The following is a 72,089-nucleotide window of genomic DNA, read 5'->3' on the forward strand; positions in this document are numbered from 1 at the left end:
ACTCTTCTGTTTTCACTCTCCTGTCTTCCTGTGGCTTACATAAGCATTGTTAATAATTCCATTTTGAAACACCTATACTTTTGAATAGGGTTTTAAGAAGCTGTAAAACCAATACAATATTGTGAAGTTAAAAAATTAAAATATATCTACCTAAAGAATCTAAAGACCTATATATAGAAAACTATAAAACACTGGTGAAAGAAATCAAACAGGACACTAACAGATGGAGAAATATACCATGTTCATGGATTGGAAGAATCAATGTAGTGAAAATGAGTATACTACCCAAAGCAATCTATAGATTCAATGCAATCCCTATCAAGCTACCAACAGCATTCTTCACAGAGCTAGAACAAATAATTTTACAATTTGTATGGAAAAACAAAAAACCTCGAATAGCCAAAGCGATCTTGAGAAAGAAGAATGGAACTGGAGGAATCAACCTACCTGACTTCAGGCTCTACTACAAAGCCACAGTTATCAAGACAGTATGGTACTGGCACAAAGACAGAAATATAGATCAATGGAACAAAATAGAAAGCCCAGAGATAAATCCATGCACATATGGACACCTTATCTTCGACAAAGGAGGCAAGAATATACAATGGATTAAAGACAATCTCTTTAACAAGTGGTGCTGGGAACTCTGGTCAACCACTTGTAAAAGAATGAAACTAGAACACTTTCTAACACCATACACAAAAATAAACTCAAAATGGATTAAAGATCTAAACATAAGACCAGAAACTATAAAACTCCTAGAGGAGAACATAGGCAAAACACTCTCTGACATACATCACAGCAGGATCCTCTATGACCCACCTTCCAGAATATTGGAAATAAAAGCAAAAATAAACAAATGGGACCTGATTACCCTTAAAAGCTTCTGCACATCAAAGGAAACTATTAGCAAGGTGAAAAGACAGCCTTCAGAATGGGAGAAGATAATAGCAAATGAAGCAACTGACAAACAACTAATCTTGAGAATATGCAAGCAACTCCTACAGCTCAACTCCAGAAAAATAAATGACCCAATCAAAAAATGGGCCAAAGAACTAAATAGACATTTCTCCAAAGAAGACATACAGATGGCTAACAAACACATGAAAAGATGCTCAACATCACTCATTATCAGAGAAATGCAAATCAAAACCACTATGAGGTACCATTTCACGCCAGTCAGAATGGCTGCGATCCAAAAGTCTACAAGTAATAAATGCTGGAGAGGGTGTGGAGAAAAGGGAACCCTCTTACACTGTTGGTGGGAATGCAAACTAGTACAGCCACTATGGAGAACAGTGTGGAGATTCCTTAAAAAACTGGAAATAGACATGCCTTATGATCCAGCAATCCCACTGCTGGGCATACACACTGAGAAAACCAGAAGGGAAAGAGACACGAGTACCCCAATGTTCATCGCAGCACTGTTTATAATAGCCAGGACATGGAAGCAACCTAGATGTCCATCAGCAGATGAATGGATAAGAAAGCAGTGGTACATATACACAATGGAGTATTATTCAGCCATTAAAAAGAATACATTTGAATCAGTTCTAATGAGGTGGATGAAACTGGAGCCTATTATACAGAGTGAAGTAAGCCAGAAAGAAAAACACCAATACAGTATACTAATGCATATATATGGAATTTAGAAAGATGGTAACAATAACCCTGTGTACGAGACAGCAAAAGAGACACTGATGTATAGAACAGTCTTATGGACTCTGTGGGAGAGGGAGAGGGTGGGAAGATTTGGGAGAATGGCATTGAAACATGTGTAATATCATGTATGAAATGAGTTGCCAGTCCAGGTTCGATGCACGATACTGGATGCTTGGGGCTGGTGCACTGGGACGACCCAGAGGGATGGAATGGGGAGGGAGGAGGGAGGAGGGTTCAGGATGGGGAACACATGTAAACCTGTGGCGGATTCATTTTGATATTTGGCAAATCTAATACAGTTATGTAAAGTTTAAAAATAAAATAAAATTTAAAAAAAAAATTAAAAAAAGGAAAAAGGAGAAAATATCATCTAATATTCTAAAAAAAAAAAGAAGCTGCTCTAAGTATTGCACTGTTTATGAATAATTTATCATATTATACTGGTAACAGATTTTACTAATTTAAATAAAATATAAGAATTTACCTCAATTGAAGTCCCTTCACCTGTTCTCACTTATGGTAAACTTGTCTCAAATATTTTCTATATAAACATAGAGAATTACTTTAGACATTGTTATAATTTTTACTCTGATCATCAAACATAATTTAGAAGACTCAAAAATAAACATTTTTTTACAAATTTTACTCATTTTACTATATTTTTCTAATATTCTAATAAGACTTATTTTCTTTTAAAACTAGTGACAACTTTTCTTTGTTTCCTTCATCTGAGAACGTCTCCATTTTCCCTTTTATTGCTAAAGATATTTTACTAGCTATAGAATTATGGGGTAGAAGTTCTTCATTTTCAGCATTTGAAAAATGTTTGCCACTTCCTTCTGGTCTGAATTTTCTAATGATAGATGCATTGTTATTTGAGTTATTTTTCTCTACACATAAAAGGCTATTTCTCTCTCAAGGTTTTTAAGTTTTTTTTTTTTGTCTTGTATATCCAACTTGGGCTCTGATGTTTCTTCTTATGATTTTCTTTGGATTTATCCTGTTTGGATTTTCTCAGCTTCTTGAATTTTGCCAAATTCGTTTGTCACTTGCCAAATGTGGAAACATTTCAGTCATTATTTCTTCAAGTTCGATTTTAGCTTTGCTCTCCTATCCTTCAAAGAACTCTAGGTCACCTAAGTAGCCCTTTTAATTTTAACTAAAGCCTAAAATTTTAATATAAGCTAGAGTTTTTTATTTGTTTGCATTTTTAACGATTTTGGTGCAATGATGAATTTTTTAAGTTCTACATTTTTTCTTATGTTTATTATATCCACATATATGTAGGCTCTAAGGAATATTATAGGACTTTTTTAAAATAATCCACTCAATAACACAACTGAGGAAAATTAAATTCTTAGAAGTTAACTACTTAGAACAAGGTAACACAGCTATTAATGACACATTTGTACTGTAATAAAAATATCAACAGAGAAATATAATTTCCTTTGCAGTGATTTTGTTGACAGAAACCCATACCTGTAGATAAAACATAAATCTAGTCTTCTCTGTATTATGTTTGTTGTAATCACATTATAAGTGCTTCCTTTTCTTTGGTTATTTATTGCATCACTTGTGCATATGTATAACAGTGAAATTTATAAACTTTTCATCTTAACCTGTTCGTAACAAAACAGTTCCAAAAATGATTTTTTTCTCATGTTTTTCAAATTATGTAAAATAAAAGTGTAAAATGTAGCTTTGTTTCATTAGTAAGAAAGCCAGGGGCATTTTCCAGGATAGTGAGTATAAAACTCTGGATGACTAGTATGGTGGTGATGGTGGTTTATTCGCTAAGTCATGTCTGACTCTTGTGACCCCGTGGACTGTATGTAGCCCACCAGGCTCCTCTGTCCATGGGATTTTCCAGGAGCGGATTGCCATTTCCTTCTCCATGACTAGTATCATACATGTAAAAAAGCATCCCAGTTGTTTCATGAAACTCCATAAAACTGGAGACAATACCCATTCAAATGATCTGTGTAATGTAGCTTAACACTGTCCAGACACCTTTCTTTTTAATTTCAAGGGATTCTTAAAAGGTAATTAAATACAATTTTAAATGTTACATAAAATACTTATCATTTTGTTATTTTATATTGCAAAACTCTAGGTATACTACTTTAATGCATTTTATCCTACCTTTTAAAAATGTTAACTGAATTATTTGGTATATTTTCTCTATGTCACAGTCAACACTAACTTGCTGAAAAAGATTATCTCTAAATTTATAATTTTCTTTAACTTATCTTTTTCAGGAAAAGAAAATCACTGAAGTTTATTTCTATAAGGCTTATCTTATATTGCTTTTATTAATGTCAAATAATAAACAAATTTATTTACAGATGTTATGGGATAAAATATACTTCAGAATTTACCTTTTCTCAGAATCATACCCTCATTTTTAAAGAAAAGAAAAAAAAAAATCCCATTCTTTGAGTTACCATCCCTAAATAATGAGTGTTTATGAAGCAAGATAAACATGTGAAAAGGGACACGCTGAATACTTTGCAAAGGTTACGTTCCTAACAGTAATAATTTCATGAATTCTAGTTTTATATATGTTCAATGTAGTTAAGTATCAATTAGAAGCTGTAAGAAAAATGGAGATTTGGGGGACTGAGTCTCTGAGAATCAAAAAAAGTATGTCTTATCTTGATTCAAGCAATCTGCTCCTCAGCATAACTGGAAATACTGACAAAAATGCTCCACAAATCACACTGTGGGAATTAGGGAAGAGGTACAGACAGGATTTTCCATTTTTTAAGATCTTAGGAAAATCAGAGACAAATTAACTGACTTTCGAATCTAAGAAAATTTTTAGTAGTATATCAGGTATTATGTCTTATGTTTTTATATATTTAAAACAAAATTTTTTGAATATTTACAATGTATTTTATTTATTTATTTTTATTTTATTTTTTAACTTTACAATATTGTATTGGTTTTGCCGTATATCAACATGAATCCGCCACAGGCATACACGTGTTCCGCATCCTGAAACCTCTTCCCTCCTCCCTCCCTGTACCATCCCTCTGGGTCGTCCCAGTGCACCAGCCCCAAGCATCCAGTATTGTGCATCGAACCTGGACTGGCAACTCATTTCATATATGATATTATACATGTTTCAATGCTAATTTATCTATTTTACAAGAACGTCCTTGATTTATATAGATACGGTGTTGTCGTTGCGTTGTTGTTCAGTCACTAAGTTGAGTCTGACTCTTTGCAATCCCATGGACTGTAGCAGGCCAGGCACCTTGGTCCTCCACTCTCTCTGGGGAGTTTGCTCAAATTCATGTCCTTTGAGTTGGTGATGCTATCTATATTATATAAATGCAACCATAAATAATAAACATATAAATCATAAATGGGTGCCCAACATTTTAAGTCAGTTTTTTTCAGATTAAAGTAGGGTCCAGGTGCTGAAATTCAGACACTAGCTTCTTTCATGTCTTGTGTGAACACCAAACGGATTCCGTTAGACATAGTTTTTAAGAACATGTTTCTACCTTATAATCTTCTAATGAGACTACAAAGAAATTTAACTTAGCCTTCAAAACAATGTATATGTAATTAAGATAAAAAAGTTACCAACCCCAAAGCTAATTACTTAGCAATGCACCATTATTATAATAAAAAACGTCACTGGATTTTCCTTCTCTTCTGAAGGAAAATGCAATTATCACAGGCCTAAAATTATTTTTCAAGTTTTCACATGCAAATCAAGGGTATAGAAAACATACACAGACACAGGTTTTGAAAATATTTCATGATTGAGAGTTTTCTCTTAATATGGAAAATTTTGTTGATATAATTTCTCATAATTGGCTCTTTTATGTTATTGGAAAATATTTATGTGAAGATGATTTAATAATGATTGATGAATTAATTTTCATATTAAAAGTACTCTCCATTATGTTTTTCTTTTTTTGCAAATATATTTGTAAGCAGGATCTTACACTTCCTCTTAGAGATCCTAAGACTCTCTTTTTATACATTTATAACTTTATAATAATGAGAGCATAAGGTATGGATCTTTAAAGAAACTTCTGTGACCAAGGTGATTTGTGTGTGTGTGAATTTCTGTATAAAAATTTGAATAATTTTCATCAGTTCAGTTTTTTTTGTCACTCAGCCATATCTGATTATTTGGGACCAAAGGACTGCAGCACATCAGGCCTTCTTGTCCATCACCTTGGACTCCGGAGTTTGTTTAAACTCATGTCCATCGAATCAGTGATGCCATCCAACCATCTCATCCTCTGTCGTTCCCTTCTCCTCCTGCCTTCAATCTTTCCCAGCATCAGGGTCTTTTCTAATGAGTCAGTTTTTCACATCAGGTGGCCAAAGTATTGGAGCTTCAGTTTCAGCATTAGTCCTTCCAATGAATATTCAGGACTGATTTTCTTTAGGACTGACTGATTTGATCTCTGTGTAGTCCAAAGGACTCTCAAGAGTCTTCTCCAACACCACAGTTCAAAAGCATCAATTCTTTGGTGCTCAGCTTTTTTTATGGTCCAATTCTCACATCCATACATGACCACTGGAAAAAACCACACTTTTGACTATATGGACCTTTGTCGGCAAAGCAATGTCTCTGCTTTTCAATATGCTGTCTAGTTTTATTATAATTTTTCTTCGAAGGAGAAAGTGTCTTTTAATTTCATGGGTGCAGTCACCATCTGCAGTGAATATGGAACCCTAGAAATTCTGTCATTCTTTCCATTGTTTCACCATCTTTTGCCATGAAGTGATGGCAAATAGATCATGGATGCCATGATCTTTGGTTTTTTTTGAATGTTGAGCTTTAAGCCAGCTTTTTCACTTTCCTCTTTTACTTTCATCAAGAAGCCCTTTAGTTCCTCATGACTTTATGCCATAAGGGTGGTGTCATCTGCATATCTGATGTTATTAATATTTGTCCCAGCAATCTTGTTTCCAGTTTCTGCTTCATCCAGCCTAGCACTTTGCATGATGTACTCTGCATATAAGTTAAATAAGCAGGGTGACAGTCTTAAATATACAGTCTTGTCATACACCTTTCCCAGGTTGGAACCAATACTTTTGATACATATCTTAAATTCTGCCTTCTAATTTTCCAAGAATTAATATAAATATTTGATATTACTTCTGTAGTAATTTACCTTTCATTTATAGACTTCGATATATTAGGTTCTCTATTGTTATTTTTAAAAAATATTCTGTGAAGAATTCAATAGTGTCAATTATTATTTTTGTTCTTAGATGGCATCACCAACTCAATGGACATGAGTCTGAGCACACTCTGGTATATGAAGGATGGACCATAAAGTGAGAGTGGGACCATAAAGAAGGCTGAGTGCCAAAGAATTGATGATTTTGAATCGTGGTGTTGGAGAAGACTCTTGAGAGTCCCTTGGACAGCAAGGAGATTCAACCGGTCTATCCAAAAGGAAATCAGTCCTGAATATTCATTGGAAGGACTGATGCTGAAACTGAAGTGCCAATACTTTGTCCACCTGATGCAAAGAACTGACTCATTGGAAAAGATCCTTATGCTGGGAAAGATTGAAGGCAGGAGAAGAAGGGAACGACAGAGGATGAGATGGTTGGATGGCATCACCCACTCAGTGGACATGAGTTTGAGCAAGCTTTGGCAATTGGTTATGGACAAGGAAGCCAGGTGTGCTGCAGTCCATCGGGTCAGAAAGAGTCAGACGTGACTCAGCAACTGAAGTGAACTGAACTTTAAATTTTATGCATTACATAATACACAGAACAACATCGGGAATATTTTTAAATATCTCAATACAAATTCCAATAATGATGTGTTTCTGACATTAATATAGCTTTTGCTTCTTTTTCCTTAACTTTTTTTTTTTAACATAAATAAGTAACTTAAATCCTTACACGCACGCTTAGTTTTTCAGTCGTTTAGGACTCTTTGTGACCCTATGGACACTTTGTGATTGTCCTATCCATGGAATTTTCCTGTAAAGTATACTATAGTAGGTTGCTATGTTCTCCTCCAGAGGATCTTCCTGACCCATGGGTTAAACCCATATTTTCTGCATTGCAGGCAGATTCTTTACCCACTGAACCACCTGGCAAGACCTAAGTCCTTACAGATAACTTCAAATTTTGAAGGTCACTGTGAAAGAAACCATGAAACGTTATTTTATATAATTTACCATAAATAAATACTACAGAGCTCTGTCATTCTATAGATACAATGGTCATAATCTACATAAGCCTACTGAATTTTAATTTACTTAAAATTAAATAAAATTAAAAATTCACTTCCAGTCAGACTAGGAACATTCCAAATGCCCACAGCCACATGTGGCCATCAACTATAGTATGCTGCTAAGTCGCTTCAGTCGTGTCCGACTCTGTGCGACCCCATAGATGGCAGCCCACCAGGCTGCCCCGTCCCTGGGATTCTCCAGGCAAGAACACTGGAGTGGGTTGCCATTTCCTTCTCCAATGCATGAAAGTGAAAAGGGAAAGTGAAGTCGCTCAGTCGTGTCCGACTCTTAGCGACCCCATGGACTGCAGGCTACCAGGCTCCTTCATCCATGGGATTTTCCAGGCAAGAGTACTGGAGTGGGGTGCCATCGCCTTTTCCACAACTATAGTATAGGACAGTGCAAACAATAGAACATTTTTCTTATGGCTTTACTTTTAACTGGCATAGAGAATTAACAGAATTGCAAGTCATTTTTTTTTTATATTGAGTTCATTATCCTAAAGTTTCTGAAATATAAAATTTTGTATTCTGAATTAAAATGAGCTGAATTAGAAAGGACAAAGATTCAGTGATAAGGTGTTGATTTACAAAATTATCTGCACAATACATACAAATTAGTCAATGTTCTCTTTCCATGTGGAGCTTTACTGATTAAAATTGCACCAGCATTTTTTATGTGAAAGTTTTATTTAGAAGATCATTCAGTTAGACTTCTCTCACTCTAACCAAACTTTAAGTTAGTTGGCTCTTGCCCAGTAGATGGCAGGTCTCGCTTGCCAGAGGGTAAAAGAAAGCCCATCTTAGTGTTAGAAGTTATTCTTGAAAACTGATTGGCAAATACAGCTCTAGGTTAGTAACATTAAGTGCACTTCTAATTAGTCATGATAATCAGGAACCAACTTAGAGTGTCTTTGTTCTGTGAAATTTTAGGACTGTTTCAGACTATGAAGCAATAAAGGATATTAAATATGAGTTTAAATTCTTCAATTGAGTATCTTCTCAGTGTAACAAGTATTACTTGAGAGCCCTTGCAATTAGAATTCAGAGGCTTTTATTATATACAAAATTAATACCATTTTATTTTGCAACTTTTGTCAACTCATTAATTTGATAACATAAAGATACCCCAAACTTCAGAAGTTACACTATTAAACAGAAGTTAAACATAGTGCAATGCATGTTTATTGGTTAGTTTAAATATCTTGGGAAAAAAAAAAAACTGTGAAAACAAGTTTGGGTTTAGAGGATTATAAAGAGGAACTTTATGATACAGATTTAATCACTCATAATGTATCTCAATGGCACCCCACTCCAGTACTCCTGCCTGGAAAATCCCATGGACGGAGGAGCCTGGTAGGCTGCAGTCCATGGGGTCGCTGAGGGTCAGACACAACTAAGCGACTTCACTTTCCCTTTTCACTTTCATGCATTGGAGAAGGAAATGGCAACCCACTCCAGTGTTCTTGCCTGGAGAATCCCAGCGACCGCGGAGCCTGGTGGGCTGACGTCTATGGGGTCACACAGAGTTGGACATGACTTAAGTGACTTAGCAGTAGCAGCAATGTATCTCAGGTAAGAGAGTATAGTCTTGGAAATGCTGAATTGGGGTGGCCTAGAGACTTTCAGTCATTAACTCCTTGGAATAAAACTGCAAAACTACTGATAAAATTCTGTAAGATTAACAAATTCACTATTAGCCTCCAATCAGGTAAAAGGATAGAGGATTTCAGGAATCCCTGCTTTTTTACTTATTAGCATCGTGTTCTCTTTATGTCAAGATTTTCATTTTTGTGTAAATCATGCTGAAAATCTCACTCTTTCACCAGGAGAGCAAAGTAAATTGCTACAGAATTCAATTTGGGAGTCTGTGAAGCAATTAAACACTAAAACAGACAAGTGGTAAGGGACCTCTTCAGCTCTGGAGAATAAATTAGGAGTGATGTTAACACAGTTAAAGAGAAATTTTAATGCTAGACTCAGACGGAGTTTGTGGAGCCCAACAAAGACCTCAGAAAGAGTGTGTTCTAGAAATGTAATTAGATCTTAAAAAGTATATTGTGAACATATGTGCCCTATTTAAGTGCAATCTTGGTAATTTTTGATTATCTCTCTTGTAGCATAACACAATACAGATTAGATGCATAATAAAGCTTGTATGTGTTTCAAATATAGTTTAAAATAATCACATTATAAATATGAGGCAATGCCAAATATTGTGTGTGTGAGAGTTAGGGGACATATGTTCCCTAATTCTTTTTTAAAATTTATTTATTTTCTAATTGAAGGATAATTAGCTCAGTATTTTTAATTCAACAAATATGTACTGATAGTTTTCTTCACAGTCCTAGCTAATCTCTAAAAACAAAAAAGGCAGCCCCTGATGCCTGCATTTTTGAACACACAGTTCCTTTGGGGAGATGGTCACTTATGTACAAAAACTGTGGAGCAAATACTACAAAATATATGCATAAATGTAGTTTTCCTAAAACTTTAATAAAACTACTAAAAATTTGTTCTTAACCAAGTATTATCTGTACCCTTTAACTTTACATTTAAAAATGTCTCCCCCACCTGGCAAGCCCAAATTTCATGACTTAGCCTAAATGCTGCACATGAAGTCTTATAACTGAACATCAAAATACTAGTCTTGCCTCCAACTGCTATTTTAAATAGTTATAGTTTGTAAAAATATCTTTGTAAAAATGATTAACTTAAAAAATTGTAATAGCTTCCTTTTAAGGAAAGGTGCAACAAACCTGTTGTTCAGTCACTAACTCATGTCTGACTCTTTGCAACCTCATGAATTGGAGCGTGCCAGGCTTCTCTGTGAAAGTGAAAGCCACTCAATTATATCCAGACCTTTGTGACCCCATGGACTATACAGTCCCTGAAATTCTCTAAGCCAGACTACTGGAGTGGGTAGTAGATGTTCCCTTCTCCAGTGGATTTTCCCAATACAGCAATCGAAACCGGGTCTCCTGCATTGCAGCTGGATTCTTTACCATCTGAGCTACCAGGGAAGCCCTAGGCTTCTCTATCCTTCACTATAATTATTATAATTTTCAAAGGATTTTTGCATACTTTTTATATGTAATTTTCACAGTAACCTCATGCTGATTAGTTTATGTGTCAACTTGGCTAGGTTATCAGAACTTATTCTGATAACACTGAAAAGGAACCCATTCAAGAAGAAACTTAAGAAGACCCATATTTATAGATCTTCAGAAATCTTGTTAATTTCTAAAGTGAAACAACAGCTCATCAGGAACTGCTAAATGTTCTTAAATCATTTTCTGAGTTTGTTATTCTCATCAAGATGGGGAAACAATGGAAACTATTTTCTTGGATTCCAAAATCACTGCAGACAGTGACTGTAGCCATGAAATTAAAAGATGCTTGCTCCTTGAAAAAAAAGTTATGACCAACATAGATAGCACATTAAAAAAGCAGAGACATTGCTTTACCAACAAAGGTCTGTCTAGTCAAAGCTACAGCTTTTCCAGTAGTCATGTAAGGATGTGAGAGTGGGACCATAAAGAAAGTTGAGCACCAAAGAATCAATGCTTTTGAAGTGTGGTGTTGGAGAAGATTCTTGAGAGTTCCATGGACTGCAAGGAGATAAAACCAGCCTATCCTAAAGGAAATCAGTCCTAAATATTCATTGGAATGACGGATGCTGAAACTCCAATAATTTGGCCACCTGATGCAAAGAACTGACTCACTGGAAAAGACCCTGATGCTGGGAAAGATGAGGGCAGGAGGAGGAGGGGATGCCAGAGAATGAGATGGTTGGATGGCATCAACAACTCTATGGACATGAGTTTGAGCAAGTTCCAGGAGTTGGTGATGGACAGGGTAGCCTGGTGTGCTGCATTCCATGGGGACATATTTTTAAATATATACTTAAATTTCTTTTTCCCAATATTATGCAAGGAAGAAAGTCTAAATTATACCTGGGTATGTCTGTAAAGTACCATTTGCTTATTCATTTATTCACTCAGTCTAAATATTTAAACCATACAACAGTTCCCCTTGACAGAGGGTGAAAAGTGCAACAGAATAATTCTATGGTGCTCTGAATGAAATTTTAGAGTTTTATGATACAGCACTTAGAAATTAGTGATGCACCAGTTTCTAACCTGAGATTTTAAAACTGAGTAGGAATTAGGCAGGCACTAATATTTACTAAGATATATACTGTTTATAAAGACCCAGAGAAAAAGAAAGAGCATGGAACACTTACAGAAATGGAAATCTCCTATAGTTTGAGGAATGTTTCTATAAAGAAGAAGGGGTAAGAAGTGAGGATTGTTGCTACTCAGGAGCCAAGTGGAGTATGGTATCCGTGTCCCTTGAAAAAGAGTTTCCATTTTATTATAAGTAAATTTGAGAGATATGGAAAACTCTAAAGAGTGTGTGTGTGGGGGGGGCGGGGATCAAATCATTTTTAAAAGCATCTTTGAAATACACTGGTAACATATTTGAAAATATAAAAAAATAACATTCAGGAGAATAAATTGAGTGTGGCTTCAATACATGAGTTAGATGCTGGCATCAGATAGAGAAATGATCACCAGAATAGTGAAAATTGGGTGAATTAGAGAACTTTTATAAAGAAAATGGCATTCATCTCACACGCTAGTAAAGCAATGCTCAAAATTCTCCAAGCCAGGCTTCACCAATATGTGAACCGTGAACTTCCAGATGTTCAAGCTGGTTTTAGAAAAGGCAGAGGAACCAGAGATCAAATTGCCAACATCTGCTGGATCATGGAAAAAGCAAGAGAGTTCCAGAAAAACATATATTTCTGCTTTATTGACTATGCCTAAGCTTTTGACTGTGTGGATCACAATAAACTGTGGAAAATTCTGAAAGAGATGGAAATACCAGACCACCTGACCTGCCTCTTGAGAAACCTATATGCAGGTCATGAAGCAAAAGTTAGAACTGGACATGGAACAACAGACTGGTTCCAAATAGGAAAAGGAGTACATCAAGGCTGTATATTGTCACCCTGTTTATTTAACTTATATGCAGAGTACATCATGAGAAACGCTGGGATGGAAGAAGCACAAGCTGGAATCAAGATTTCCGGGAGAAACATCAATAACCTCAGATATGCAGATGACACCACCCTTATGGCAGAAAGTGAAGAAAAACTAAAGTGCCCTTTGATGAAAGTGAAAGTAGAGAGTGAAAAAGTTGGCTTAATGCTCAACATTCAGAAAACTAAGATCATGGCATCCAGTCCCATCACTTCATGGCAAATAGATGAGCAAGCAATGGAAACAGTGACAGATTTTATATTTTTGGGCTCCAAAATCACTGCAGATGGTGATTACAGCCATGAAATTAAAAGACACTTACTCCTCAGAAGGAAAGCTATGACCAACCTAGATAGCATATTAAAAAGCAGAGACATGACTTTGCAAACAAAGGTCTGTCTAGACAAGGCTAGGTTTTTTCTAGTAGTCATGTATTGATGTGAGAGTTGGACTATAAAGAAAGCTGAGAGCCAAAAAAGATGCTTTTGAACTATGTTGGAGAAGACTCTTGAGAATCCCTTTGACTGCAAGGAGATCCAACCAGTCCATCCTAAAGGAAATTTGTCCTGAATATTCATTGGAAGGACTGATGCTGAAGCTGAAACTCCAATACTTTGGCCACCTGATGTGAAGAGCTGACTCATTTGAAAGGACCCCACTGCTGGGAAAGATTGAAAGTGGGAGAAGGGGATGACAGAGAATGAGATGGTTGGATGGCATCACCGACTTAACAGACATGAGTCTGAGTAAACTCCAGGAATTGGTGATGGACTGGGAGGCCAGGAGTGCTGCAGTCCGTGGGGTCACAAAGAGCTGGACACAACTGAGCAACTGAACTGAACTCAACTGATAAAGAAAATACCAATACAATATGTTGAGTCAGTATTAAGTGTGTTGAATTAAGTTAATGCAGTAATTAAATCTGTTACAAATACACAAAGGTTATGTACATCATTAAAGATTCAAAAAAAAAAAAAAATAGAAGCAGTAAAAGTGTGTGGCACAGCTAGAGCTAGTTAGTTCCGTATATGCTGCATCTAAGTACCTGTGAGCATCCAGGTAGTCTATTGTAGGTCATTAGCACTGTAGTGCTCTAAAATTTAAAAAATAATAATAAATTTCCAGAAGAATAGATACAAATTTTGTAGAACACAGCAATGAATTGAATCACCAAAGTAAAGTGAAAGTCGCTCAGTCATATCCAACTCTTCGTGACCCATGGACTATACAGTCCATGGAATTCTCTAGGCCAGAATACTGGAGTGGATAGACTTCTCTTTTCCAGGGGATCTTCCCACCTAGGGACTGAACCCAGGTCTCCCGTATTGCAGGCAGATTCTTTACCAGTTGAACCACAAGGGAAGACCAAGAATACTGGAGTGGGTAGCCTGTCCATTCTTTGGCGGATCTTCTCGACCCTGGAATCCAACCATGGTCTCCTGCATTGCAGGCAGATTCTTTACCAACTGAGCTATCAGGGAAGCCACACTGAATCATCCAGGGGGCACATATAAAATGAAAAGACACAATGTCTAAGACAGAACCAACAAGAACAGAATGAGAATATGTTAACTATTAAAGACCTCTGACTTCAGAGGTTTAAACTATCTAACATTTATTAATCTTAATACAGAAAACTATCATAGAAATTATGAAATATATCACCAGTAGTTGATAATACACAAAATAAGGAAAATGTTATGCCAATTTATATTTCTCAGAATTAAATGTGCCATATAGATTTCATGTCAAAATTGATGTCATTCTAAGTTGTGCATGTTAAATCAATTCAGATGTGTCCAGCTCTTTTTGACTCCATGGACTACCAGGCTCTTCTGTCCATGGGATTACCCAGGCAAGAATACTCGAGGGGTTTGCCATGTTCTCCACCATGGGAATCTTCTTGACCCAGTGATTGAACGCATGTCTTTTATATCTCCTGCATTAGCAAGTGGGTTCTTTACCATAGACACCACATCGGAAGCCCATACATTGCAATTAATATTCAAATTGTGTATTCATGTTCATGATATCTACTGACTCAACATAAGTTGATGGCATTCACAGATATATTAGGATGATAATTTTTCATTTAAATATGATATGCCATAATTTATTGTGTTCTGTGTAAATACAGTGTTTTAAAATAAACTGTAAAGTTATAAATTTTACATAATTATTTACATTTTGTAACTTAAAATTATATATACAGAAAACTATGCTAAACCCACTAAAATATACTGATATGCTATAGAGCATATAGAAGTTCTACCGTAATAAACCCAAAACTCTGTATTAAAATCAAAGTGACAACACAAAATTCCTGAGGGAGAACTACCTCTTCTACCAGATCTGTGGCAAATAAAAGTAAAAAATTTATCTCAGAAAATGTGCTTATGTTCCAATATGTAGGAGTTGATGGGTAATTCTAAATTCTCTGTAATCTGATTTCATTTCTAAAATTATTTAATAGTCACAGCATTGCACATACAGAGAACATGTTATCACAAACCTTTTCTTCACAGGAATGATACTATTTTTTAAATACATTTGAGGATGTTTTACCTCCACATAAATTACTGTGGTTATCATTTATTTTATACATTCTTGGACTTTTTGTTGAAATATAAATTACATAGAGCAGAAAAAAATAATCTAAAAATATACAGTCTAATCAGTTTTCACTACCTGAGATAATTCATATTAAAAATTCACAAATCAAGAAATAGAACATCTAACCACACCAGTGAATTTCCCTCCCAAACATTATTACTCCTCTCTTGTGTTAGACTGATTTTGAACACTCTAAATTAGCTTAGCTTGTTTTTGAACTTTACACTAATGTAATACTACTGTTTTTACACACAAATGCTTGGTTTTTCCTGCAATAAATCCTTCTATATTTTTCAGTTTAGTTCTAGCTCATTTATTCTCATCCCATCACACCATGACATTGAATGTGAATATACCACATTGTATTCGTCTACTCTTTTGTTGTTAGACATTTGCCTCATTTCCATTTTGGGTCTATTATGAACAGTTAACATTATCAGCATTGTTTTACTGAAGATATGGGAGCATTTTTATTGGAGCCATCATCATGAGTTTTAAAACATCCTATAATTACAAAGAAGCTGCAGCATTTCTTATTCTCTAGAGTTGAGGGTCTGCATTATCTTCAACTGATAGATTAAGAACCTGAGAATCAAGAGTATTAATTAACTTGCAATAACTTCAGATATGCACATGACACCACCTTTATGGCAGAAAGTGAAGAGGAACTAAAAAAACCTCTTGATGAAAGTGAAAGTGGAGAGTGAAAAAGTTGGCTTAAAGCTCAACATTCAGAAAACGAAGATCATGGCATCTGGTCCCATCACTTCATGGCAAATACATGGGGAAACAGTGGAAACCACGTCAGACATTATTTTTTGGGCTCCAAAATCATTGCAGATAGTGATTGCAGTCATGAAATTAAAAGATGCTTACTCCTTGGAAGAAAAGTTATGACCAACCTAGATAGCATATTAAAAAGCAGAGACATTACTTTGCCAACAAAGGTCCGTCTAGTCAAGGCTATGGTTTTTCCAGTGGTCATGTATGGATGTGAGAGTTGACTGTGAAGAAGGCTGAGCGCTGAAGAATTGATGCTTTTGAACTGTGGTGTTGCAGAAGACTCTTGAGAGTCCCTTCGACTGCAAGGAGATCGAACCAGTCCATTCTGAAGGAGATCAGTCCTAGGATTTCTTTGGAAGGAATGATACTAAATCTGAAATTACAGTACTTTGGCCACCTCATGCAAAGTGTTGACTCATTGGAAAAGACTCTGATGCTGGGAGGGATAGGGGACAGGAGGAGAAGGGGACGACAGAGGATGAGATGGCTGGATGGTATCACTGACTCGATGGACATGAGTCTGAGTGAACTCCAGGAGTTGGTGATGGACAGGGAGGACTGGAGTGCTGCAATTCATGGGGTCGCAAAGAGTCGGACACGACTGAGTGACTGAACTGAACTGAAGGACACATGGAAAGTTATCACACAAAAAAGCAGAGTCATAATATATCCAAATAGTCCCCATGGGTCACATATGTTAAGGGTTCTGGGAACTCTGAGAGGACATAGAATGGTTTAGCTGATGTAGTGGGCAGAATTCCAAAATGGCCCCCAAGATTTTCACCCTCTGTATAATCACTTTCCCTTGAGTGTGATGAGACCTGTGATCATGGGTACTTTGAATACAATCTACAATATTCCCATGATTATGCTATCTTATGTAGCAAAGTATGAGAGACATTTTAAAGATGTTAGCAAGGTCCCTGATAACTTGATGCTGAATTCGTAAAAAGGAAGAATCTAAACAGGTCTCATCTAGCTGGCTAAGCCCTGTCAAACAGACAGAATTATTAGAAAGGCAATTTTGTCCTCAAATTTTTTTTTTTTTAACAGAAAAAGTTACCTTCTCAGAGTTAAGGGCCTCAAACACATGGCAAGAAACTAAATTTGGCCCACAATCTGATTAAACTTGAAAAAGGATCCTTAGATCCAAATGGAAATATAACCTGGTCAACTTTGATTGCTGCCCTCCTCTAAATATGCCTTGCCTCTTACACATAAAACTGTGAGATAAAAAATAGATATTTTATTAGGAAGATACCTGGTTTAATTTGTTACACAAAAATAGAAAATATCATTAATGCTAGTATAAGTAGTAGTATGGTTCTGTAACACCTTAAACGTGGGAGATGCTTTCAAACTGGGTAATGGGCTCTGACAGAACATGAGCATGCATGATGGAGAAAGCGAAAATCAGTTTGACATAGTGTTAGTAGAAACCTGCATACTGAGGGTGCTAAAGACTCAGAAGGAATCCAGGAGCATGTTATAGAGGCAGTGGAGAATGTAGGACCATTGTTATGTAGTAACAGAAAACTTAGCAAAATTCTGGCCTGTAGTTACATGGACAGAGAATGTGTAAGGCATTAACTTGGATAGACCAAAGGAGACTGCCAAGTCAAGTGGTGAAGCGGTTGCAGCTTACAGAAATATGTGAGAAAAGAGCGATAATGGAGGGAAGAACAATTAAACATAAGTAACAAGGATGGGATGATTTTGAAAAGTCTCAGCCTTTCACAAAGGCAAAAGATCTTAAAATCTGGAACTGGCTAAGGAAAGCATGGCAAAGAATAGGCTAAGTATGTGACTACACAGCCTTTTGCTAAAACTCCACAAAGACAAAGAAAAACACACACACATACACAAAACTTTACAAAGATCAAAAGGTCAGAATAAAAAGCAACCCAAGGAATCTATTGAAGGGATTAAGTGTGCCTCTCAAAACCTCTCAAATAAACCAGAAGGCCCCTAGGAAGGACACTGTCTCTCAGCCATCTCAGCAGGAGCCAAATATACAGAAAATACTATCTCAAAAATGTCTGTAGCTGTGGCCTTTGTCTAATGAATTTAATCCCCTTGAAATCCATCAAGGTTCAGACAGTTCTTGAGAAAACTGTTTCAAGAGAACTACTGTCAGCTTGGAAGGAAAAGGATACAGCAGATAACAAAATCAAGATGTCAGTCTCACAAATTTTTTTTTTTTTTTTTTTTTTTTGGCAGGAAGGAACATGAGAGAACCATTCAGCTGCAAACACATAATATTTTTCATGAAAAAGGAACAGTGACTCAGAGGACAGAACCAGGATCCCAGACATAGAGTCGAGTGTCATAGAGGGTTATTTTCAGACCTTGAAACCTAATCAAGGAAAATACACCATTTACCTTGCTGGATTTCAGGACTCTTAGGGTCCAGTGACACCTTTTCACCTTCCACTCTTTTTTGGTTTGAACCAAATATCTACAATAGCAGTTATAGCCCCACCTGACCCACTAATTATGTTGGGAGTGTTATGGGGCCTTCAGATTTATCCAAAATGGAGAAAATGTGCACCTGTCCTTAGATGACGTAGATAATGATATTTCTGCACTTTTAGATGATAATCTTTTTTTTTTTTTTGATAATCTAATTCAATGAGAGTCTTGGAAGTCTTTTATGAGAATAAAATATTCTGAAAGTGGGAGGGAATAAAACATTGAGTTGAGAAGATTGACTGTGGGAGTCAGAATGGTAAGGTGGCCCCCAAGATTAGACTCCACGCTATTGGAATGAACTCTGCAACATAAACTGAATATCTGTGTCTCCCCAAATTCTTATATGAAAATCCTACCCCTTAATGTGATGATATAAGAGGTGGTGCCTTTGGGAGATATTTAGCATTAGATGAGGTCATGAGTGTGAAGCCCTAATGAGTGGGATTTGTGCCCTCAAAAGAGTCAGAAGAGGATTTCCTTCATCTTTCTGCTCTCTGACATGTGAATATACGATAAGAAATAGGCAGTCTGTAACCCAGAATAGACTTTTCACCAGAACTGACCACACTGGTGCACTGCTATTAAACTTGCAGTCTCCAGACCTGAGAAATAAAAGTCTGTTACTTATAAGTCACTAAGATTATAGTATTTTGTCACAGCATCTGTTCTGAATAAGATATACTCCTTATATAATACATACTTTTGATTATGTACAAGGCTTGTCATGTGGAGAGGGGATTTTTTTTTAAGGTCTCTACTACTTGTATTCACTTTATCAAAAGCAAAATTACTCTAGGTTGCCTCACCTAACTAGGTAAGACCTTAAATGGTGATTTAGTAGTTAGAGAGTCTCTACTGATGAGGTCCATATAGTCAAAACTATGGTTTTGCCAGTAATTATGGACAGATGTGAAAGCTGGACAATAAAGAAGGCAGAGCGCTAAAGAATTTATGCCTTCAAACTATGGTGCTGGAGAAGACTCTTGAGAGTCCCTTGGACAGCAAGGAGATCAAACCAGTCAACCCTAAATAAAATCAACCCTGAATATTCACTGAAAAGACTGATGCTAAAGCTGAAGCTCCAATACTTTGGCCACTCCAGGAGTTGGTGATGGACAGGGAAGCCTGGTGTGCTGCAGTCCATGGGGTCACAAAGAGTCAGACATGACTGAGTGACTGAACTGAACTGAACATGCAATTCTATAAAAATGCTGTAAAGTTAATAATTCTGTAAACTCATTTCTGGTTGTACAACTGTGATCATCACATAGAACCACCTAAAGCCACCACATTAGAACATAGTCCTCTCATCATGGTCTTTGCAGTAAGGTGGAAAGATACCTCTGGAGAGCAGAGGGTAGAATAGGGGTACATGAATTCTTGGTAAGCTACTATTCTCTGCAGTCGATAGGTACATTATTTCTTCCAAAATCACTAGCAATCAAGTATAAGGTAGGATTTAAATTTGATCTAAAAATAATACCAATTGCATTAAAAGAATTACATTTGTATACGTGATCTAGAGCTTTATGGTGTTATCTCAAATCATTGATGGCTTTTACTAGTGAAATAGCATTTGATGTATGTCACATCATGTCTCTAGCTTAAATGTGTATTCAGAATCAGCTGTGCTATGCTGTGCTTAATCACTCAGTCCTGTCCAACTCTTTGCGACCCCACAGACTGTAGCCTGCCAGTCTCCTCTGTCCCTGGGGATTCTCCAGGCAAGACTACTTGAGTGGGTTGTCATGAACTCCTTCAGCTGCATTGCAGCCAGATACTTTACATCTGAGCCACCAGGGAATTCCAAGAATAGTGAAGTGGGTAGACTATCCCTTCTCCAGGGAGATCTTCCCAACCCAGGAATCGAACTGTGGTCTTTACCATTGAAGCTACCAGGGAAGCCCTCAGAATCAACTAATACAATTCAATTAAATAAAAAAAAATCTATATATCTTTACAATATTTTATAACAACCTAAAATCGTCACCAAAGTCACAATTATTATTTGGTATTTTTATATTTTGTTTTAATTTTGTGAGAAATCTAGACAACATATTAAAAAGCAGAGAAATCACTTTACTGACAAAGGTCTGTATAGCCAATGTTATGGTTTTTCTGGTAGTCATGTATGGATGTGAGTATTGGACCATAAAGAAAGCTGAGTGTCAAAGAATTGATGCTTTCAAACTGGGGTGTTGGAGAAGACTCTTGCGAGTTCCTTGGACTGCAAAGAGATCAAACCAGTCAATCTTAAAGGAAATCAACCCTGAATATTCATTGGAAGGACCGAGGCTGAGGCTGAAGACCCAATATTTGGCCACCTAACGTGAAAAGATGACTCATTAGAAAAGACCTTGATGCTGGGAAAGAGTGAAGGCAGGAGGAGAGGGGGGCTACAGAGGATGAGATGGTTAGATGGCATCATTGGCTCAATGGATATGAATTTGAACAAACTCTGGGAGATAATGATGGACAGGGAAGCCTGGTGTACTGCAGTCCATGGGGTCACAAAGAGTTGGACACGACTTAGTAACTGAAGAACAATGACAAAATTAATTAGTAATGTGAAACTGACAAGAAAGAAAATATAATTGTTTAAAATGACGTAGACTCTCAATGTGGGACTCCAGGACTTCTGTGAAGTGTAATATTATGTCTACCATTTTTTCTTCACCTAGTAATGGAATTTATAATAGTGTCTAACTCTCACACCTTCTTTTGAGTGTCAAATAAATTAACAATGTATAATTTTATGGATCAGTGCCTGACAAATGGTAGAGTCTTCTGAAGTCATAGTGTAAACTGCTTTTAGATTTGAAGGACTTATGTTTGACCCCTATCTTTTATGTTATGCTGAGGATTATCATGCCTGCAGTGTGGTTGTTTGCTGCTAACAAGATGGTCCATGAATACAAGTATCATCCAGAGGTTGTTAGAAATTCAGAACTTGAGGTATAACCCCAAACTCTTGAGTTAAATTTTAATAATCTAAAGTGATTCCCATGCACATTAAAATTTATGAATACTGATATAGATGCTTCTTTTAATTATTCTTCACACCGCTTTATCATAACACCTCTGTATAGCTAAGTCATTTCACTATTACATTATAGGAGTTAACTTTCTACATGGAGAATCTATTTTTTTTTTAATTTGGCTCAATTTAAAAATATAATTTCAAAGTAAAATCCAATTCAAAATGAAGTGGATAGCCATATGAAAACGTAAAATACAAAATATCAAAGTGAAGAAGCAGGAGGAGAAGGAGAAATAAACAAATTACATTTAAAGGCTCATCAATTCCCTGAAAATTTATCAACCGAAAAATATATTTTTCTACTGCCATTTGATTTGTATTTATAGCCGACAGTTTGATCAGATGTGAAGGGAAAAGTGCAGTGAACATGTACAATCTTTGATTGATGTTCTGTGTAACAGTTGAGTTATGGAGGTTATTGCAAAGCACTGTCCAGCACTTTGAAGCTTTAAAAAAGCAAAACAAGAAAATATGAATTATTGCAGAGTTTCCTAGAGCAAAATGCACCAGAGTACAACATAAGTAAACCGTGGTTCAATGACTTCCACTCCACAGAAGGAGGTTTAGATTGTGATGTATATGAAATAAAATGCCTTAGATATATTCACCTACAAAGACACCCATAGGCAACCATGATAGGGAGTCAAGTGGGGGATCAATGATGACAGGATATTCAGAGCCTGTTGATAGATTCTGAGAAGGGAACGGCTACCATTCCAGTATTCTTGCCTGGAGAATTTCATGGACATAGGAGCTTGGCAGACTACAGTCCATGGGTTTGCAAAGAGTTGGATACAATTGAAATACTATTAAAAAAATAGTACAGCTGTACTATAAAAACCACCTGTAGTTTTGCTGGGGCAGAATTTGAACACTGATGTCAGTGTAATCTTCCATGTGTTTATTAATAACTTTTTTAAATTTTTTTTAGGATCCTGACATTTCTCCTTCCAACATTCTTTGAGTATCTGCTGCATGGAAGGATTGATATATCACACACTGTTTGCCTTCTTATCTTTAATAATACACATATACACAAATGTGACCTCATTTTAAAGTGATAGGGGCTTCTGGTATCCGAGGTTATATTGGTATATTAGCAAGTATTTTACAATGAAACAGATCAATAAAATATGTATACAGATTTTCCATAACTTATGATAGGGTTACACTCCGATAAACCTGTTGCAAGTCAAAACTATCTTGAGTCCAAAATGTACTTAATATACCTAATCTTCTAAACATCAGGGCTTAGTATAGCCTAAACGTACTCAGAACACATTAGCCTACAATTGGGCAAAATCCTATAACACAAAGCCTATTTTATCACAGACTGTTTGACTATCTCATGTTACGTACTAAATACTGTATTAAAACTGAAAAATAGTATAGATGTATGGACTGGATGGTTGTTAAGTGTATTGGTTGTTTACCCTAGTGATCACATGGTTTAGTGGGAGCTGCGCCTTGCTGCCACAGCCCAGCATCACAACAGAGTGTCCTATGGCATATTGCTAGCTGGGGAAAGATCAAAATTCAAAATTTGAAGTAAGGTTTCTAATGAACACATATTGCTTTCACACCACCATAAAGTTGAAAAACTGCAAGTTGAACCATCATAAGTCAGGGACCATCTATACACATATACAGAAAAATATTTACTTTTATTTATTTTATTTTTTAAATTTTTAATATAAATGTATTTATTTTAATTGGCAGTTAATTACTTTACTATATTGTATTGGTTTTGCCATACATCAACATGAATCTGCCATGGGTATACACGTGTTCCCCATCCTGAAAAATAAGCTCATTTAACTGTGGAGTTTTAGTTGAGTGCAGAATATGCTGGGGGAGGCCTGCAAGCTGTAGACTCAGGAAAGAGTTGCAGTTCAAGTTCAAGGGTAATCTACTGGAGCATTCCCTCTTCTCACCAGGAATATCAGCCTTTTGTGATATTCAGGCCTTCAATTGATTGACTGAGGCCCACTCACATTATAGAAAGTAGTTTTCATTACTTAAAATTCACATATTTCAATGTATATCTCATCAAAACACTCTCACATAAATATCCAGAAAAATGTCAGACCAAATTTCTGGGTACCATGGTCCAGACATGTTGACAAATAGAATTAATTATAACAAATAATTTAAAAAACTTTAAAATATCTAACAAAAATATGAAAAGAAATAAATATAGTTCCAACTCTTCCAGGAGACATCAGATAAACATTGAAAGAGGATATCTCAGAAAAACAGATAGCTAAGAGGATACTAATTACTCCTACTATATCAATTATTATCTTATACCAAATTTATTAGCATGTCATCTCTTCATCATGCTGCATTTATAATAACTTGCTATCATCTCTATATCCATATTTAACAATGTCAGTGCATAAATGGTGTGTGTGTACATATCCCCTATTGACAACCTGAATAAGCTATATCATTCACTCATTAGTTCACTTTCAAATATTTGAAATATTCGTTCAACAAATATTTACTAAGTACTATGTTCCAAACACTGTTGAAAATGCTTGGAATGCACATAATTAACACAGTGGAAAAAATTAAGTTTCTTTATCCACCATGCCTACTTGGTAGCATCCCTCCATTGAGATGGGGTGAAATTTTCTGTTAAGTACTGTTCCTGCGGTCAACTTTGCACAATATAATTCAATGTCCACATAACAGAAAAAGTTAGTTTTAAAAATCAAATTTTAAAAATATTCATTCACATGTATACCTGTGGTGGATTCATTTTGATATTTGGCAAAACTAATACAATTATGTAAAGTTTAATAATAAAATAAAAAAAAATGTCATCATAGCACTGGAAAAAAAAATTCATTATTTGTTACCTTCAACTATAATTTAGCCACCTACATATCTCTCAGTGATTTGGCCCTTCCTACTTCTCAGCCTTACTCTCATTTCACTTGTTAACACTCTTTATTCCAGCGATATGGACATCTTCTCTCCTGACACTCTGGATCTTGAACACGCACTTTCAATGACTAGAGATATATTTTCTTTGATTGACAATTCATATACATATTTCAGATTTTTGCTTATCATCAATTTCTTAAGGATGCTTCCTTAACTCCTAAATTAATGTAGATATGATCATATGGTCCCTCAGCTACATTTAATAGCATATTGAAAAGCAGAGACATTACTTTGCCAACAAAGGTCTGTCTAGTCAAGGCTATGGTTTCTCCAGTGATGTAAGGATGTGAGAGTTGGACTGTGAAGAAAGCTGAGCACGGAAGAATTGATGATTTTGAACTGTGGTGTTGGAGATCTTGAGAGTCCCTTGGACTGCAAGGAGATCCAACCAGTCCATTCTAAAGGAGATCAGCCCTGGGTGTTCTTTGGAAGGAATGATGCTAAAGCTGAAACTCCAGTGTTTTAGCCACCTCATGCGAAGAGTTGCCTCATTGGAAAAGACTCTGATGCTGGGAGGGATTGGGGGCAGGAGGAAAAGGGGACGACAGAAGATGAGATGGCTGGCTGGTATCACCGACTCGATGGACGTGAATTTGAGTGAACTCTGGGAGTTGGTGATGGACAGAGAGGCCTGGCGTGCTGTGATTCACGGGGTCGCAAAGAGTCAGGCACGACTGAGCGACGGAACTTAACTGAACTGAACTGAACTGAGTTGCACTAGTTAGTTCATAAGCACACGTCATTATTTGTTTCTTGGCTGTATTCCCAGACAAAGAGCTTCATAAAATATGCAGTCAGGTCTGCCTTACTTATACCAACGCTTACCAGCAAAACTTAAGTAGGGTGTGTGTTTAGTTAATAATTGTTGAATTAATAAAGGAATAAAAGATTATTTAAACACAGAAACAGGTGCTTAGAGGAGAGTGGTTTTTAATGACCTACAGATTCCCATTTATTCTCTACCAGTTTCACTATAATGTGAATCTACCAGCAGTTCTTTCTCAAATAATAGCTGATTTCTTCTTTAAATGGTATGGATCAAACTTCAACTTCTCTGTTTACATTTTCTCAGCTTCTGTATATTCTTATTCAGAATCATCCTAGAGAAGATTCTTTTCTTGAAGGTGTCATAAAGCCTACTTAACTCATATTTGCAAATGATTCCATAGTTAATCATCTAGTCTTAACCATCTCATTTTCCTTTTGATTGCCTATCTCTCAAATCTTCTAATTATTTTTCACCATGATATTATGATTTTAGATGAATGCTTCACACTGTGCTGACTGCTGAAAATCTAATTCCTAAACTTCAAAAGTGTAAATGTTTTTTTTTAAAGTGTTAATTTATAAATATTTACATTTCAATAAAATCTGTCACCATTACTTCAAAAGTTTTAAAAATTTATTAAGACTGCATAATTGTAATATTATATAAATTATGGGCTAAAGCTAATTGATTCTATGTGATTACAAACAAAATGTATTCAACTTAAAAATTATTAAGCTAATAAATTGAAGCCAAATAGACACATTATATTAATTTTTTAGATGAAGTATTTTATTTGGGCTTCTGAGTGATTCAGGCTCTTAATTGCCCTTGGCCTACTTTGACTACTTCACAAATATAAAGTAAACAATGGCTATACCTTTATTTTTTTTTAATAAGTTGTCTAAATCATTCACTTGAGCTAACTAGGGTATATTAAGAGCATACAGACTTACCTCATTGACTAATAAACATGCTTTTACAACACCATAGTTACTACAATTCCATGTTGAACAAAAAAAATGAAATAAACTATAAAATATAAATTAATTAGGTTACTGAAATGGCACATTATTTATATGAAGGAGAGAGAACTGAAACAAGTAGGGAAATGGGGTTTCACGTGCTCATTTTTTTCTGTTATTTGATAATACTTGTCTTCACATATTTAGGACTTGGATATGTTTTCCTATAATTATCCTAACTAATAATTACTACAGTTTATAGCATAAGTTTAACATTGAGCATTTTCAGTGTGAAATAAATTATAACTGGCATCATATTAAGAGATTAAAAATAACATTTACAAAAACATTAACATCTGCTCCAGGAATCTTTACTTGCTGTATGATATACAATATTTACTGATATGTAATACTATACAGCTCTGAAGAGCATGTATGTGTAGAATGTAGACTATACTGTTTTGAAACTGACTTGAACTTCTTGCAACTATTTTTCTAAGTGTTTGACCTTGGACAAATTACTTTGCTTTGGGTAGCTTTGATTTCCTCCTTTTTAAGATGTAAAAATAATTATAGAATTTTATATAGCTGCTATAATGATTACATGATATTCATAATGATAATGAACACCTGATAGATGAATGACTACTTTCATTCAAATCAATAATTTAAAAATTCCTGAATCCAGTTATTAAGGTCACAAAATCTCAATTTACCTGTTTGATTGTGTATGCATCCTATTTTTTAAAATAAGAAAATTCAATTAATTATGCAGAATATCCAAACACGTTTAAATCCTGAAATTACAGTATTACTGCTAAAAATATATTTTTCTTGAGAAAGCAAAAATGTAGAGCAAGAAAAAAAATCCTAGATAATCCATAGTTTTATTTTAAAAATTCTCGAATATCTAAAAATATTATCATCTATTGATTCAACTAAAAGATACTACTAGAAATCATAATTTACAGTTTTTCTGCCCCATTTTTACACCCGGTTTGGCCTATGGTGACATTAAGGGCTCCATCAGTAGAATATTTCCCACTGTGTATCTCTATGAAATAACTGCACCACATGGCATATAAAAGCTTTATATTCAGACTGTTATTTTGGTTTCTTTAGCAACATAAATGCACCTGTTCTCAACATAATTAGGAAGGACCATATTGAAGATAATCAAAACAAATAATGAAAAATGGTGTGCTTGATTTGGAAAATAAGGCATACTGCCTTCTCAGGCATTGTGAAAGCTTTGATAGTGATGCTGTTTGGAATTAACATATTTAATGAAAATTGATTTTGTTTATGTACAGACATAATGGATAAGCCTACAAAATTTCTGGGCACTGGCTCTTAGTTATTAATTACTATTTTATAATTTACCCAAAACAATTCAAGCCAAGGTAGCATCTGTTTGGCACTGAGGTTCTACTTAGATAATTTTCCAGTTCAAGAGGAATAGTTACAGAGAGTCAAATAAACTCTTCAAGGTCACAAAAACAGTAATCTGCCTTGATTAGAGAGGTGTAGTCTACTGCAACCCAGAGAGTCAATTACAAGAGTTACCAAGAAAATTAAATTTCTGTCTACATATTATAAGGGGATAAAAGTCAGGCAGTAGATAAAGAATCAGAATGACATCTTTCTTTAATATAAATCCTCTATTCCTTTAAAATTTCTAAAATCATATTAACAATTTCTATGTTAATGCTTTCTAACAATGTAATATTCTCTCATTTTTCTCACTCTATTTAGAAAGTAAAAAAAAAATTCACAATGCCTGTGCTACCAAGTTGTAAATAATCTTTGAAATTAATATGCAAATATCTGATAACTATCCATGTGACTAAAATTGAACTTGACTTTTAAAAACTTGTTTAAAAACTGTTGGCCTATAAACTACTCTTTAGATCACTGAAAATTCAAATATCATAAACAATCACTGTGAAGAGTAAATAGTCACTGTCTTCTTACTATATAAATTACCTTATAACAATATATCCCAGAGCCTCATGCATGCATTGGTTTGAGTGCTCCCAGTTGTCAAGCTGATGTTTTGGTATATGCGTGATAAACTTTTACTACTAATTATACTTTGGTGATTTCCTGATTTTGCTTCTCTTATTTCTGAATTCTTGACAATACAAAAATTACTATAAATAACCCAAAATATTCTATTACATGTGCATAACACATGCACATATAATATATAAATACATATTTTAAGATTAATTCTGAAAATTATTAATAATTTGAGATCTATACATTAGAATTGCAGGTCTAAAATTTAGAGAACAAAAATGACTGGTTGCTTTAGACCTGACATAAAGAATTCTTAAGGAATATATTTGAGTAAAAAATAAATCAAGCTAGGAAAATATCTCTCTGCAAAAATTTAAGAAAGAAATTCCTGGGGAGGCAATACTGTCAGATGTACAGAGAATAATATTACAACACAATAGCTGGTATTATAGTATCAGTACTGGGAACAACTCTGAATATTATAGATCAGATCAGATCAGATCAGTCACTCAGTCATGTCCGACTCTTTGCAACCCCATGAACTGCAGCATGCCAGGCCTCCCTGTCCATCACCAACTCCCGGAGTTCACTGAGACTCACGTCCATCGAGTCAGCGATGCCATCCAGCCATCTCATCCTCTGTCGTCCCCTTCTCCTCCTGCCCCCAATCCCTCCCAGCACTGAATATTATAATATACATGTAAATATTCCTTGCACAGTAAATCTGATTAAAGAAAAAAAAACTATACTATAATTAGAATATTGTTACATAATGACAACTTAAATTTATGCACTCATTTAAATATGCTTTTTGTATCTAGAAATAAAGATTTAAATTCTACCTTTTTTAAAAGTATGTGTTGAATATTTGTATATGCAATTATTTGCAACATTCTCTTTTTCTTTCCATTATAGAAGTCTCTGTCAAATTAAAATATGAAATGACTTGTTTTCAAATTGCCCAGATTTCGAGAATTTATGACAGAAATATTATAAAATCATATTATGAGTTTAGGAAAATGTTCTTTCAGAACTATGGTTGAAATTTGGAATTCTTTAAAATTTAAGTGATCATTTGCAAAACTTTACTTTTTACACATTCTCATTCTTCTCAATAAATGATTCTACCACAAATATTATTTTTATAGAATTAAAAATAAAAGAAAATATTTCATATGCATCATCACATACAGACAGGAAGGGCAGGTATTATTTTCTTCAATTTTAGATCAGGCACTTGGAGGCTTAGAGAATTTGAGATTTGCTTAAAGTTACTCTGATGCACAGAGTCAAATAATAAATGGTATATTATCAATCAATAAACAGTGAACAAGCTTATTGTGTAATATCAATGGACTGTACAGATCCTGGGTCAGGAAGATCTCATGGAGGAGGTCATGGCAACCCACTCCTGTATTCTTGCCAGGAGAATCCCCATGGACAGAGGAGTCTGGTGGGCTATAGTCCATGTGGTTGCAAAGAGTCGGACATGGCTGAGTGATTAAGTACAACAGACCAGTGTACCCCATATATCATATTATAGTACAGTAGGAATTTCTATCTAGCTCATGGAAAAAGTCGGTATACTGGGTTGTACATAACTACATACATATGCATAACACACACATATATAAAATTACACATTTAATGTTATTCAGTCACTCAGTCGTGTCCAATTCTTTGCGACCCCATTATATATAAATTATGTATTATGCAATACTATTCATATTATTGGAGAAGGCAATGGCAACCCACTCCAGTACTCTTGCCTGGAAAATCCCATGGATGGAGGAGCCTGATAGGCTGCAGTCTATGGGGTCACGAAGAATCGGACATGACTGAGCGACTTCACTTTCACTTTTCACTATCATGCATTGGAGAAGGGAATGGCAACCCACTCCAGTGTTCTTGCCTGGAGAATCCCAGGGACGGGGGAGCCTGGTGGGCTGCCGTCTATGGGGTCACACAGAGTCGGACACGACGGAAGCAACTTAGCAGCAGCAGCAACAGCATTCATATTATTATGTACAATGCATATATTTGTATATTTACAATATACAACATTAGTATATCAGTGCAATTGGTACTACACCATGTAGTAGCAACAGTACCTGTAATATACATACATAAGGGATGTAATATGAAAATAGACCATGAAATCCCCCGGCTGACATCGGGGTCACAGGCCTACCTGGTCCTCGAGAACATCCCGGAAAGGAACCTGCAGCTCCTTCGATCCACCAAGGACTTCTGCCAAGCAACAAGGCCCACTTAGCATGCTGGAGAGTTACATGGCAGTTCAGACAAGGCCAGCTGTCTGCAGCTCAGTATACAAGAGTGGCTGGGACGTGCCTGCTGGGGAGAAATTCCAGAACTTCAAAGAGCTTCCAGAACTGCTGCTCTACACAGTCAACTAGCAGGAGCTGTTGTCCGTGGATTGGCACCATCACCAGGAAGAACAAGAGGAGCATTGCAAGCTGGCACCTGCAGGTGGCCTGGACTCTGGTGTGGGCCCCACCTGCCAGCAGGTGCGCTCGGTGTCGGCTCCCACCAAGTGCTGAACGTGGCCACTGCCACGTGCCAGGTGGCCAAGCCAGGAACCTCAGGCAGCTCTCACCTTCTTCAGCAGGAGCTGCCACAGTCATGAACCTCCTTTATCCCTCCTCCTCCTCCTGGCCTGCCAAGCAACCTGCTAAGGCACTGGGTAGGCCTCCAGCTCAGACGCCTCGCTGCCCACAGTGGCCCCAGCATCACTGGAAGGACCGCACCTACACTCAAGAGTCCTTCTGGTTCTCTCATCCCAGCCTGGCAGCGATGCCCCAAGCTGGATTTGTGCTCTGCTTCCTGATGGTGCCTGAGGGAGAAGATGACCAGAGTGCTGGGCTCTCTCCACGCTGTCGTGCACTCCAGTACCTGCAGCATGGTGGCCTCTGAGTTGGTGCTGTGGGTCCATGGACAGTGAGTATGTTGTCTCAGTGGCTGACTGTTTCTAGTTACATGAATATTCAGAATTAAAAGTAGACATGAAATCGTGCTACCTAAAATTAAATCTTTTTACATAGAAACTGAATCTGGAATCTGAAATTGCCTCGACCTTTTATAAGACAGTTAATCGTACTCTAAATTTATTTTGAAATAATGTAAAAAAAAATCGAAAGTATCCCCTCAATAAGTGCATCCTTGATCGCTTTAATGATCACTTTCTAACGGAGAGGAACCAGGAGCGGGCAAGTCAGACAGTGGCCCTAAGGTTCAGCTCAGCTCAGTTTAGTTCAGTCGCTCAGTCGTGTCTGACTCTGCGACCCCATGAATGGCAGCACGCCAGGCCTCGATGTCCATCACCAACTCCCAGAGTTCACCCAGACTCACTTCCATCGAGTCAGTGATGCCATCCAGCCATCTCATCCTCTGTCATCCCCTTCTCCTGCTGCCCCTATCCCTCCCAGCATCAGGGTCTTTTCCTATGAGTCAATTCTTCACATGAAGTGGCCAAAGTATTGGAGTTTCAGCTTTAGCGTCAGTCCTTCCAATGAACATGCAGGACTGATCTCCTTCAGAATGGACTGGTTGGACCTCCTTACAGTCCAAGGGACTCTCAAGAGTCTTCTCCAACACCACAGGTCAAAAGCAATTCTTCGGCACTCAGCTTTCTTCATAGTCCAACTCTCACATCCATACATGACCACTGGAAAAACCATAGCCTTGACTAGACAGACCTTTGTTGGCAAAGTAGTATCTCTGCTTTTTAATATGCTATCTAGGTTGGTCATAAGCTTTTCTTCCAAGGGGTAAGCATCTTTTAATTTCATGGCTGCAGTCACCATCTACAGTGATTTTGGAGCCCCCCCAAAATAAAGTCTGACACTGTTTCCACTTTTTCCCCATGTATTTGCCATGAAGTGATGAGACAAGATTCTATGATCTTAGTTTTCTGAGTGTTGAGCTTTAAGCCAACTTTTTCACTCTCCACTTTCACTTTCATCAAGAGGCTTTTTAGTTCCTCTTCACTTTCTGCCCTAAGGGTGGTGTCATCTGCATATCTGAGGTTATTGATATTTTTCCTGGCAATCTTGATTCCAGCTTGTGCTTCCTCCAGCCCAGCATTTCTCATGATGTATTCTGCATATAAGTTAAATAAGCAGGGTGACAATATACAGCCTTGATGTACTCCTTTTCCTATTTGGAACTAGTCTGTTGCTCCAGTTCCAGTTCTAACGGTTGCTTCCTGACCTGCATATAGGTTTCTCAAGAGGCAGGTCAGGTTGTCTGGTATTCCCATCTCTTTCAGAATCTTCCACTGTTTATTGTGATCCACACAGTCAAAGGCTTTGGTTGAGGACAGAAGTAATATATATATATATATATATATATATATATATATATATATATATATAATTTCCACTCAGACTTCATTTACAAATCAAGCCCCATGGTTTTTCAATTTATTCTGCAAAGATATTGTGTACTTACACCCTCCACCCCAGAGTGCCCTTTCCAACCACTATGGTGGTCAAACTCAGAAAATGCATAGTTTTTATATCAGGGAAAAGAATGTGTTGTGTCTTGATGTATCTCTTCTTTCTTGTGAGATTTTCATTGTTGTCCCAGTTTTATTGAGATACACAATAATTGACATACAGCACCATATAAGTTTAAGGCATACAGCATAATTACTTGACTTACATACATCATGGAATGATTACTATAATAGGTTTAGTGAACATTTATTATCTCATATACACTATTTAAAAAATAAAATAAAATTTTTCCTTTTGATGAGAAATCTTAGGATTTACTCTCAACAGCTTTCATATATAACATATATAACACATTTTATTTATCGTGTTGAACATTATCCATAGTACTTATTTATCTTATAACTGAAAGTTTGTACCATTGAACTGCCTTTATCTAATCCTCCTTGCCCCTACCCCTGCCCCTGGTAAAACAAATCTGATTTTTTCCTATGAGTTTGTTTGCTTTGTTTTTGAAATATAGTTGATCACCAGCACTGCACTAGTAACTGTTTACACAACATAGCTATTCCATATTTATGTACCTTTCTAAACAATTACAATGTCTAGTTACTGTCACTATATAACAATATTACATAATTATTGATTATATTCTCCATACTGTACATTTCACATATATGACACATTTATTTGCAACTGAAAGTTTGTACCTGCTAATCTCCCTCATCTATTTCTTTCCTCTCCCATCCCTCTCACTTTGGCAACTGCCTGTTCTCTGTATCTTAACTCTTTTTTTTTTCTAGTTTATTTGATTTGTCTTTTAGATTCTGCCTATAAGCAAAATCACACAATAGTTTTCTTTGTATGTATGATTTATTTCATTTATAGTTATACCCTCTAAGTCTTCCATGTTGTCAAAAATGGCAAGATTCCATTCTTCTTTATGGATGAGTAGTATCCGTGTGTGTGTATGTTTGTGTATGTATACCACATCTTTTCTGTCCATTTATCTATTGATCAGTGCTTAGTTTGCTTCCATACCTTGGCTATTGTAAATAACACTGCAGTGAACATAGGAGTGCAAATATCTTTTATAATTAGTGTTTTGGTTTTGTCTGGATAAATAAACAGACTTGGAATTGTTGGATTGCATAGTAGTTCTATTTTTAATTTTTTGAGGAATCTCCATTTTGTTTTCCGTAGTTGCTGCACCAATTCACATTCTCAACAACAGTGCATGAGAATTTCCTTTTCGCTACATCCTGGTCAACACCTGTTATTTGTTGTCTTTAGATAATATCCATTCTTACAGATGTAAGATGATACCTCATTGTGGTCATTGTTTGTATGTCCCTGGTGATTGATGAGAGCTTTCTAAGTGGTGCAGTGGTAAAGAATCCACCTGGTAATCATGGGAACACTGGTTCAATCCCTGGGTCAAGAAGATCCCCTGGAATAGGAAATGGCAACCCATTCCAATATTCTTGCCTGGGAAATCCCACAGAGGAGCCTGAGGCTTCAGACCATGAGGTCACAAAGAGTCAGACACGACTGAGTGACTGAGCACACATGATGATGGTGATTAATGAGACTGAGCATCTTTTCTGGGGCCTCTGTATTGTTTCTGTTGAAAAATGTTTATTCAAGTCTTCTTTCCATTTTTTAATCAAGTTTCTTGTTTGTGATGTTGAGTTGATGTTGCTCTTTTTGACTTGGATACCCATGAACAAAAAGACAAGTATCTGCAACACCTGCTTCCAAATACATTTTTTTTTAATTTAAACAAAAAAGAACAGGACTGGGACACATCACAATCATTGATTTGTAGAAACTAGAAATCTTAGTGGGGAGGTATTCAGTTCAGTTCAATTCAGTAGTTCAGTCATGGGGAGATATTATTTAGTATTAAATACCTATAACCGGTAGTTCCCCTTCAAGTTTAATTCTGTTATCTGGAAGAGGCTTTTCCCTCCATACTCTTGACACTACCCTCTGAGAAATTCTTTCTTTTCTATCCACCTTAAACTTATCTGAAATGAGCATTAGAGAATAGGAACTGCTTATTTTTGAGCAGATTTCTCAAGCCTATTTTCTGCTTCTAGGTGCTTGGTGTCCATGGATGTTTTAATAATTATACATTCACATATGATTTTCATCTGTTTGACTGCTTGGTTTTATTTATTTATTAATTGTTTGCTGTTAATATTTTTTTGTGAAAGCCACTGTGAATTTGTTAAGAAACTTTTTTAACAACTTACTTGATTCCAATTTGTCCTCAAAGCTTATATCCATGTCCACAAGTGTTTGCTGAAATTACTTTATAGGTATTTTATGTATTTTTAGATATTATGTCTTTATATCTTGTGACTTAATTTTAGGTAACTTGGGTCTTTCAGACTTCCATGGAAAAATCACTTTTTTCTATGCACCATGTTTTTCAAATAAAAGAATTGAATATGTCACCATTATTAATACAGGAATTTTAATGTGTGTGGAAATCATACTCTTAATTTAATCATTGCTTATGAATATGATTCTCCAAAATTATTCAGTTTTATATTTTACTGAATTTTGCAAGAATTATTTTCCTTTTCTTATCCATAACTCCTGAATTGTGTGCCTGCTTGCTAGTCATATTCTTCCTAGTTTCAAATGACCCAATTATTTTGAGCACATATCTCTTGCTAGTAATATCTTGCCAAGCACAGAAACAAACACCAACTAATAATTTCCTACTTTCTATTCTCATTCTGTAGGTCTACCAAGTTTATTAAGTATATTACTTGCTTTCCTAGTTATTGCTAGTGACAGTTTTACCAAATATAAAGCCAGTGCATTATATTGGTCACCATTCTTCAAGACTTCAAGAGTTTCTTAGCCAATTGTTGTTGTTATGGGAACACCTGACTTCTAGGTGCCAATGTCTGTTTTAGACAAGATGAATTATGATATACTGTGCTAACAAGTCACTCTGAAATTCCATGAAGTTAACAAATAAAATTTAGTTCTCTAGGATACTAAACTTCTACTTAATATTGGTGCAGGAGGAGTTAAGGGGAAGAAATGTCTTTGATTACCGAAGTCACTCAAGTAAGCAGAATAAAGATATTTTAATCTCTGCAATGCTTCTGTGAGATAGGAAGCAATGTGCCAGCAGAGCCACTGTCTATTACACTTTCAGCCAGGAAGGGATACGTATCAATTCTGCTCATTTTTTACTAGATAGAATAATTCAGTTGGCAGTAATGAAGACTGAAGTGGTGAAGAAATAGCCTCTTATCATGTGGGAAAAAGTAGAACAGAACATACTCAGTGCACAGTTTTAATGCCTTCCACTGCTAGTCATTTGTGCCATTTAACTTAAATCTATTAATTTTATGATTAGAATATATGAACTTTTGGAGAAGGCAATGGCAACCCACTCCATTACTCTTTCCCATAGACGGAGGAGCCTGGTAGGCTGCAGTCCATGGGGTCACTAAGAGTCAGACACGACTGAGAGGCTTCATTTTCACTTTTCACATTCATGCATTGGAGAAGGAAATGGCAAACCACTCCAGTGTTCTTGCCTGGAGAATCCCAGGGACGGGGGAGCCTGGTGGGCTGCCATCTATGGGGACGCACAGAGTCGGACACAACTGAAGCGACTTAGCAGCACCGGCAGCATATGAACTTTATGAAGGAAAGACTGCATATAAGAAAATGCTGAACTACTTTTTAAAAATGAAAGAGAGATTCAGTTATACATGCTGCAACATAGTAATACAAAAGACCTTGTCAAAATACACACATGTATTGTTTACTATAATGGCAGTTGATGATCATTAAGGACAGAGTTAAAGGGCAAGATCCTTTACCTAAAACAGTAGTTCTCAATTTTTCCTATTTATATTTTCCAAGAATGAGAAATCAGGAGTATTTGTATTCATACTATATAACCTTGCTAAAATTTTAGTTTATCTAAAGATTTTATACATAAAGTTTAAAAATACAGTTTACTTACATTCAACCAAACCCCAAAACTGGTGTTATAATTTTCACTTTTATACCTCCACTGACTAGGGTTCAAGTGTAAATACTTAAGCTTCCAATGATTTATACATGTTCTGAGTTTTTAAAGAAAGGTAGAGTCTAGTTAGATTCTTGAACTTTAAGATTAGGGAACTTAACAAAGTCTCAGGACTTCATCTATTTCCTTTTGACTCATGAACTCTAGCTATACATAGGTGATTATTTAGAGGCTTTTCCCAGGTAGTGAAGAGAATTGATTTTCTCCTTCTGTATGAACAATATTATGTTCACTTGGAGTGATGAAGTATGTCCTTTAGGCATAGGTTCTATGTAATCTCCTAGGGTTAAGGTGATTCAACATCCAAGTGTTAGGTAACGTGGGAAAGTTAATTATATACTGAAGCCTTACAAATGAGGTTGGTATTATTATGAAACTTATAACAATTGTAAAGACGTGTGATGTATATAATAATGCCATTGTTGTGTAGTTGCTCAGTTGTGTCCCACTCTTTGTGACCCGATAGACTGCAACAAACCAGGCTTCCTTGTCGGTCACCATCTCCCAGAGCTTGCTCAAACTCATGTCCATTGAGTAGGTGATGCCGTCCAACCATCTCATCCTCTGTTGTCTCCTTCTTCTCTTGCCCTCCAACCTTTCCCAGCATCAGAGTCTTTTCCAGTGAGTCAGATCTTTGTGTCAGGTGGCCAGAGCACTGGAGCTTCAGCTTCAGTATCAGTCCTACCAATGAATTTTCAGGACTGATCTCCTTTAGGATTAACTAGTTTGATCTCCTTGCAGTCCAACGGACTCTAAAGAGTCTCCTCCAGCACCACAGTTCAAAAGCATCAATTCTTCAGCCCTCAGCCTTCTTAATTGTCCAACTCTACATGTAGTAGTCGTCTACATGACTACTGGAAAAAACACAGCTTTGACTATGTGGACCTTTGATAATAACAGCAATACTTAATATGCAGATATTCGACTTATGTACTATTGCTGTATTTACTACACACATGCAGTTAGTTTTTGAGTGTAGGCATGGCATGAAGATTACTCTAATCAGCTTCCTGGTGGCCTGTACACATATAATTGCAATTTATATCACCTGCTGCCTTGCAATTAGTCAGATCTCCCATGTTACCACTTTTGGCTCCAAAATCACTGCAGATGGTGACTACAGCCATGAAATTAAAAGATGCTTGCTTCTTAGAAGAAAATATATGACCAACCTAGACAGCATATTAAAAAACAGAGACATTACTTGGCCAACAAAGGTCTGTCTAGGTAAAGCTATGGTTTTTTCAGTAGTCATGTATGAATGTGCGAGTTGGACTACCAAGAAAGCTGAGCACCGAAGAATTTTGCTTTTGAACAGTGGTATTGGAGAAGACTCTTGAGAGCCCCTGGACCACAAGAGATCCAGCCAATCCATCCTAAAAGAAATCAGTCCTGAATATTCATTGATAGGACTGATGCTGAAGCTGAAGCTCCAGTAATTGGGCCACGTGATGCGTAGAACTGACTCATTGGAAAAGACGCTGATGCTGGGAAATATTGAAGGCAGGATAAGAAGGGGATGACAGAGGATGAGATGGTTGGATGGCATCACTGACTCAATGGACATGAGTTTGAGTAAGTTCAGGGAGGTGGTGATGGACAGGGAAGCATGGTGTGCTGCATTCCATGGGGTTGCAAAGAGTCAGACACGAGTGAGTGACTGAACTGAGGTGTGTTCTCCTTTCTTCCTGTTAGAAAAAGTGGTTAAAGATATTGCAGTTATTCCTGATTTAGTTTGGATGAGAGCATATGTATCCTGTTTGCACTTGTTTTATATATATAGTGAAAAAAGTGAAAGTGAAAAACGTTCATTTGTGTCCGACTCTTTGGACCCCATAGACTGTAGCCTGCCAGGCTCTTCTGTCAATGGAATTCTCTAGGCGAGAATACTGGAGTGGATAGCCTTTCCCTTTTTTGGGGGATCTTCCCAACCCAGGGTTTGAACCAAGGTCTCCCATATTGCAGGCAGATTCTTTACCATCTGAATCACCAGGGAAGCCCAAGAATACTGGACTGGGTAGCCTATCCCTTCTCCAGGGGATCGTCCCGACCCAGGAATTGAACCAGGATCTCCTGCATTGCAGACAGATTTTTTTTTAAGAAGCTCAGGACCACATTCCTATAATCTAGAGATAATCAAGTTTTTTGCATCAATCTTTCCAACACACATACTTATGTAGACATTTCTTTTTCAGTCTTTGGATTAATGCTCCACAAAATAAACATATTATCTTCAAAATCACTGTCCACCCCTTTATTTAACTGGACATTTTGCTGTTTAACCACAGTCACCAAGAAAGTATTTGATTCCAGATTACCAATGCAACTATTCTACAACTTTTTATCTCTGTATGAATGGAAAAGTGTTTTGCTTTCAGAGCCATAAATGTCAGAGACTTGAGAATGTGCTATCCTTTATATTTCAGGCTATAGGCAATGTTCTTAACTTGTAATGAAACCAACAAAATGCAAAGATTAAAGTAAAAGAAGCAGATCCAATATGGAGTCAGATTAGTTCTTCCTTGTTTATTTAAATATAAACCTAGATTGTTCACTCAAATGAACAAAGTTACTACTGTTTGGCTTATATTTGAAAATGGAAAGGGGAAACAAAAATAATGTAAATATCAGACTTATAAAGATGTCTAAAAGTAATAGAGAAAATATTAATCTAACAAAATATAATTCAACTTCTGAAGAACTTAGTTATCTTGAAATACATTTATTCTGTGCCTAATATTAGTCAGCCGTCATATCAGTAGAAATCAAATATATTATGTTTAATCTAAATACCAACTCTGCTAGGTAGGAACTATGAGCTTTTCCTTTTTAATTTGCTTCCCTTGGGAGTGAGTGAAGAAAATAAAACTCAAGTTTCAGAGTTGGTTTATGACTGTGTCTGGTCAAAACCAAATCTGTCTTGGGGTCCAATGATATGATATGACTACTTAGTTTATACTATAGACATTCTATTTAAAGTTTTCCAGTGAAATCATCATTCTAAGTTTTTCAATGACTATAGTATAAAACTTGAAAATAAGATTTTTCAACAGTGTATAATAAAGGTGTTTTATTTTAGCAGGTCTCTTACATGTTAAACTTTATATAATTGTTACAATTACTTTTAGTTGTAGCCCCTTATTTTGTTTCCATCCTAAATACTTTGAGCTGTAAAAATCCTCAAGTATTGACATACCCAAATATTTGGATAATGAAAATTCCAGTGGCTTACTAAATATTTGACTTTGTTGATTATAAAGATTGTTTTCTCTAAATTGATTTTATTGGTATCTGAGAATAGATAATACTAATAACCTTTGTGACATGTAATTCTCTTGGTGGCATTATTCTAGAATATGAACAAAATGATTTTACAATTTAAATGCTTCTTTTATTTTATTTATTAGTATTTATTACTTGTCAAAAATCTTTCTTGCCTTGTCTTCATAGATAATTTCACTTCCAATTTTATCCATTATATATGGTGATTTTTTAGAGTAACAAATTTGAGCCTATTTTAGTCACTTGGCTTTTCCTTAGGTAGTAGCATATGTATGTGGGAGGATACTTGCTATGTATAATAAATACAATCAATCATACCACATTCCCTAAAAGCAGCCTTATAGTCACATGGGATGGACCAGGGCAGAGACAAGAACATCAAATAAGCAGGAAAACTTTAATTTAAAAATGTTCTGCAGGTGAAGAATTGAGTTGAATTCTCTTGAGAATTTGCTAGATTGCTAAAATGTCTAAAAGAAATAGCAAAGAATGTTATAAACTGAATCAGAAGTAGGATATGGATATATAAGGTCCTGAGATTTTTAAATACCATTTTATATAGATTCACTCTTTCATATGTTCATTTCAATAATATACATGTAATTCACTGGATATTTATCGAGTTTCTGCTACCCTACTCAGTTAACTGTATTAGATACAGAATATCCAAATATTAAAATTGAGATTTTTCATTTCCTAAAGGGTTCAGAAATAGACTTCAAACTAAATTTCCTTTAAAGAAATATCCTGTAGCATGCCAAGGGGTACATAATAAAATGGAGGTGTGAGGTATATTTAAAAATGGAACAAAAATCTACTCTCTTTCCACATAGAGAGCTCTTGGGTGATGTGGAGAAGAAAAAAAGGAGATGAAAATGAGGTAAGCTTTAAATAGAAGTGATATTTATTTGTCATTGTTTAGTTGCTCAGTTGTGTCTGACTCTTTGCAACCCCATGAACTCTAGTATGCCAGACTTCCCTGTCCTTCACAATCTCCTGGAGCTTGCTCAAACTCATGTCCATTAGGTCAATGATGCCATCTAAGTATCTCATCCTCTGTCATGCCGTTCACCTCCTACCATCAGACTTTCCCAGCATCAGGGTCTTTTCCAGTGAGTCAGCACTTCACATGAGGAGGCCAAAGTATTGAAGTTTCAGCTTCAGCATCAGTCCTTCCAGTGAATATTCAGGACTGATTTCCTTTAGGATTGACTAGATTGATGCCCTTGGAGTTCAAAGGACTCTCAAGAGTCTTCTCCAACACCACAGTTCAAAACCATTAGTTATTTGACACTCCACCTTCTTTATGGTCCAAGTCTAACTTCCGTACATGACTACTGGAAAAAAATATAGTTTTGACTAAATGAACCTTTGTCAGCAAAGTAATGTCTCTGCTTTTTAATATGCTGTCTAGGTTTATCACAACTTTTCTTCCAAGGAGCAGCATCTTTTAATTTCATGGCTGCAGCCACCATTTGCAGTGATTCTGGAGCCCAGGAAAAGTCTGTCACTGCTTCTCAAAGAATAGGGGTCTGGGTAGAAGGATAGGAAGTGTACAGTGTCAAACACAGAAATTTGAGTTTTATGGCATAACCTATTTATCTTAATACATAGTCTTTGGAGCTGAGAATATAATGGTTTATAATGATATCATGGTTCTATTCTCATGAAGCATATAGTTAGCAGTCATTGTACCAGATAATCTCTACTTACATCTCCAGATCCACAATCCATCTTCTCTGCTCCATCTGATGCCCTTCAAAGCTTATTCCCATGGGTTTCATTCTTCTAAAACCCCTGCTATCTGGCTCATAATTAAATTTTGTTAAAGGGAAGCCCTGGGAGGTGACTGAAGTGTGAATGGAATGGAAAATCAAGGTATTTGTGGCCAACATTCCAACCTTTATAGCTCTGTACCAGGTGGAGTGTTTGTCAAAGACTGCACTGCTCAGATTGAAGCCATGACTCTCATCACAACCTTGGCTGGATTGCATTCCCAGACCCCTGAACAGTCCCCAGACTATTATAGGCACTCAGATGTCTTTACTGGCAGAAAGCAAAGTAACACTTTTCACATAAATCAGATCACAGTCATTCTGACCAGCATTTTCAAATACTATTCATTGAATTAACAGTAAAGCTCAAAATCTTTCTCATCATCAGTAGGCCTTGCAGTATCCTTCCTTCCCTAGCCCCTACAGCCCAAACTACTGTGTCCTTGAGTATACCTCAATCATCTCTCCCCTTCTTTCTCTCTACAATCTTAAAATCCTTACTGTTTCTCATTGGTTACACCACTTGTGCTTTAGGAACTCTGCATTTGATATCCCTTTATTCATCATGAACTTCTTATTGCAAAATTCAGACTTAAATTGAAGAAAGTAAAGAAAATCGCTAGACCATAAGGGTGTGACCTAAATCAAATCCCTTATGATTATTAAGTTGAGGTGACAAACAGATTTAGAGGATTAGATCTAATAGACAGAGTGCCTGAAGAACTATGGATAGAGTTTCATGACATTGTATAGGAAGCAGAGATCCAAACCCTCCCCAAGAAAAAGAAATGCCAGAAGGCAAAATGGTTGTCGCAGGAGGCCTTTCAAATAGCTATGAAAAGAAGAGAAGCTAAAGGCAAAAGAGAAAAGGAAAGATATACCCATTTGAAAACAGAGTTCAAGAATAGCAAGGAGAGATAAGAAGGTTTTGTTCAGGTATCAATGTAAAGAAATAGAGGAAAACAATAGAATGGAAAAGATTAGAGATCTTTTCAAGAATATTAGAAACAACAAGGGAACATTTCAGGCAAAGATGAACACAATAAAACAAAAAACAATTTGGACCTAACAGAAGCAGAAAATATTAAGAAGATGTGGCGAGAATACACAAAACTATATAAAAAGGATCTTCATGACCCAGATAACCGTGATGGTGTGATCACTCAACTATGTCCACACAGCCTAGATATGAAGTCAAGGGGGCCTTAGCAAGCATCACTATGAACAAAGCTAGCTGAGGTGATGGAATTCCAGTTGAGCTATTTCAAATCCTAAAAGATGATGCTCTGAAAGTGCTGCACTCAATATGTCAGCAAATTTGGAAAACTCAGCAGTGGCAACAGGACTGGAAAAGGTCAGTTTTCATTCCAATCCCAAAGAAAGACAATGCCAAAGAATGCTCAAACTACAGGACAATTGTACTCATCTCACATGCTAGTAAAGTAACGCTCAAAATTCTCCAAGCCAGGCTTCAACAGTACATGAAACGTGATCTTCCAAATGTTCCAGCTGGATTTAGAAAAGTCAGAAGAACTAGAGATCAAATTACCAACATTCGCTGGATCATGGAAAAACAAGAGAGTTCCAGAAAAACATCTATTTCTGTTTTATTTTCTTGGCAAAACTCTATTAGTCTTTGCCCTGCTTCATTCTGTATTTCAAGGCCAAAATTTGCCTGTTACTCCAGGTGTTGCTTGACTTCCTACTTTTGCATTCCAATCCCCTATAATGAAAAGGACATCTCTTTGGGGGTGTTAGTTCTAAAAGGTCTTGTAGGTCTTCATAGAACCGTTCAACTTCAGCTTCTTCAGTGTTACTGGTTGGGGCATAGACTTGGATTACTGTGATATTGAATGGTTTGCCTTGGAAACGAACAGAGATCATTCTGTCGTTTTTGAGATTGCATCCACGTGCTGCATTTTGGACTCTTCTGTTGACCATGATGGCCAATCCATTTCTTCTGAGGGATTCCTGTCCACAGTAGTAGATATAATGGTCATCTGAGTTAAATTCACCCATTCCAGTCCATTTCAGTTCGCTGATTCCTAGAATGTCAACATTCACTCTTGCTATCTCTTGTTTGACCACTTCCAATTTGCCTTGATTCATGGACCTGACATTCCAGGTTCCTATGCACTATTGCTCTTTACAGCATCGGACCTTACTTCTATCACCAATCACATCCACAGCTTGGTATTCTTTTTACTTTGGCTCCATCCCTTCATTCTTTCTGGAGTTATTTCTCCACTGATCTCCAGTAGCATATTGGGCACCTACTGACCTGGGGAGTTTCTCTTTCAGTATCCTATCATTTTGCCTTTTCATACTGTTCATGGGGTTCTCAAGGCAAGAATACTGAAGTGGTTTGCCATTCCCTTCTCCAGTGGACCACGTTCTGTCAAACCTCTCCACCATGACCCACCCGTCTTGGTTTTCCCACGGGCATGGCTTAGTTTCATTCAGTTAGACAAGTCTGTGGTCCTAGTGTGATTAGATTGACTAGTTTTCTGTAAGTATGGTTTCAGTGTGTTTACTCTCTGATGCCCTCTTGCAACACCTACTGTCTTACTTGGGTTTCTCTTACTTTGGGCGTGGGGTATCTCTTCACGGCTGCTCCAGGAAAGCACAGCCATTGCTCCTTACCTTGAAAGAGGGGTATCTCCTCACCGCCACCCTTCCTGACCTTCAATGTGGGATAGCTCCTCTAGACCCTCCTGCGCCCATGCAGACACGGCTCCTTGGACTGTGGCTCAGACCATGAACTCCTTATTGCCAAATTCAGAATTAAATTGAAGAAAGTAGGGAAAGCCACTAGACCATTCAGGTATGACTTAAATCAAATCCCTTATAATTATACAGTGGAAGTGAGAAATAGATTTAAGGGCCTAGATCTGATAGATAGAGTGCCTGATGAATTATGGAATGAGGTTCGTGACATTGTACAGGAGACAGGGATCAAGACCATTCCCATGGAAAAGAAATGCAAAAAAGCAAAATGGCTGTCTGGGGAGGCCTTACAAATTGCTGTGAAAAGAAGAGAAGCAAAAAGCAAAGGAGAAAAGGAAAGATATAAACATCTGAATGCAGAGTTCCAAAGCATAGCAAGAAGAGATAAGAAAGCCTTCTCCAGCGATCAATGCAAAGAAATAGAGGAAAACAACAGAATGGGAAAGACTAGGGGTCTCATCAAGAATATCAGAGATATCAAAGGAACATTTCATGCAAAGATGAGCTAGATAAAGGACAGAAATGGTATGGACCTAACAGAAGCAGAAGATATTAAGAAAAGGTGGCAAAAATACACAGAAAAACTGTGCAAAAAAGAGCTTCACAACCCAGATAATCATGATGGTGTGATCACTCACCTAGAGCCAGATATCCTGGAATGTGAAGTCAAGTGGGCCTTAGAAAGCATCACTACGAACAAAGCTAGTGGAGGTGATGGAATTCTAGTTGAACTATTTCAAATCCTGAAAGATGATGCTGTGAAAGTGCTGCACTCAATATGCCAGCAAATTTGGAAAACTCAGCAGTGACCACAGGACTGGAAAAGGTCAGTTTTCATTCCAATCCCAAAGAAAGGCAATGCCAAAGAATGCTCAAACTACTGAACAGTTGCACTCATCTCACACGCTAGTAAAGTAATGCTCAAAATTCTCCAAGCCAGGCTTCAGCAATATGTGAACCATGAACTTCCTGATGTTCAAGCTGGTTTGAGAAAAGGCAGAGGAACCAGAGATCAAATTGCAAACATCCGCTGGATCATGGAAAAAAGTAAATGAGTTCCAGAAAAACATCTATTTCTGCTTTATTGACTATGCCAAAGCCTTTGACTGTGTGAATCACAATAAACTGGAAAATTCTGAAAGAGATGAATACCAGAACACCTGATCTTCCTCTAGAGAAATCTGTATGCAGGTCTGGAAGCAACAGTTAGAACTGGACATGGAACAACAGACTGGTTCCAAATAGGAAAAGTAGTTCATCAAGGCTGTATATTGTCACCCTGTTTATTTAACTTATATGCAGAGTACATATGAGAAATGCTGGACTGGAAGAAATGCAAACTGAAATCAAGATTGCCAGGAGAAATATCAATAACCTCAGATATGCAGATGACACCACCCTTATGGCAGAAAGTGAAGAGGAACTCAAAAGCCTCTTGATGAAAGTGAAAGTGGAGAGTGAAAAAGTTGGCTTAAAGCTCAGCATTCAGAAAACGAAGATCATGGCATCCGGTCCCATCACTTCATGGGAAATAGATGGGGAAACAGTGGAAACAGTGTCAGACTTTATTTTTCTGGGCTCCAAAATCACTGCAGATGGTGACTTCAGCCATGAAATTAAAAGATGCTTACTCCTTGGAAGGAAAGTAATGTCCACCCTAGATAGCATATTGAAAAACAGAGACATTACATTGCCAAAAAAGGTTCGTCTAGTCAAGCCTTGGTTTTTCCTGTGGTCATGTATGGATGTGAGAGTTGGGCTATGAAGAAGGCTGAGCACTGAAGAATTGATGCTTTTGAACTGTGGTGTTGGAGAAGACTCTTGAGAGTCCCTTGGACAGCAAGGAAATGCAACTAGTCCATTCTGAAGGAGATCAGCCCTGGGATTTCTTTGGAAGGAATGATACTAAAGCTGAAATTCCAGTACTTTGGCCACCTCATGTGAAGAGTTGACTCATTGGAGAAGACTCTGATGCTGGCAGGGATTGGGAGCAGGAGGAGAAGGGGATGACAGAGGATGAGATAGCTGGAAGGCATCACTGACTGTATGAACATGAGTCTGAGTGAACTCCCGGAGTTGGTGTTGGACAGGGAGGCCTGGTGTGCTGCGATTCATTGGGTCGCAAAGAGTCGGACACGGCTGAGCAACTGATCTGATCTAATCTGTTTTATTAAGTATGCCAAAGCCTTTGATTGTATGGATCACAACAAACTGGAAAATTCTTAAAGAGATGGGAGTACCAAACCACCTGATCTGCCTTCTGAGAAATCTGAGAAATGCAGGTCAGAAAGGAACAGTTACTGAACATGGAACAACAGACTGGTTCCAAATAGGAAAAGGAGTACGTCAAGGCTGTATATTGTCACCCTGCCTATTTAACTTACATGCAGAGTACATCATGAGAAACCCTGGGCTGAAAGAAGCACAAGCTGGAATCAAGATTACTGGGAGAAATATCAATAACCTCAGATATGCAGATGACACCACCCTTATGGCAGAAAGTGAAGAGGAACTCAAAAGCCACTTGATGAAAGTGAAAGAGGAGAGTGAAAAAGTTGTCTTAAAGCTCAACATTCAGAAAACTAAGATCAAGGCATCCAGTCCCATCACTCCATGGCAAATAAATGGATAAAGAGTGAAAATAGTCACAGACTTTATTTTGGGGGGCCTCAAAAATCACTGCAGATGGTGACTGCAGCCATGAAATTAAAAGACACTTGCTTCTTGGAAGAAAAGCTTATGACCAACCTAGATAGCATATTAAACAGCAGAGGTATTCCTTTGCCAGCAAAGGTCCATTTAGTCAAAGCTACGGGTTTTTCATTGGAAAAGACTCTGATGCTGGGAGGGTTTGGGGGCAGGAGGAGAAGGGGATGACAGAGGATGAGATGGCTGGATGGCATCACTGACTCAATGGACGTGAGTCTGAGCGAACTCCGGGAGTTAGTGATGGACAGAGAGGCCTGGCGTGCTGTGATTCATGGGGTCCTAAAGAGTCGGACATGACTGAGAGACTGAACTGACTGACTGACTAACGGTTTTTCCAATACTCATGTATGGATGTGAGAGTTGGACTATAAAGAAAGCTCAGCACCGAAGCATTGATGCTTTTGAACTGTGGTGTTGGAGAAGACTCTTGAGAGTCCCTTGAATGCAAGGTGATGAAACTAGTCAATCCTAAAGGAAATCAGTCTTCAATATTCATTGGAAGGACTGATGCTGAAGCTGAAGCTCCAATACTTTTGCCAACTGATGCGAAGAACTGACTCATTGGAAATGACCCTGATGCTGGGAAAGATTGAAGGCAGCAGGAGAAGGGGACAACAGAGGATGCGATGGTTGGATGGCATCACTGGCTTGATGGACATGAGTGAGCAAACTTCACAGTCGGTGATGGACAGGGAAATTGGCATGCTGCATCCATGGAGTTGCAAAGGGTCAGACACAACTGAGTGACTGAACTGAACTGACTTGTTCAAACAGCTCATCTTATTTCTCCAAAGCTTACCCTAAATTCTGTCCCCATGCCACATGTGCAGAGTCCTCCCCTGACCATCCTGTGCCTACTGTGTATTTGGTAATCATTATTTTCCTCCTTAGCACTTATCCATAAATTGTTTCTTATATACACATAGTTCATAGAATTAGTTTGTAGAATTTTTTGTGTCTTATGCGGCTAAAAGCTATATGAAGGGGAAAAAATTGCTTTACCATTATGTCATCATTACTACATTATTATTATTACAATAATATTACATTATTATTATGTCATCAAAGAATAAATTAGTGAATAAAATTTCCATGATTTATTAAATAGTATTGTATTTACCATCAGGGTCTAAACTCTTTATTTTTTTAGATATAATTATGTGTCCCAGAAGAGTTAGGTAACCTTCTTAATACTAAGACATATAATTGCAGTTTTTTATGAAAAGAGAAGCCCAAAGAAACAAAGCAGTTAACTAGATATATGAGGAATGGTTAAAAACAGCCTGTGCAAAAATCTAAATTTATGAGTTGTATGTAATGGACATATGCATACCAATTGCTCTTCAGTGTACGTCCATTTGAAAAAAATTTGAAAAAAATAAAAGAAAAACATTGAGATATGAGATTAAACTTTTTCTTGTATATTTGAAATATGAAAATATACAGTCCATAAATGTAGATTTTTCATAAAGTAATTATAATTTTCTAGGCTATTTATATTTACTTCATTCATTTAATTTGTTTTTCTGAAAGTATATTAGCAAGAAAATTATTTTATACTCGAACAAGTCTATAAGTACAAGGTGAGGAGGTTACTACTGCATTTCCATAAAAACATTGAATAATTCTGTTGTAAGCTTTACAAACTTCTTAGCTTAATAATGCTCTATTTTATATAATAGGATGATATTACTAACGAACCGTCAGTAAGGAATATGATTTGAGTGATTTTCTTTCAGTAATTAGCAAGGTGAATGAAAATCCACTAAATAAAGTTGGGGAATTTGTAAAGACCACTTGGGAGAATCTGTGCATTAAACAGTATAGTCTTTATATAATCACTATGCTTTAAACCTAATTAAACTCAAGAGAATCTAATTAAATGAAGGGGAACAATAAAGCAATGAAATGATTTGAAGATGAGTTTGATACTTGTAATCCAAAATTCTTTAAGAGTTAAACCCTATGATTAAGTTTTAGGAACGGGTAAATGGACTCCTTGCAAAATAACAAACTCCAAATTTCAAATTCAGTTCCAAATTCTATTATTAGATGAAATCCTTAAAGACAACTTAGAAAAAGAATGCTGATTTAAACACTATGAGTGGTTTAATTGGCTTAAGGATATTTATATTATCTACCTCTTTTCTATATTAGTGTATATGATATATATTAATATGAACATTTTTGAGCTCTATGGAGATCAGCCCTGGGATTTCTTTGGAGGGAATGATGCTGAAGCTGAAACTCCAGTACTTTGGCTACCTCAGGCGAAGAGCTGATTCATTGGAAAAAGACTCTGATGCTGGGAGGGATTGGGGGCACGAGGAGAAGGGGACGACAGAGGATGAGATGGCTGGATGGCATCACTGACTCGATGGACTTGAGTCTGAGTGAACTCCGGGAGTTGGTGATGGATAGGGAGGCCTGGCATGCTGTGATTCATGGGGTCGCAAAGAGTCGGACATGACTGAGCGACTGAACTGAACTGATAGCACCTGCATAGTTAAAAATATAATAGTTTTCAATGAAGTAATTAGAGCATATGTAATACAATTTAGAATTATTCAAATTAAATGCCATTAGAATTAGTGAATCATATATTTCAAAAATATCATGAAAAAGCTAAGACATACTTCTGAGATTTTCTTTTGGAAATTAAATATGTATAATGTGTGCTTTTACATAATTACTACTTAACTCTAAATAGTTCCAAGAGCCTAATCATCCTAAGAAAAATAATCTTTGCCACAAAGGGGGAATACAGTTCAAAAGTAAAAAAAAAAAAATATTATGGCTTCATCAGTTAACTCAAATGCCATTTAACTCTTTGGTTTGATTTTTTTTAATCAGTGTAAAGAATTGTTAGCAAATTGTGAGAGAAATTGTGGGGAAATCTACTTATTAGTTTATGAACCAGGAAATCAGATCTTATGCAGAGATTTTATGGAAGTTGCTCCCAATATTATCCCATAATAAGCTGGAAAAAAATAAAACTCATACATATTCATTTAATAGATATTAATATCTCTAGTGAGGACAACTCAAAATGAAATTTTAAATATGAAACTGCTGATGCTAAAGTTCACATGCAGTATAATGGTATTAAGAAATTTAAATGCCTAATTGTACCTATTTTGTTCAGTAGAATATTAAATTCCTATTTCATTATAAAATAGTGTTATTTTTTGTAAATTCCCATTCACCATATCACAAAATGTAATAAAAATTTAAAGCTTATGGCAATTATATATATATATATTTATCATATATTGGGTGTATGTGCATATTTAAAAAATAAATCTTAGCTCTAAGCATTAAACACATTTAAATGTTCATGTTAAATATTAAAGCACAACTGACAGTTTAGACATATATCAAAAATATAATTAAATACTATCTGATTAAAAATTCTACTGTTAAAGTTTTTCAAAATAACGTTTCTTCTTTTGTTATAGCTCTGATTAACACTAAGACAACCCAACTGATTTTGCAAGTGCATATGGATTACTTCCAATTTATAGTTCACTTCTATGTTATAGATTCACTAGTTTTGCAGAGTGGCCGTATCATAAAGAAAAATTTTGAAGATACCTGAGTTCAGGATGGCAAAGCAGATATTTTACTTACCTCTTTCTTCATTCAGATCATCCTTAAACAATGAAACATGATAGAAAATAAAACTTTTGTTCCATATTTGATGAATATTAGAGGTGTCTGTGTCCTCAAATCGTTCTAGATGACCATGAAAAATGAGGAAAAAGAGCAAATAACAATGAGATGATGACTGTAAACCTGGTGTGTATGTGTATATGTGTGTGTGTGTGTAAACTGGTTTGCATACAATAAAGTCATGATTCAGGAGTTGAAGTCATGATGCTACACAGAAAATTCAGAGAAGGAAAGTGTGGCAGTGGAAAAGAAAATTTGAAAGAGCATCAAAGTTGACCTTTATCTTCTGACTTAAATCTTGCACAGTTGAGTGAGGAAAACCTCCTCTACTAAGCCAAACAGACTTATGTCTCCTGGAATATCTGAAGCCTCTGAGAATAAGAATGGCAATATGCCATGATAAAAATGGGAATGATGTATCTTTGAAAAATAAAAAACAAATTCTCTTTTCCACACCAGAGATTAGATATTTCAGTTAATTATCTAAAAGACCAATAAGTAAAGAGAGTTCCAGTTTCCCAGTTGCAGAAATTTACATGTATAATTTGATCCATGTAAAATATGGAATACTGGGTCTCATAGAATTGTAAAATATATTCCTTTGGATCTCTTGTATATAAGGTTCTGGATTAAAATTTAACTTTAAATTTACTAAATTTTGAAATATAGAAATGGGTGGAAATCATCTGTCTGGTGCTGATGCTAGACAATTTACTTTACCGGATCTGATTGTAACAGCAAAACTTACCTTGTTTAAATTCCACATACAGTGTATATACATAGTCATAAAGTGACTACTTTCTAATGTATTACTGTTTGTTCAAAATTATGTGTTATTAGTTAAGTAAAAATAATTATTGTAGGTGTTGTTATTCTAGACTTAATGATATGAAACTCAGTGAACTTTATATAAAGCAGAAATCACATGTATAAAATTTTGAAAGCAAACAGCTTTTTAAAAACATTCTCTTTTAATATTTACCACAATGTGGGTTTGAAGTTCCATGCTATTTTATGAACTAAAGGAATAAAAATGAAAGGGATTAAAATTGAAAGGAGATGAGCAGTAGTTTATTGATTTTCATTTTAAATAAAGACCTTAAGCCCCAAGGACATCAGCCAACTGCTTTATTCCATCTCTTTTTGAGTTTCAAATACAGTAATTGGAAAAAAGTTTATGTCCATTTGGGATAGTAACAAAATAGATATCTATTTCCTTATTTTTAAATGGAGCTTTCTCCACTTTTTGTTAAGATGTGTGACTACAAATACCAAAAATGCCATTAATCTATCCAAATGACTTCAGTCCGAACTGACTAAAGTTGTTACTTATTGGTTACATAAACTACCATATCTCCTTTATTAATGTAAAATTTCTGTCCTGGAATATAAAGACATTAGTTTGTTTTATCTTTATTTCACTTTCTAAATTGATGTTTAGTTGCTTGAATGTAGGAAAATTATTATTTTTGAAATATGTGATATTATGTGCTGATAAGTAGACAAAGTGATTCATATAACCACATTAATTTGAATAAACACTAGAAGTTCATGAAATATATTAATAGCTTTAGGACAATTAACATCTCTCCATTCTCCAAAGCATTTAGTATACCACAGCTTGAAAAGTTTTGAATTAACAGTAGAAAAGTAAAAAGTATTCTGTGTGGTTAGATGTGAAGAAGATAAATATAATCATGGCATCTGGGTGCTAGTAGGGAGTCCACTCATTGTGACTCTTGACTGAGAATAATTGACTGAATGAATGCCTGTGGGGATACTCAGCAGATTAAGTTCCTGGGGATGTATGAACTCTGTAACCTTTTCATTGAATGTTGCCTTTTGTAAAGCAAGTTAAACCTCTGAAAAATTAGTTGCAAAATCTGCCTGGCAGTGGTGTAATGATAATCTTGTTAGTCTTAAAAGACTTGATCTCATTTCAAAATCAAGTCATCAACCCCATCAAGCATATTTGTAAATGTTGGTAGAGATTCTTTGGTTATAGGGTGTAAAGAGGCTAAGAAATGAAACTCACGTCTCCTGCTTTGCAGGTGGATTCCTTACCTGCTGAGCCATTGGGGGAGCCTGCAGAAGACACTTAAAATTTACCCCCCCAAAAACAAACAAACAAACAAACAAAAATACATATATATATATCAGATCAGATCAGTCGCTCAGTCGTGTCCGACTCTTTGTGACCCTATATATCACAGCATGCCAGGCCTCCCTGTCCATCACCAACTCCCGGGTTCACTTGAGACTCACGTCCATCGAGTCAGTGATGCCATTCAACCATCTTATTCTCTGTCGTCCTCTTCTCCTCTTGCCCCCAATCCCTCCCAGCATCAGAGTCTTTTCCAATTAGTCAACTCTTCACATGAGGTGGCCAAAGTACTGGAGTTTCAGCTTTAGCATCATTCCTTCCAAAGAAATCCCAGGGCTGATCTCCTTCAGAATGGACTGGTTGGATCTCCTTGCAGTCCAAGGGACTCTCAAGAGTCTTCTCCAACACCACAGTTCAAAAGCAACAATTCTTCGGCACTCAGCCTTCTTCACAGTCCAACTCTCACATCCATACATGACCACAGGAAAAACCAAGGCTTGACTAGACGAACCTTTTTTGGCAAGGTAATGTCTCTGCTTTTGAATATTCTATCTAGGTTGGTCATAACTTTCCTTCCAAGGAGTAAGTGTCTTTTAATTTCATGGCTGCAGTCACCATCTGTAGTGATTTTGGAGCCCCAAAAAATAAAGTCTGACACTGTTTCCACTGTTTCCCCATCTATTTCCCATGAAGTGATGGGACCTGATGCCATGATCTTCGTTTTCTGAATGTTGAGCTTTAAGCCAACTTTTTCACTCTCCACTTTCACTTTCATCAAGAGGCTTTTGAGTTCCTCTTCACTTTCTGCCATAAGGGTGGTGTCATCTGCATATCTGAGGTTATTGATATTTCTCCTGGCAATCTTGATTCCAGCTTGTGTTTCTTCCAGTCCAGCGTTTCTCATGATGTACTCTGCATATAAGTTAAATAAACAGGGTGACAATATACAGCCTTGACGAACTCCTTTTCCTATTTGGAACCAGTCTGTTGTTCCATGTCCAGTTCTAACTGTTGCTTCCTGACCTGCATACAAATTTCTCAAGAGGCAGATCAGGTGGTGTGGTATTCCCATTTGGAAGGTTTGGAAAATAAGTAAATAGAGGGCAAAACTTTAAAATAATTTACCATGGAAAGGTTGAAGTGTATCAGTTAAGAACTGTGAGTTATGTTTAGAGTCTTCCCAGGACTCCCCACAGATAGAAAAAACGTAGTTTTATAAGCTCAAGGGATGAATAATACAGTTTAGAGCAGCTGAGTCACTGGAAATTTAACAGAAACCTCTTAGAATTGAGAGAGCTAGATAGTTTGAGATTTATAATCTAAACATAAACTCTATTCTTATTGATTCTTATCCCTGGATGATTATTAAGTATTGCATGTTATGGGAAGCCACTAGGAATCTGGTGAAAAAGTAGATAGAAATCCATACACAAGTCAGCAGTTGGAAGCCTTCTGGCTTATGTCATATAGCTGTTTTTTTGACTCTTGATATATATAGGGGAGAAATATAGGGAGGACCCAGAAACAAAAGAACTGCAGAAAGACAGTCCATATATCTTGAAGTCTGTCCAAATTTACTGGTAGTCTGAAAAGCTGTGGGAGAAATCCTCACAAAGAGAAATCTAAGGAGAGTTTAAATTAGCTGAAGAGAAACATCATCTTCTGCACATTGTAATAATCTAGCAGTCCGTAGGGGGAAAAAAAATGTCACAATGTCATTGACAGGTAATTTACAATGTCTAGTTTTCAACCAAAAAATACTGGACGTGACAAAAACTCAGAAAATTATTACTTATGATCAGGGAAAAAAAGTAGTAAATAGACAGTGACTTCTTATGTCCCTTGCTGTTCGGTTGCTAAGTCATGTCCAACTCTTCGCGACCCCATGGACACTAGCACACAAGGCTTTCCAGTCCTTCATGATCTGCAGTTTGTCAAACTCATGTCAGTGATACTATCTAACCATCTCATCCTCTGCTACCTGCTTTTCCTTTTGCCTTCAGTCTTTCCCTGCATCAGGGTCTTTTCCAATGAGTCAGTTCTTTGCATCAAGTGGCCAAAGTAATGGAGCTTTATCTCCATCATCAATCCTTCCAAAGATTGTTCCAGGTTGATCTCCTTTAGGATTGACTGGTTTGATCTTGCAGTCCAAGGGACTCTCAAGGATCTTCTCTAGCACCACAATTTGAAAACATCAATTCTTTGGTGCTCAGCCTTCTTTATGGCCCAACTCTCACATCTGTACATGACCACTGGAAAAACCATAGCTTTGACTAATAGTCGTTTGTCAGCAAAGTGATGTCTCTGCTTTTTAATATGCTGTGTAGGTTTGTCAAAGCTTTGCTTCCAAGGAGCAAGAATCTTTTAATTTTATGGCTGCAGTCTTTTAAATAAAACACCAAACTAAATTAGAGCAATTAACCTCTCAAATTAATCTCTTTCTCTCTAATATAGCAGTAATTTCATTGCCTATTGCAGCAGTCATGAGTAAAGTCTCCCATACAAGTGTTCACAGCTGTCAGAATATTTTTTATAGGTGTTAAAGTTATTCAGTTCAGTTCAGTTCAGTCGCTCAGTCGTGTCTGACTCTTTGTGACCCCACGAATCGCAGCACACCAGGCCTCCCTGTCCATCACCAAATCCTGGAGTTCACTCAGACTCACGTCCATCGAGTCAGTGATGCCATCCAGCCATCTCATCCTCTGTCGTCCCCTTCTCCTCCTGCCCCCAATCCCTCCCAGCATCAGAGTCTTTTCCAATGAGTCAGCTCTTCGCATGAGGTGTCCAAAGTACTGGAGTTTCAGCTTTAGCATCATTCCTTCCAAAGAAATCCCAGGGCTGATCTTCATAATGGACTGGTTGGATCTCCTTGCAGTTAAAGTTATTAGGCAACTACAAACATGGAGGCTGAATGTTTCTAAAAATATATTAGGCAAATTTTTATAATGACAATACAAATCATATGGTGATAAAAATATTAAAATGGTAATTAAATCTGGCTAGGAGTCAAATTAATAAAACTGATCTGTGGTGGCTCAGATAGTAAAAATTCTGCCTATAGCACAGAGACCTGGGTTCAATCCCTAGGTTGGGAAGATCCCCTGGAGAAGGGAATGGCAACCCACTCCAATATTCTTGCCTAGAGAATCCTGACAGAGGAGCCTGGTGGGCTACAGTCCATGAGGTAACAAAGAGTGGGACACAACTGAGCAGCAGCAGCTGTGAGCCAGAGCTCATTGGCAGAGGAGGGCAGTAAATGATAAGAAATATTTTATTGTATATTATATTCAGTAAATACATGATTGAAGGAAGAGGAGTATAAAAGATAACATACATGGTATAGTTGACTTTGAATAATAAAATTTAAAAGTTTTGCCAAATATCTAAATGAATCTGCCACAGGTATACATGTGTTCCCCATTCTGAACCCTAAAAAAAAAAAGCATGAACTTCCTATCAGAAAAAGAAAAAAAAAATTAAAAGGAACAAAGGCTTTTGTTCTTTTTGTTCTTAGAAGAAAATTAGGAAGACAATTGTTTCATGAGACTAATTTTTTTTTTGTCCTGTCCAATTCATTTATTTCTGAAAGATCACATATTTTAGAAGACTTCTTGCAGCTCTAGATAAATGGAGTGTCTGGCCACCTATGACTGTCCCCATCATTCTCAACTTATATGAATAATTAGAAAGCAGTTGTACTCTTTGGATCTTACAATAATTAATAATTTGCCTGAATATTTAGAATTTGATGGGTAGAACTATTTTAATATTTTCATCACTTTCTGTTGGTTCATATTTTTAAATTTTCATTCTCAGTAAATTTACAACTATTTTTCTGGCACCTGTAATTATGCTGTTTCATCTCCACAGAATTAAGATATGTAATGTAACAACTTGAAATTGTGAGCACACTCATTAACAAATTTCTTTATTTTGAAAAATATAATGTAATCCATAATGATCAGATCAATTTGCATAAGTGTTGGGGGCAGGAGGAGAAGGGAATGACAGAGGATGAAATGGCTGGATGGCATCACTGACTCGATGGACCTGAGTCTGAGTGAACTCTGGGAGTTGGTGATGGACAGGGAGGCCTGGCATGCTGCAATTCATGGGGTCGCAAAGAGTCGGACACGACTGAGCGACTTCACTTTAACTTTTCACTTTCATGCATTGGAGAAGGAAATGGCAACCCACTCCAGTGTTCTTGCCTGGAGAATCCCAAGGATGGGGGAGCCTGGTGGACTGCCGTCTATGGGGTGGCACAGAGTCGGACACGACTGAAGTGACTTAGCAGCAGCAGCAGCAGGAAGAGCCTCTCCATGAAGGTGAAAGAAGAGAGTGAAAAAGTTGGCTTAAAACTCAACATTCAAAAAACTAAGATAATGACATCCCATCCCATCATTTAATGGAAAATAGATGGGGAATCAATGGAAACAGTGACAGACTTTACTTTCTTGGGCTCCAAAATCACTGCAGATGGTGACTGCAGCCATGAAATTAAATACGCTTGCTCCATGGAAGAAAAGCTATGACAGACTTAGACAGCATAATAAAAAGCAGATATATTATTTTTCCAACAAAGGCCCATATAGCCAAAGCTATGGTTTTTCCAGTAGTCAGGTATGGGTGTGAGAGTTGGGCCATAAAGAAGGCTGAGTGCCAAAGAATTGATGATTTTGAATTGTGGTGTTGGAGAAGACTCTTGAGAGTCCATTGAACTTCAAGGAGATCATACCAGTCAATCCTAAAGGAAATAAACCCTGAATATTAATTAGAAGGACTGATGCTGAAGCTCCAAAATCTTTGTCCACCTGATGAGAAGAACTAAGCCAGAAAGGAAAACACCAATACAGTATACTAACGCACATATATGGAATTTAGAAAGATGGTAACAATAACCCTGTGTACAAGACAGCAAAAGAGACACTGATGTATAGAACAGTCTTATGGACTCTGTGGGAGAGGGAGAGCGTGGGAAGATTTGGGAGAATGGCATTGAAACATGTAAAATATCATGTATGAAACGAGTTGCCCGTCCAGGTTCAATGCACGATACTGGATGTTTGGGGCTAGTGCACTGGGACTACCCAGAGGGATGGTATGGGGAGGGAGGAGGGAGGATGGTTCAGGATGGGGAACACATGTATACCTGTGGCGGATTCATTTTGATATTTGGCAAAACTAATACAATTTTGTAAAGTTTAAAAATAAAATAAAATTTAAAAAAATAAAATAAAAATAAAAAGATCCTGATGCTGGGAAAGACTGAAGGCAGGAGGAGAAGGGGATGACAGAGGGTGAGATGCTTGGATGGCATTAGCAACTCAATGGCCATGAGTTTGAGCAAGTTCCAGTAGATGGTGAAGTACAGGGAAGCCTACCATGCTGCAGTTCATGGGGTTGCAAAGAGTCGGACATGGCTTGGCAACTGAACAATGACAACAAGGAATTATGTATATCATTATATTCTTAATTTATCTTTTGATTCAAAAATGATTTTAAAGAGAATAAACAACAGGGAAATGTTTAACTCATGAACTTGAATGGTAGTTCATTGCATTGCAAGTTAATGATTTTGCAAATTCTTAAAATTTTCAATGATATGTGAAAGCAAAGTGCATAAGACACTTAATAAATTAAACTCATTCAGTCATGCTTGCTGGGGCAAGTGCTGAGAAGTAAAATATGATGTAAATAGATGACTGAATTTTTTAAGGACGTTCTGCTGTATCTGTTGGTATAATTGGAAGACCTGTATTGACAAGATAACATTTGAGCAAAGCCCTGGACTTAAGTGAGAATGCAGGGCAAGTTGCTGTTTGGGGAAGAAATCAGACTAAAGGGATTTTTGTTACAAAGGCCTTGAGGCAAGGTTATGATTGGCAGCTGTAAGGAAAAGCCAAAGGGACAAGGTGGCTAAAGCAGAGATAGGTAATTTGTCATGAAATTTTGCCAGTTTTCATAACTTAGTTGAAAGGAAGGAAGGAAGAGTGAAAGGAAGAAAAAAGGGTCCTAAAACTATGCAAAGGACTTTTATCTCCACTCTCCATCATTTCCATACACACGTTTGATTTTTTTCCTCTTATTATAACTCATAAGAATAAGCTATAAATGTGACAGAAGCTCTTTATTCCTCAATTAGTGAGACACCATTAACAACCCTAGTGAATTTGCCTGCTGGGATAATGTGCTACTGTGAATGCCTTTTTTGTTTCTAAAATGTTTGTTAAATGTCTCCGTTGACATGGTAACATGTGTCCTGTAACTGATTTTTTTTAATGAATGTTGGTTTACCTTTGTGACCCTCATTTTATATGCACTTAATTGGAATTGAACTGTCAAAAATTTTTCAAGCAGCCTAGAATATATATTTTTTCTTCTTATACGTGTATTGCATACTTTTGAAATCAAAGACAAATGAACTCATATGTTTTAAAAGAAAGTTAAATTCCAAGATCAGAAAACATAATAAAAACTTTAAATGATGATTTTTGAGAGAATTGTATCATTTGTATATCTTACCAAGTTGGTTTAAGAATAGCTTACTTTAAATAGAAATAATATATACTTAGTTTTTTTTTAATTGAAATAATTACCTGCAAAGGCTATTAATTATATTGGAAAACCTTTTGGCAGTTGCTTGTGGAGTTGAACATGTACTTTACTTACCATATTAACCAGGAATCTTACTGGTTACCCAAGTTCAAGCAAGAACTATGTGTGGGTTTTTAAAATACCTTTATTTCTGATTCCCAATCCCTTCAACTGGTACATGGGAAATGAGACTGTGATTCATGCAATTAAATATTAACACACAGAGTGAACTATTGAGATATATAAGTATCACCCTCAGATGCATAAATAAATCAATATTAAATAAAAAGATAAACACAAAATACTGTGTATCACATGATTTTATTTCTATGAATTGCTTGCAAAAGTGAAACTGTAGAGACAAAAAACAAACAAACAAAAAACAGATCAGTTGTTGATAGGAGTCAGGGATAGAAAAATTCCCTGCAGAGGAGCACAGGGAAGTATTTTGAGGTGATTCAGGTTTATGTATATATCTAATGTTGGGGAAGGAGGCTGAGTGCTGAAGAATTGATGCTTTTAAACTGTGATGTTGGAGAAGACTCTTGAGAGTCCCTTTGACTGCAAGGAGATCCAACCAGTCCATTCTGAAAGATATCAGCCCTAGGATTTCTTTGGAAGGAATGATACTAAAGCTGAGACTCCAGTACTTTAGCCACCTCATGAGAAGAGCTGACTCATTGGAAAAGACTCTGATGCTGGGAGGGATTGGGGGCAGGAGGAGAAGGGGACGATGGAGGATGAGATGGCTGGATGGCATCACTGACTCGATGGACGTGAGTCTGAGTGAACTCCAGGAGTTGGTGATGGACAGGGAGGCCTGGCGTGCTGCGATTCATGGGGTCACAAGGAGTAGGACACAACTGAGCGACCGAATTGAACTGAACTGAATGTTGGTAGATATATGAATGCATATGTGTATCACAACTCATAGAAATGAGCAATAAAAATGTTGAATTTTACTGTATGTAAAGTATTATTAAATGTCTCCTGTCCCCCGCAAAACACACACACACACACACACACAAAGAAAAGCCTAGAGAAAAGCTTAACAAAGCCTAGAGTCCTCACAATAGACAGCTGAGACTCTAGTGCAAATTGTGTATGATTATTACTAACTAGTAGGAAATACAGCATTAGTGATTACTAGTTACTAAAAGCATTTTTCTTTTCTACCTATACATACATTAAACTGTGTTTCCTAGGTTCCCTCAAAATTCAGTATGTTCATGTGTTGAGTTGTACCCAGTGGAGTAAGAGTTAGATATGTATGACTCCTTGGCTTAGCACAATTTCATACTCATTCTCTTTCTGTCACCTTGACTGATGCACAGGATGATTTTAGAAGTTGTGTGTTGAAGGTATTGGAGCTAAAGATGGAAGTTGTTTTGTATTTATGGAAGTGAGCAAAGAAAATAATCATGATAAGCCTTTGAAATGTTTTTGGTTTTTTCATTAATGCTGCTGCTTAAGCTCTATTTAAAACTCTGTCCTGATTTCATGGGAAATTTTCTTTCAATGACATACAAAAGAAAATTGTCAAATTATTCAGGCTCTATACTTTAGTATCTCCCTAATATTTGGCTATTAGTTCTGTATATTACTTAAAACAATATATTGCTCCACATTTTCTTAAAAATAAAACTTTCTACTGTATCTAGTGGATTTTTCAATCTGGATATTCCTGGATAGCTCCCATTAGTCAATTATTCATCAATTTACCCTTCACCAAACATTTACTGGTATTTAATGGAAAGCATATGAATTTGCCAATATTTACCTTCTGTTGACCCTTCAGCATGACAATTCACATGGTCCTATCATAATTACTTTCTGTAGATATAATTATGTAATGCATATCTTTCCAATCATTTAGCTTTTTTATTTAAGGAACAATGATAATATAGTTACCACTCTTTGGGCTAAATATCTTGTAGTGTTTTCATTTTAATAGAGAATGTTTGTTATGTATATTCAGTCCACTTAATTCCAATTCTGATTTGCATGCAGCCCCAATTTTGTTTCTATATTTTGCAAAGACTTCTGATAATTCCAAGTAAATGATAAATAACTAAGTCATTTTCTACAAACACAGTCATACCAAGTTCTTTTTTTTTTTTTTCATATCTAGTTCTTGTATTCTTATTTTTACATGTTACATTTAACTGCCTAATCCTTGGCATTCTTGTCATTTAATTATATCACATATAATTTTTTTAATTAGAAAAAGACGTTTGAAAGGATATATGAAGTCAAACTATACAAAACTGTCATTTCCAGTGAAAGTTTTATCCTAATAAATTATTTATGTTCTGTAATTGTGAATGATAAGCATTCATTTTCAAGAGGGAGGGAAAAAATCCAGAAATTTTCAAGCTAATTGTTTGCATACTGTTGTTATTATGAGATTATGTTAGTTGTGATCTTTTAGCTGATAAAATCAGCAACTCTTCATGCATGTTAAATTTATGAATAAATTTGTATGCAGAGGCAAAAGCAATTCTAGTGATTAGATTATTAATCAGTCATAAAGAAAAGATGAGATTGTTCAAGTCATATTCAGTGTTTAATTTTTGTTTTTTTTTTATTATTTATAATCTCCATCTCTCTTTATATATATATATATATATATCCATAGACAGTTGAAAATATAAAATTATGTTTTCAGATCAAAGAGTTCATTTATAGCAAGAATCATGCTCAAAATAATGTGACATCAACAAGGAAATGACGAATAATGGAATTAGTTATAAGTTAAATTGTAAATAATATAAACAAGTAACCATTAGATTACCCAGAAGTTATCTCCATGTGTTGATTTTTTTTCTCCTCAAGGCTTAGCATACACTTTCAAATGTTGTAGATGCTTAATAAGCATTTGCTAAATGAGGTGATTTTCTAAAATTCAGGGTGAAAACACACATGTTCGTGGAGAGATCTTTCTATTCTGGTTTCCAGCCTTTTCTTGGACAATTCTGAATGTGTTGCTTTCTTTGATGCACTGGTGTCCTTGTCGATATTATGCAGCATTTGGTGACATAACTAAAATGAGTGAGGCAAAGAGAGAAAATCAGCAACAGGTGCTGATGATCAAATGCACCATTAATGTACAAATACAAAATACATTCTCACCTTTCTAGTGATCATACTGTCACTTGCTTTTGCACTTAGATTTCTTCCCATTTTGTAATAATTTTATGAAACACATAATAGAGATTTAAGTGACTTTTCATAGTTTTTATGCACTTATTTTTCTTCAAAATATTTAAACCACTGAAGTTTTAAACATTAATAGCTTTGATTTACAGGTTAGGTAACAGTTCAGTGCAATCAGATGATTTGCCCAAAGTCTTAGAATTAATAGTAGTCACTTCTGTGTAAGTGACAGGATGTCTGTGTTGGGTGGAGGGGAGATGGTGGATTGTCGTAAGAGCTTTTTGTGCTGAGTTATTTCCATAGATTTACTTAGGATCTTCTCCATAGAAACAAAAGGAGAAGCTAAGACACTGTTTATTTGGAAGGTCCATATACATTGGCAGGTGAGCTGGTAGGTGGTAGAAGGAAGGGAATGCAGCCATGAGGAGTACTTTCTGTACCCAGTTGCATAGAGTAATCCTACAGGACCACTCTGAGTAATTACAGAGTACATGCCTTTGATGTATTGTGGCAAAAAAAAAAAAAAAAAAAAAACAGAAATAGAAATGTTCATCAGGACTTAATCAGAACTTAATCCTAGGTCTATTCCACTTCTAGACTGTGTGGGCTTGATTAAGTCTCTGAATCTCAAGTCTGTGGTCTTGATCACTTTTTAAACAAGCTTTCAAAGATGTTAATTTATTACAGAGACACCCTCAGAATGGGCTTACCTGGTGGCTCAGACAGTAAAGAAGATCCCTTGAAGGAGGGAATGGCTATCGGCTCCAGTATCCTTGCCTGGAGATTTCCATGGACAGAGGCTACAGTCCATGGTGTCGAATAGTCAGACACAACTGAGTAACTAACACTTCACTTTCACCCTCACCACACTACATGGAAAATCATTACACCCATATAGTATCATCAGATGTTATATTAACTCATATATAATGAATACAGTGATAGGAATAAATTTGGAATGTAAGGAATATATTAGCTTTATGAGAGTTCCAGAAAAACATCTATTTCTGCTTTCTTGACTATGCCAAAGCCTTTGACTGTGTGGATCACAATAAACTGTGGAAAATTCTGAAAGAGATAGGAATACCAGACCACCTGACCTGCCTCTTGAGAAACCTATATGCAGGTCAGGAAGCAACAGTTAGAACTGGACATGGAACAACAGACTGGTTCCAAATAGGAAAAGGAGTACATCAAGGCTGTATATTGTCACCATGCTTATTTAACTTCTATGCAGAGTACATCATGAGAAACGCTGGACTGGAAGAAGCAAAAGCTGGAATCAAGATTGCCGGGAGAAATATCAATGACCTCAGATATGCAGATGATACCACCCCTATGGAAGAAAGTGAAAAGGAACTCAAAAGCCTCTTGATGAAAGTGAAAGAGGAGAGTGAAAAAGTTGGCTTCAAACTCAACATTCAGAAAACGAAGATCATGGCATCTGGTCCCATCACTTCATGGGAAATAGATGGGGAAACAGTGGAGACAGTGTCAGGCTTTATTTTTTTGGGCTCCAAAATCCCTGCAGATGGTGACTGCAGCCATGAAATTAAAAGATGCTTACTCCTTGGAAGAAAAGTTATGACCAAACTAGATAGCATATTGAAAGACAGAGACATTATTTTGCCAACAAAGTTCCATCTAGTGAAGGCTATGGTTTTTCCAGGGGTCAGGTAAGGATGTGAGAGTTGGACTGTGAAGAAAGCTGAGTGCCGAAGAATTGATGCTTTTGAACTGTGGTGTTGCAGAAGACTCTTGAGAGTCCCTTGAACTGCAAGGAGATCCAACCAGTCCACACTGAAGGAGATCAGCCCTGAGATTTCTTTGGAAGGAATGATACTACAGCTGAAACTCCAGTACTTTGGCCACCTCATGCGATGAGTTGACTCATTGGAAAAGACTCTGATGCTGGGAGGGATTGGGGGCAGGAGGAGAAGGGGACGATAGAGGATGAGATGGCTGGATGGCATCACTGACTCGATGGACGTGAGTCTGAGTGAACTCCGGGAGTTGGTGATGGACAGGGAGGCCTGGCATGCTGCGATTCATGGAGTCGCAAAGAGTCGGACATGACTGAGTGACTGAACTGAACTGAGGAACAATTCTAGAAATGTAGGCAAATATAAAGGAATCATAGCTATACAGAAAAAAAATTTTTTTGAAAATTAAAAAAAATGTATTGCAGTTTCAACATGGTAATTACAAGATGTACATTCTTATACAAATTTTACAGTTTTGGCTTTGCTTTATCCCACTTTGAAAACTCCAGTCTATATATATTCATTTAGAATGTGTCATGAACCCTTTATTATGCTTTGTTTATAGAAGTGACCAGTTTTCTGCCCCATGAAGTATAAAAGAGACAGGTAATAAACAAATAAACAAGTAACAGGTGATAATGAGAACTGTAATGAAAATGAAAACATGTGATGCTATTAGGAGAGATGAAAAAATCCTTTATGTCAGAAAGTCAAGGAGGGGATCACTGAGAAAGTGAGATTTAAGATAAATAAGAGCATACATGAGCCATGAAAGCATATCAAACAGTAAAAATAGTGCCAAGATCCATAGCAGAGGTGAGTGCCCTGTGATTAAGGAACAAGGAAAGACAGGTGACTGAATCACTTTTTAAACAAAGGGTAGGGGAAGTAGATGAGGTTGTAAAGTTAGGCAGGAATCTCATCTTGTATTGTGTAGAGCTAGATAAGTCACAATAAAAGGCTCTGATTTCATTCTGAACCAAATAAAAAGCTAATAAAAGATTTTGGAAAAGGGTAATACATAAAAATAGTATCTGTTATTTGCCTATCTGTATATCTATCTAGCTGTATAATTCAGGGACCAGTGAACATAGACATAAGTAGGTCAATTTAGGAAATGATTTTGAGGTATAATAAATAGAGATTAATTGTATTTTGTTAACATTTTAAGAAAGAACAAACACACTAGGTAGGAAGAGGATGAGAAAGGAAGAAAAATGAAAGGGAGGATGAAAAGAAAGAAAAAGAAAGACAATACTTAAGTTATTAATAAGCAAGTTATATTGGTCTATACCCTATTGGCTGTAAGTTTCAAAAGCTTAATTTGAAAAAATTTAATTTTTCCTGGACAGTGTACATAAATAAAAACATGATTGTAAGAAGTAGAAGAATTAGGGACATGAAGGCTTTCTCTCTTTGAATGTCTTGACTGATTTTTTTTTTCCTATCTTCTTGTGAAGGTCTCTAAGACCCCTGACTTGGGTCAAATGCTTGTTCTACAGTAATCAATGTATCAAGTTTCCATGGAAGGAAAACTATAGTTTCATCAGTATGGTCATATGTTCATTTCTGTGTGTAGGTAGAAACTTTTCATATTCAAAAGACCGCTTCTCCGTCACAGTCAATCCTTACTATAACACAGTGAATAATCAGTTCTGCATGGAAAACTCAGGGAAGGCTTGCCTAAGATGTGATATCTGAGCTGGATTTTGAAGGAGCAAATAACTCAGTGCAACTCAATATTTTTGAAGGCTTATTAAATTCAAGGTACTCTACTAAGGTGCACTGAAGCATACAGAAGTGAATAAAATACAGTTTCTTCAATATTGGGATTTACAGTCTAATGAAGGAGACTGACACTTATACATAAGCCGCTGTGGAAGTTCTCTTGACATCATTAAGTTTAATCCTGAGACACACTGGGATGCCAGGCATTCTTAAAAGGCTTAGATATTATAATATATGCAGCAATGACTTGGGACAAGTCAGCTGGATAAAAATTAGCCCATGGAGGTTGGGCTTAGCTATAAATCGACAATATATTCATTCAATAAACAGTTATCGACTGCGTGTGTGGCCAGAAAAAGACAAGGCCCAATGAGGACAGAGATAAACATTTATTAAAACTTCAACAAAGAACTTGTAACATACTGAAGAATATGGCTTAATTATAATTCAGTTAAATTCATACTTTTCCAGAGTGTCAAACCAGGAGTGTTTTAAATCACAGATGGTTTGTAAACAGGGCTTTCAGTTGCATAGGACTCATCACTTCAGTTCAGTTCAGTCACTCAGTCATGACTGACTCTTTGAGACCCCATGAACTGCAGCACACCAGGCCTCCCTGCCATCACCAACTCCAGTTTACTCAAACTCCTGTCCATTGAGTCAGTGATGCCATCCAACCATCTCATCCTCTGTCATCCCTTTCTCCTCTAGCCTTAGATCTTTCCCATCATCAGGGTCTTTTCAGATAAGTCAGTTCTTCACATCAGGTGGCCAAAATATTGGAGTTTCATCTTTAGTATCAATCCTTCCAATGAATATTCAAAACTGATCTTCTTGAGGATGGACTTGTTGGATCTCCTTTCTATACTCATGTACTCATGAGTACTCATTGACTCAACTTATTTATTCCTTATGATGACCCTCATAAGGAGGTATGATTGTGATCACCATTTGAAAATGTGAAAATCAATGTGCCGAGAAGTTAATGAACGTGCTCCATAGAATAAGTGGGAGATCGGTATTTAAACTGACGTGATGCTATCAAGATAAGACAATAAGGTACAAATAAGTATAGAAAATGTATAAGGTTCCAGATCTTGAATTGTAAAGTATGGGAATAGAGGTGGTGGAAATAACTGAGTGAGAAAGTTGGCAAAGAAGGAAGATGAGATCAGAGTGGGCTGTTTCATGTACAGATTTCCAAGTTGGAATATTTTTTAGGGATCAAATGGTGCACTATTGCCTCTGGAAGTTAGTTGTTGGAAAGATATCATTAAAATGATAGTGTTATTTCATAGATTTTTTTCATTTTTAGATAGAGTTTTCCAGAATGATGTTTAGGTACATGTGTGTGCTGCCACTCAAAAATAGTCCTTATATGGGTCTTTGTTTCAAACCCATTGTAGCTTACAGAGTGTGTGGAATGCTAACACAATTGCCATATCTCTGAATCATCCTACTTCTCGTGAATTCTATGCTGAATGTCAGTTGGCTCAACTTGTTTTATTTATTTATTTTATTTTTATTTTATTTTATTTTTAAACTTTACAATATTGTATTGATTTTGCCAAATATCTACATGAATCCACCACAGGTATACACGTGTTCCCCATCCTGAACCCTCCTCCCTCCTCCCTCCCCATACCATCCCTCTGGGTCGTCCCAGTGCACCAGCCCCAAGCATCCAGTATCGTGCATCAAACCTGGACTGGCGACTCGTTTCATATATGATATTATACATGTTTCAATGCCATTCTCCCAAATCTTCCCACCCTCTCCCTCTCCCACAGTGTCTAAAAGACTGTTCTATACATCAGTCTCTTTTGCTGTCTCGTATATGGGATTATTGTTACCATCTTTCTAAATTCCATATATATGCGTTAGTATACTGTATTGGAGAAGGCAATGGCACCCCACTCCAGTACTCTTGCCTGGAAAATCCCATGGATGGAGGAGCCGGGTAGGCTGCAGTCCATGGGGTCGCTAAGGGTTGGACACGACTGAGCGACTTCCCTTTCACGTCTCACTTTCATGCATTGAAGAAGGAAATGGCAACTCACTCCAGTGTTCTTGCCTGGAGAATCCCAGAGATGGGGAAGCCTGGTGGGCTGCCGTCTATGGGGTCACACAGAGTCGGACACGACTGAAGTGATTTAGCAGCAGCAGCATACTGTATTGGTGTTTTTCTTTCTGGCTTACTTAACTCTGTATAATAGGCTCCAGTTTCATCCACCTCATTAGAACTGATTCAAATGTATTCTTTTTAATGGCTGAGTAATTCTATTTTTGAATCCATCCTGTATCATCATTCCAGGTGTCAGTATAATAGTATACTAGCTCAAAATGTGATATGAAATGAATGTGAAAATCACCCAGTTGTGTTAAGCATTTTGTGACCCCTCAGACTATATAGTACATGGAATTCTCCAGTCCAGAATACTTGATTGGGTTTCCTTTCCCTTCTCCAAGGGATCTTCCCAACACAGGGATCTACCTGAGGTCTCCTGCATTGCAGGAGGATTCTTCAGCAGCTGAGCTACCAGGGAAGTATGATATATTCCTATTTTAAATTAGAGCAGCAATCTCTTAAGTGTTCCTGTTGATCCAGACATATCTATTTTTAATTACCTCACAATATTTAACTAATAGAGTTTCCAAGAAAGTCCTATGTTAAAAGCAAATAAAATCTGATTCCTTGAAGTAGATTAAATGGACCAATAAGACCCAACTGCTGACCATTTTTCCTTTCTTGTCAATCTCGACCCTCAACTCCAATTATTCTAACCATTGTAGTCTCCAAAGATTACCTTCCTCTCACCTTAAGGATTTTTTAGGTTTCTCTAATTATTTTCTTTACTATTGACTATCCTATATTGCAAGCTTGAGCTTACATGTCAATTCCTCATGTAAGCCTTTCACTTCTTCCTTCTTAATCTTCAGTGCTTCTATGATTATTCCTGTTTTAGCCCTTTATTATTGTTATTTTGAGCATCATTATTATTACTTATTTTCTATACCTATAGTCTGCTAAAGAATCCACCTGCAATGCAGTAATCACAGGTTAATTCCCTGGGTCCGGAAGATACCCTGGAGGAGGGCATGGCAACCCACCCCAATATACCTGCCAGAAGAATCTTACAGACAAAGGAGCCTGGAGGGCTACAATCCATGGGGTCGCAAAGAGTCATACACCCCTGAAGTGACTGAGCACGCATACCTATAGGCAAGTTGCATGTGCTGTGCTTAGTTGCTCAGTCGTGTATGACCCTTTGCAACCTCATGGACTGTAGCCTGCCAGGCTCCTCTGTCCATTGGGATTCTCCAGGCAAGAATACTGGATAGGCAAGTTACATGCATACTATATCATACACAGGTTTATTTTGGATTTTGGTCCATTTATCATTTGTTCTCTCTCTCTCAATCTGTATATACACAGAGAGTGTATACACACATTTTACATACACACACATATGTATACACACATTTTATATAATAGTATATACAATATCCATAATATATACACATTTATGCCTATACATGTATATATACAGTCATATACTATATGAGTATATACGTATATATGACAAATAACAAAACAGAGAATATACACACACCAGGCACATGTACAGCATCACTATGCTTTCTCAGTATATATTTTTACAAAACTTGCATTGTGCATCATTCTTTTTATTCTTTTTTGTAAAAGCCTTTCAGAATTGTATCCATTTATCCTATAAGTCTGTGATTTGAAACTGTTATTTTTCTGTGAAAAGACATTTACTTTCACCAAGTACAATTCACATATTTTCTGTTAATCTGAAATTGAAAAAGTATGCTTCTTGAAAACTTTGAAGCATATATGCATTTAGAAACTAATTTGTTGGTGTGAACTCCCATTAGAAAATTTTACTCTAAGGATGCCTTATGCACAGCATGTACTAGTTTCTTTAAATTTATGTAATCACATGCTCTGTTATCCTCCCATAATGTTCAGTGACATAACATGCAGAGAATTTCTTACATTTTTAGATCTTGTTACAATTAAGGCTTCCTAGAATCCCAGGGATGGTGGAACCCGATGGGCTGCCATCTATGGGGTTGCACAGAGTCAGACACGACTGAAGTGACTTGGCAGCAGCAGCAGCAGGTGGCACTAGTAGTAAAGAATCTGCCCACCAGTGCAGGAGACATAAGAGACATGGGTTTGATCCCTGAGTCGGGAAATTCTTCTGGAGTAGGGCTTATCAACCCACATTGATATTTTTGCCTGGAAAATTCCGTGGACACAGGAGCCTGGCAGGCTACAGTCTGTGGGGCCACAAAAGTACAACAGGACTGAGCACAAAGCACATAATACAATTAGTGAGAAAATTTTGTTCTCTTCAAGTAAGATTTTCTGTTTTAAACCTCCCTTTGAAAGTGAAGGTAAATAATCTTATCTGTGGTGGTTGTTTCCTGCCATCATATTATGCTTACTCTTTTCCCCTAAACATAAATAACAGGTTAGCATAGGTAGCTCATTTGCACACAGACACAGACACACCTGTCATCTGCAAAGCCTGGGAAATACTACATTAATTTGGGTATGTCAACCTTCTTGAGAACAGGAAGTGTATAATAATGGTATGTGAAGTAATTAATAGCCAGGAAAGGTTATATTCAGGACTTCTGGCTATATCCTTCATCTAATGGAATATTTATATATTAGGCTAATTTCTATTGCACTACAGTATGATATTGAGATCCTAAAATTCACATGAAAAATAAATGTGCAATTATTTCTAAGAAAATTGTTTTAAGTAGAATAATGAGCCTTAGGCCATGTTGTAAGGGATGAGTAAAATTTGGATTCACAGAATGTGGGTCAGGGGAGGTCACTAAAAGCAGAAGGAGAAGGCTTTTTCATTCAAATGGGTGAAAGAAGTAGAGCAGAGTACACTTGGAAAACTGTACATCAAGTCTTATTATCGCCTGTGAGGTTGACCTTGTGCTTTTTAAGTCTAGTGTTCAAATAAGTGTTGATTTTTATTTTTCTACAGAGCTTACTTCATTATGACTGACTGCGGGTAATTTTAATCTCCTGCTTCCTTGCAAGGTCATGATCTTTGCCTTTGTTCAGAGATCCTCCTACTACCTCTGTGAAAAAGAAAAAATAAGCACAGTATTTTAAAACAAAATAAAGAGGTTCTTTGCACTGTGTGCTTATGTGCTGCATGCTTATTACAGATATAAAAGGATACAAGATGCCTAGTGTTCTTTAATAATCACTTTCTTTATACTCAGTCCAGCACAAGATTCTTCTTATATCATATTCTCCTATGGTATTTTTTCACATCATCTTAGGAAATAATCCACCTCAGAAGAGCCCAGCTACATTCACACAAACGTTGGCAACCATTCTTCCATATTTCTTAATTTTAACCTCTTTGTGGCTTTTTTTCTTAAAACTTTGTCTCCTCTAGTCATGATTTATTTTGGTG

Source organism: Bubalus kerabau, chromosome 18 (genome assembly GCF_029407905.1).
Source record: "Bubalus kerabau isolate K-KA32 ecotype Philippines breed swamp buffalo chromosome 18, PCC_UOA_SB_1v2, whole genome shotgun sequence".
NCBI lineage: Eukaryota > Metazoa > Chordata > Mammalia > Artiodactyla > Bovidae > Bubalus > Bubalus kerabau.